This window comes from Microchirus variegatus (assembly GCF_963457635.1).
Source record: "Microchirus variegatus genome assembly, chromosome: 10".
Taxonomy (NCBI): Eukaryota; Metazoa; Chordata; class Actinopteri; order Pleuronectiformes; family Soleidae; genus Microchirus; species Microchirus variegatus.
In genome coordinates, this window is record NC_139811.1 from 20,315,758 (window position 1) to 20,387,846 (window position 72,089).

The 72,089-nt window shown below is 41.0% G+C and overlaps 4 protein-coding genes across 4 annotated transcripts in view; all 4 read right to left on the reverse strand.

The window, feature by feature from the left end:
• Positions 1-4,878: 4,878 nt before the first annotated feature.
• mrc2 (mannose receptor, C-type 2) lies at positions 4,879-35,462 on the reverse strand (the record flags this gene model as incomplete). The annotated part of the gene is made up of 28 exons (XM_083895869.1): positions 4,879-7,177; positions 8,365-8,568; positions 8,945-9,058; positions 9,253-9,402; positions 9,851-10,013; positions 10,502-10,740; positions 10,845-10,953; positions 11,040-11,206; positions 11,858-11,966; positions 12,124-12,266; positions 12,351-12,519; positions 12,835-13,001; positions 13,114-13,146; positions 13,678-13,807; positions 13,920-14,016; positions 14,412-14,554; positions 14,641-14,861; positions 15,822-15,970; positions 16,059-16,174; positions 22,215-22,319; positions 22,428-22,582; positions 23,337-23,528; positions 23,618-23,761; positions 23,952-24,065; positions 24,727-24,891; positions 25,686-25,859; positions 29,192-29,596; positions 35,336-35,462. 28 exons carry the CDS (start codon positions 35,460-35,462, stop codon positions 6,957-6,959), a joined length of 4,425 nt encoding a protein of 1,474 aa, XP_083751995.1. The 3' UTR covers positions 4,879-6,956.
• Positions 35,463-43,439: 7,977 nt separating this feature from the next.
• tlk2 (tousled-like kinase 2) lies at positions 43,440-55,182 on the reverse strand. Its single transcript, XM_083896319.1, has 21 exons — positions 54,703-55,182; positions 53,523-53,605; positions 52,005-52,082; positions 51,829-51,898; positions 51,701-51,744; positions 51,446-51,544; positions 50,850-50,951; positions 50,643-50,735; positions 50,334-50,444; positions 50,057-50,193; positions 49,638-49,790; positions 49,473-49,539; positions 49,249-49,346; positions 49,057-49,138; positions 48,580-48,671; positions 48,402-48,491; positions 48,131-48,300; positions 47,299-47,437; positions 45,427-45,538; positions 45,144-45,251; positions 43,440-44,604 (listed from the first exon to the last, which is right to left on the reverse strand). The coding sequence occupies exons 2-21, from the start codon at positions 53,601-53,603 to the stop codon at positions 44,431-44,433; spliced, it is 2,100 nt and encodes a 699-aa protein (XP_083752445.1). The 5' UTR covers positions 53,604-53,605; positions 54,703-55,182; the 3' UTR covers positions 43,440-44,430.
• A 1,017-nt stretch (positions 55,183-56,199) lies between these two features.
• Positions 56,200-59,118, reverse strand: mettl2a (methyltransferase 2A, methylcytidine; the record flags this gene model as incomplete). Its single annotated transcript, XM_083896320.1, has 9 exons — positions 56,200-56,631; positions 56,725-56,790; positions 57,044-57,150; positions 57,413-57,552; positions 57,657-57,717; positions 57,837-57,886; positions 58,053-58,306; positions 58,519-58,607; positions 58,967-59,118. The coding sequence occupies 9 exons, from the start codon at positions 59,116-59,118 to the stop codon at positions 56,468-56,470; spliced, it is 1,083 nt and encodes a 360-aa protein (XP_083752446.1). The 3' UTR covers positions 56,200-56,467.
• Positions 59,119-61,179: 2,061 nt separating this feature from the next.
• Positions 61,180-72,089, reverse strand: part of LOC310932544 (integrin beta-3-like) — a gene marked incomplete at its 5' end in the record, with an annotated part of 12,239 nt that continues 1,329 nt past the window's right edge. Inside the window, 14 exons of the mRNA XM_083895870.1 lie at positions 61,180-62,237; positions 62,666-62,832; positions 63,224-63,349; positions 63,516-63,628; positions 64,628-64,850; positions 69,318-69,747; positions 69,822-69,956; positions 70,058-70,147; positions 70,234-70,329; positions 70,423-70,584; positions 70,708-70,870; positions 70,979-71,231; positions 71,359-71,557; positions 71,959-72,044. Of these exons, the coding sequence (XP_083751996.1) occupies positions 62,172-62,237; positions 62,666-62,832; positions 63,224-63,349; positions 63,516-63,628; positions 64,628-64,850; positions 69,318-69,747; positions 69,822-69,956; positions 70,058-70,147; positions 70,234-70,329; positions 70,423-70,584; positions 70,708-70,870; positions 70,979-71,231; positions 71,359-71,557; positions 71,959-72,044 (2,309 nt within the window). The 3' untranslated portion in view covers positions 61,180-62,171. The remainder of the gene's footprint in view (positions 62,238-62,665; positions 62,833-63,223; positions 63,350-63,515; positions 63,629-64,627; positions 64,851-69,317; positions 69,748-69,821; positions 69,957-70,057; positions 70,148-70,233; positions 70,330-70,422; positions 70,585-70,707; positions 70,871-70,978; positions 71,232-71,358; positions 71,558-71,958; positions 72,045-72,089) is intronic.

Consider the following 72,089-nt stretch of genomic DNA (forward strand, 5'->3'; position numbering starts at 1 on the left):
TCCAGTCCCCTTGCGACTGTCACGTGGAGGATAAAGCAGTAGAACATGAGTGAGTGAGTGATTACAAACATACTTATGGGTAGTTTATTAAATTACTGCCAATAAAGCATCCTTAATGTTCCACAGTGGCCCTGTAGAACAAAATGGTTCATTGAAATGTTTTGATGAAAGTCATTTTTCAGTTAAAATCCATTTACCTCCATGGCAATAGGAAATGTGAGACAATATGAGGATGTACAATTTACCGTGAGAGGATAGAAACTCGTCAACCTTCACTGATTTTTTCGATACCATTTATATTATATGGTCACAAGCAATGTCTTTAAAAATGTAGAATCATATCAGGCTTTTGTTGGCGATGCTGCGAATCAATGACATTATAACCACATTGTGTTTAAAAGACCAGATTTTCACCAGTGTGATGAATTGCAGACATTACACAGCGACTTTACCGTGAGCAGGTTTCTAAATTGAGTTTGCCCGAAAAGTACATCATAATATATTGTATATCAATAACCGAGAAATAGACTCATATTGAGAAATACATTATAGTATTATGGTGGCATTACAAACTTCAGCACATTTTCAGCACTTATTGCTAGTGTCATTGCAGTCTCTTGTGTTCCCCAAACTTCTACATTTTCTGTATTTCTGTATGACTTTTTCAAGTCATATGTCTGACTCTTACAACGTAATCATCAATGCTTATTTCAACCCAAACAAAGACAGTCTTGTTCTGGACTTTGATTTGACACACACACATCAAACTGACAGCAGCACAACTGTTTGACAACTAATTGGCAAATAATAATTTAGTGTTAGAAGGGGTAAAATATAAGCTGGGGTATGTTTCATTATTGAAACCTTTGGGGAGCTACTCGGAAAGGGAATTGGAGCTACTGGTAGCTCACAAGCTCCTGTTGGAGACCCCTGCTCTACAACAAATACTGCGAGCCCTTGCAGCCACCGCCCAATTGCTGACGTGATCGTGTTGGGATGAAGTTTGTGTTTGTAGAAATGTTCATGGTCGGTCTCTTGTGTCACGTACAAAGTTTAATGCTACTATAAACGACATATGTCAATTTACGGACACTAAATTCAAAATGGTCGACTTCCTGTTGAGTCGAGGTCATGGACCCAAGGGGATTTTTGTTCGTCTTGGGCTGAACCACGTTCCCAGCTAAGGTTCGGGCCTGCTCCATAGGCGTTTGACCTGAAGTGGGCGCTACTGAGCCACTTTGCATTGTTTTTTTTTTTCGCATTGCCATTATTTTATAACATTTTTTTTCGCCAGTTCTGATTTGCGTGCCAATTTTCGTCCAAATTCGAGATCATTTGGGGGAGAAAAAGGATTAATAATAATTCTTGCAAGAACAATAGATGCTCGCACCACTGCGTGAGTGCTCGGGCCTTAATGACGATCCTAGACAAACACCTCTTTAAACTTTATCTACACACATATTGGATAGGATTATGTTACTTTTTGCATACACTGGAAAAAAGAAAAAGTTGAGAAAACTCAAAATTTCAAGTCAACTTACTGCAATCAATTATTTGAGTTTACAGACCAACAATAGATCTTGAGTTTTTAAAAAGTTCCATCAACTATTATTATTTTGTTAAACAAACTTGTAAGTTAGAGTTGTGCCAACTCAAAATTCTAAATGATATATTTTCTTTTTATCTGAACAAGATTAGTTAATTGTTTGAAAACAGAATTTTGACTTTATTTAAGTTAATCTAACACAAGTATATTAGTTGATGGAACTTTTTTAGAAACTTGAGATCTTTTATTGGGCTGTAAAGTCAAAAATTGATTGCAGTAAGTTGCCTTGAAATTTTGAGTTTTCCACGTTTTAACAAAAAAAAGCCATCACAAAATAAAGCAAAAATGAGTTTTCGCAATGAAAAAAAGGTTGGTTGATGCACAGGCAGTCAATAGAATTGGCAAAACTATCAAACCACAAAGAATAAACACGAGGAAAGCACAAATTAAACGCTGGACACAGATAAGACAAACTGGCAGGAACTGAAAGGAGAGTTAACTGAACACATCTGACAGGAACGAGGGAGGAACAGGTCGTCTGACACTGTGGAAAACGTGTGTAATGAAAATAAAAAATGAGGAACAATGTTACACAAAACATGATGTTACACACCTGCACCAGCGTATGACAACACACTGACATGCACCAAACAGCACACAGTCCAAAGTTTCTAACAAATCCTTTCACTTTAATCATTCATGTTGTTTTGTAGATTTAAAAAAGAACCAAAGTGCTGTTTGGTTAAAAGCCTGCGTTGTTTTTCTTTAAAAAAAACAAAACATGTTTTATATATAACATGTTTTGGAACTTGTTCCACTTCTGAGAAAACGATGATCTTTCCTTTCCTTTCAAAGCCTCCTCTCATTTACAGAATCCACTCTTACTCCCTGTGCCTCTCTCTCTCTCTCTCTCTCTCTCTCTCTCCTCCATTGCCAGCCCAACAGCTGCTTCTCCCTTGGCCAGCGTCCAAATGGATGACTGAGGAGAGTGAATGGGTTTTTAATTTCACTTGTTAACGCTGTTTTCTCTCTGGTTCCTCCCTCGCTCTCAGCTGCAGTGCCAACACTGTTAAGACAGGAAGAAGGGAAATAAACAGCAGTTTACGGCCGTCACAAGAGCAGGATCCTAACACCAAACCCTCAAATTAAGAGGGCGTTGATTAGACATGAGCCGAGATATTTGAGGCTTTCCATCTCATTTCCCTCCTCATCTCGTGGTTAATTGGTCTAGAAGTGTTTTTTACTTGAGTGTCTCAAGGAGGAATGAAGCAGTGCTTATTGTTCCTCTGTTCCTGCCACAGCAGAGACCTCCACCGCTGCTGTCCAAAACCCCCTGACAGGTGCATTCAGGACGCCTCAGGCAAAATGGCTGCTTCCTAAGCAAAGAGAAAGCCACAGGCTGCGTTAAATCCCCGTCGCCATTCAACCTTTCTCCACCTGACACTGACACATTTAAACTGCCCTCCCAGAGAGTTCTGACTAGACTGAACTACTGACAAAAACAAACAAACAACAAACCAAAAATCATTATGATTAAAACTGGCTGGAAACATCTCAGGCTGACATTCTGTTGCTGTAGCTGTTGCCATGGAGACACATTTTTAATGACGTGTATTTGTTTGGCCATTGTGATATTTTTTTATAACGCACCTGAAATATAAAAAAAAAAAAAAAAGAACTGTGCAGGAATTGTGGTAAATACGGAAAATAACAGACGTGCGGGCATCAAGCAATTCGTCTCCAAAGGTCCACGGCCAGACGCCCCCGAGTTCACCTCACTTTACACAGAGGACAACAGAGAGCAAAAGCACTTAAGAACAGTAATAGCCTCAACACAACAAGGTACTAAGACAACAAGTTACGGGACTTTCGGTGGAGCTGTGTCTGCGATACGACAGAAAAGTTTCCTCACACTATAGAGACACACTTTAAAAACAACAAGACGACGTCTTATAAATACAGTAACAGCTGAAATACACAACCACGGGAGGCTTTAAACAGATTGCCTGAGACGCACTGTTGGATGAGTTCTGACACCCCATTCTAAGTGAGACGGATTACACAGAGCCAGTTTAATTTGAATAACAAGCAGTTAACCGGCTCAGATGTGATGCTGCAGAGGTGCAGATTTTTTTTTTGGTTTGTTTTGTTTGGTGAGGAAAAAAAGGCCACAAGTTTCCATCACAGCAGATGTTGTTGTCGAGTTAAAATATAGTGTAATTTTCTCCATGTTGGCCTCATATGATCCAGCTGTGGGATGGAGGTGGTGGAGCCTGACCAGTATAGCTGCTGTGTATGTACACACAGGCCACTTTATTAGGTACACCTGTTCAACTGCTTGTCAAGGCAAATCAGCCAATTGTAAGGCAGCGACTCGCCTACAGACGTGGCTAAGTCCACCTACTGAAGTTCATCAGAATGTGGAAGAGTTAAAGAGTGATTAAAGAGACGTTGCATGGTTGTTGGTGGCAGACGGGCAGCTCTAAATATTTCATATGAATAAATCATACGACAGAAACGGGGAAACCATCAAGTGAGCAGTAAATAAAAACCAAGGTATACAATGGACCATCCCTGAACATGCTTTATTTGTGGTCCATGAGTGTACATGAGGAAATAAACAGTTAATATGAATATATTAATTTTGGAAATGAACATTTAGAAATGATTTGTATATTTAATAACCTTCAGGTCGTTGTATTGTCTTAACTGTGTGGTTAATGCACCTATAATGCAATTTGCACGTATATTTGTATTTATGTATTTAATTCTGTGTATTTTTTGCAGATAGGTTGTGTGATTTGTTAACTCTCATACCTGATTAAAGAAACGTGGACCAGTGATTAAACATTCTTTTAACAATTAATTTTAACAATGGTGATGTATTCATAGATAGGTGGAATAGAAGTGACCCAGGTCTGTGATAGTGTCAGTCAACGGTCAACGCGACCAGGAGCTGTCTAACAAAGCAGGCGAGGTGTGCCCTCTTGTGGATAAACAACAGCATTGCAGCCAACTTTTCACACAGCAGATTCAGAATTAGTCATTTTTGCACACACACTAAATATTGATAGTGAATTACACACAAGCCAGGTGCTTGCGGAGCAATGGGCGGATTGGTGTGCCTTGCTCAGGGGCAACCCAGCCCATGGTCCCTACCAGAATTGAACCAGCAACTTTCCAGTTACAAGCTCAATTCCCTATAATAATATCTACATAAATGCCATGGAAATTTGACGGCAAAGATGGAAACCAACCTGTTTGTCTTTGTGTTATCTTTGGTGAATAATCCGCCAATAACTATGATATCAGTGGCTTTGAGAACATGGACTTTATTCATTTCATATAAAAGTGACACAAAAACAAACAAATGAAAAAAAAAAAAAAAAAAAAGGTTGAACAGATTCTTCAGGTTATTAATATTCACAGGGACATGAGCCGTCCTGCACGGCCACGGGCTGCTGCACCGTCACCACATCACCACTGAAGTTCACATCTCCTGCACGTGGCCACAGACCTGTGCAGTCAACAACCAGCAGAGGCCGGGGTAAGCCTGGGACAAACCACTGCACCCTTTGCTCGACTCCTTTCCCTGCTTTTTTCCCCTCTCTTCCTACATCCATAACTCCTCCTTTTTTCTCTCCTTCTTCATCTGGTTTTTTCAGTCCTCATTGTGACCCTTCATATCCCTGAGCCCTCCTTCTCTGATTGGTTCCAGACGTGCCACTGAGCTCTTCTTGCCGACTCAACATTCCACAGCTGGAGACTGCACACACACATAGACACACACGTTCCTATTTACTCTTTCTCTAAATACCTTCCCCCTCTATCTTAGTCCAACTCAAAGAGCAAAAAAAAAAAGGAGACGTTTTTTTTCACAGCCTCAGACTGAAAAGGTTCCAAAGCATTCCTTCAGGCAAGGAAGACAGAAATGCACTCAGAGGCAAGAGCTGAGGGGGGAAGAAAAACTTTTGAGGAGGCAATTCTGGTCATTACTGAAGCACAAATGTGAAATCTTACAATAAGGTAAAAACAAAGAGAGAATGGAAGAAAGTTATGTCTTAAGTCTTAAGCTCAGAATCTTTGTACATGAGGAATGTTTTACTTTGTGGGTAAAAGAAGACGTTTCCAAATGTCTTCACCAGTCGTAGTGGATTGAAAACACATAAACCTATGCGGAGTGAAAATATACAAGCGATAAAACGTAGTGAGAAGTGAACTGCGGTCCATGGGAATTATAAATCAGGCGAAAAAATTGCCAAATTGCAAACCTTTTCTTTATGGTGAAAACAAGGAAAATTACTGTCGGCAAAAGTGCTGAATCAGCTCCAGATGGTGGCACGAGGATCCAAAACAAACACAAGTCAGGAAACACAAAGCTGCAAACTGTGTCTTAAAGGATCATGAACAAAGGCGATCTGATGACTAAGACTGACCTGGATCAAGATAATAATGGAAAGTGCCAAAATGTACACAGAGCCATAGATGCTGAGAGACAACTCTACGTCCTGCCGAACCAAAGAGACAACGCAATCTATTTAAAGACCAGCTTTCAATACTAAGTTCTACTTATGTGCACAATCGTAGTGTGCTGCCCTCAGACGCTTTAAGGTCACTGGTCCCTGTCGTCTTCCACACATTCACATTTTGGACTTCTTCCTACTTTGCTCGTCTGACAGCTGGTGCTGACGTGTCGCGTCAGAAAAGGAGGAGAGAAGCAGGCTCACAAAAAGAAAAACCACGCACACATCATCGGTAACAGCTCTCGACAGCTGCAGAGGTGAGGATAAATCAATGGCAAGGACATGAACGCAACACAACAACAAAACACATGTCAGGTTCTGGTAAATACAGTCATGGCAAAGAAGATTACAAAGGCTTATGGATGAATTTGGTCCTGACGGAGACTGAGTGTGTATTTAGAAGACAGAGACAAGTCCTTTAGTTTGTGAGTCATTCAATCAAAATGGGAACAAGAAAGGATATATACACCAAGCCAAAAACTTTACGCTGGCACCAGGGAAGACGGCGACGAGTCATTTCATTAAAAATGATTTTTGGTTGAACTTTTCCAGCTGCAATAAAACCAAACTCCCAGGAGATCCATTCACAGCCTCCATGCATGCTGTGTGGAGAAAAGTCGTACATATAGAATGATTTGTCTGGAGAGAAATGACTTAAACTGTTAAGTCTTGGCAAAAAAAAAGTGTCTGAAAAAGGTCTGGGATTCAATTTAAAAACTAAAATATCTGCTGCGCTCTACACAGCCTCTCAGCACATGGGAAAAAATCTTCTTCTTTTTTTTTTTTAGGGTTTAAAACATAAATGCCACGATGAGTCAACACATGAATGTCAACACACTGAAATCAACCTCTCTTGTGTCAGATCCAGAGTCCAAAGTCACTCGCTGCTACTCCGCCTGCTCGTTCAGCTCCATGTCTGACACCAGGATGTTCTTCTCGATCTGCTCGGCGTTGCTGGAGCTGGTGCGGCTGTAGCGAGCTCCTTCGTAGGAACCCCGCGACCCGAGAGTTCGCCGTCGGTACAAGAAGATCACGGCGAGGATCAGCGCCACCAGCACCAGGCCCGTCACTATGACAACAATCATGGTGGGCAGATGGTCGCTGTCCACTTGGCATAGACAAAAAATGGAAGTCTGGATTAGCACACAGCGCACACACTATTAACATGTTAGAGAATAATCATACTTACTTTTTACAGCTGAAGTTTCAGTAACTGCACATGGAAGAAGGGAGAGATAACAGATTAATTACTCTAATTATAGTAAAAGTTTTAATTATAGTTGTTTATTTTTTCCCACTTTGTCGTGTTTTCTGTGGCTGCCTCTGTAAAAACACTAGAATTTATTCAAGGTTTCACATTTTCTTCTTTGAAATGACAAGTCAATATTCACCGTTTTTCAGGTTTGATATTAAACGACATTTTCCATCATCTTCTTTGTCAATACAGCTTATACTTTGAGGGTCACAGTGGGAGCTGGAGCCAATTCCAGCTGACAATGGCTGCGTGGAAAGATTGTCAGGTCTATCACAGGGCAACTGAGGTTATAATGATATAATATAATCCTGTCCATACACCCAAAAGACTCAAAAACACCTTCAATCAAAGGAAAACATCAAAAACTCACTGTTAAAAGTGTTGTCAAATGCATGCGAAGTCAACAAGTGGCGATATTACCGTAACTGTAAAGCCTTGTGAATAACAATTTGTCCAGTTATCAATGCAAATACTAACATAAGTGTGGCTACATCTGACATAACTACATGATGGCCTCGCATACTGGTATAAAACTGAGGTCACAGTTGTACACGGTGTGATGTTACAAGCCAAAATCTTAGTTTGCCCTGACACACACTATGAACGGAGATTGCGCAAAAACATCATTATAGCAGGAGTTTCCCCAAAATATGTGTTTTCAGAAAACTAACCCACAGTTTGCATGAGTTTGAAAGACCAAAACACAAAGGAAAAGCAATGTTCTCCAAAAATATTGGCCTATATGCGGACTGGACCACACACACACACGCGCGCATTTAAAGTCATTTAATCTGAAGCCAAACGTCTTTGGACTGAGAGAAGAAGCTGGAGCACTGGGAGAAATCCATGCAAAATCTACACACAAAAAAGCCCCAGGCTTACTAGGAATCAAACCTTGAACCATGGCTCTGTGAGACACCAGTGCTAACCACTGCACTACTATGTAAGGGTACTGTACAGTGAAACCTGGAAAACAAACGTCTTGTTGTTGCATCATTGCATGGAGTCGATTTGTTTACAACTGAAACTCTTGGAAAAACCTGGTGTTGTGTGTGTGTGCTTACTGCGTGGCTGTTTGCAGATGACTCCATGCGTCCGATTCCGACAGGAGCCCGGTTTCCACAAGCCGCTGTTGCTCTGGATCCAGAAACAGGAGTTTGGAGACAGAACCGAAAATGCAAGATCGTGTTTTTCCCAGTTGGTGAATGACATCTCTGTGTCCTCAGTCCACACCAGACCTCTGCCTGCAGCGGGAACACAGGCATGCACACAGTGAAGTCAGCCCTCTGTAGTTTTAGACCCTTTAAAGTATGTAGTGTGTTGAGTCACAGTGGTTTCTCATATTATATTTAGCATTCAAATCAAATGATATATAATTGAGGACAATGGACATTCACATTTCACATTTATTGGACTTGAGAGAAAGTCTTTATCGAGTTAATTCTATGTAATTAATTCTTTCATGGCTGTTCTGTGAAAATGGAAACACAATTAACCTGCTTAAATGTACTTAATTAGGACATTTATCTTCAAACATAGCAAGAGCAGCGGGTGTAAAATGAATTAATAAGTTAGGATTTCGGTGATAAGAGATGGACGGGTGTGCGTCTCAGGCTGGACCTTTTACGCTGATGCCCAGCCAGGCTCCATACGCCTGCTCTGCGTAGCTCTGGATGTGCTGCCACACAAATCCATTCTCCGTCTCATCCAAGATAGTGAGAAGTTCTGCGCCCGCTAGATGAGAGGGAGAAAAAGGAAGATTTGATAATGGAGCAGCTGAATAAAAAGCATCTAAAAATGTAGACATGTTGATACATTTTGGCCGATCGTCTGCAGTGGGGGAGGTCAGAGGTCAGTTCAGTTTGCCACTGTGTACGGGCAGCAGTCTGTCTCATGTCAGCGTGTGGGAGCTCTGGCTGCTTCCATACCTTTTTTGCAGGTCGTGCGCGCGTCCTGTTGCAGTCTAAGAGTGTGCAGGTTGAAGGCGTAGCAGTGGTTTCGGAATGGCACCCACGCCCACTCTCCTACAGTTTGGGGACACTTGCCAGGGTAGATCCACTGGTGACCGACAGGCTCATCTGGCAGGACGGAAACACAGTTATGATGATGATGGTTTAACCACGGAAAAGTGATAAATGTCATGGTTTTGGTAAACAGTGATGGGGAAGGTACTCAGTAAGCTTGATACGTTATGTTTTAAATAAAGTCATAATATTACTGGCCTTATTAATTGGTATGAAAAGTAATTTTACATTACTCATTCTATTCTATAAGTACAATCATAACGTGATCATAAGTTCCTTTGGAAAAGTTCTGATGACACCTGCCATGACCTGCTGCCTCTAAAGGTAAAAAATAAAAATCCAGGAACACAGTAACTCAGTGCTACTTTGCGTCCCAATTATAATAGTATAAGTTAGGGTAAAGTAATAATATTACAACAGTACTGAGTAACACATACTGCCCCACACTATCGTTGCTAACGTGTAAACTCCTTTATATCGTTGAAATATTCAACACAAATACCACTAATTTGACAGATAGCAGCCTCCAGTTTAGCGTCACAGGGACTCATAGACCACTGCCCCGTCGTGGTCATGTGACCGCATCCGGCCATCTGATTGGGCTCCCCGTCTTTCCAGTTTGAATAGGACACATCCTCTTCACCCAACCAGGTGAAACTCCGTCCCTGAGAACATGAAATCCAATGAGTTGCAAAGCTCAGACAGCGGAGTAATATTTCTTATATTATATGGTTCTTGTATTTATATTCTTTTTATTTTACTTCTTCTTCTATTGGTCTCTTGTTAATGTGTATGACTGAGGTACTTGCCTTAAAATTGCTCCTCAGGGACAAATAAAGTTCTTTAAATTGAATAGAATTGAATTAGGATTGGTTTATTGGCAAAAAAAATAAATATACTACCCATCTGAGGCTAACGGTGTATTTCATAGCTTCAGAATAAGCCTTTTATGTGTACTTTGGACAAATGCAGTGCTTTATGGAAGCACTCACCTTGTGCTGCCATGTTTTTACATTAGCTCTAATGGACAAACTGTGTGTTTGGCATTTTGAAACAGAAAGGCAAATGTAAAAGACCGATGTAGGTCAGACTACTACTACTACTACAACTACCAGATGGACCTATAACATAACAAAAAAGTTAACAGACTCACTCCGAAGTTATAGAGAGCTATCCAGGCTGGCCGACGCAGACTGTTGATGAGCAGGGTGAGGTAAGCTTGCTGGAAGGGATCCTTCACTGTCGCCAGAGTCCCATTCAAAGAATCGCACACGTGCAGAGCACCGGTCCAGTCCAGGCGCTTCTCTACCACTCGGTACGTCACTCCGCCCAGCTCGACTGGCGTCGACAGGGAGGCAGGGATCAGAGCAGGCGCTGGAGGTAGAGCTTGGTCTGAAGAGAGAAGAAAGTCAGGTAGGATTTTAATGTAAGTCGACTCACTCATTTTTCTTCACTTGTGAAATGCTACTTGTCTAAGATTATATCTGATGACACACCTTGATGCCTTTGACAAATGTAGCCGTTACTCTCCATCTCACAGGCTCGGGAGGCCCACATGCCAGTGTTCTTCCTTGGGTTCCCGTGAATCATCACCACACAGTTCCCCTGCGAGGTCGACAGTGAAATAATCAGAGCGGGGACAGATAGAAGACAGTGGCGTTATAATACATGGGTGTTAACTTGTTTCGCACCCTCGTCTTGTTTTGGTGTGGGCCACTGTTGTCGATTGGCTCTCCAGGACCCCAGTTGGTGTAGCTGAGCAGGCTGGTCTTACTCCACTGGAAATGACCTTTGGAGTCTGAGGTCAAACCCACCCAAAGGTCAATGCTGGCATTGTTCAGCAGGGTGGTGATGAAAGCTGTGAAGAGGAGACAAGATTGAGATAGACAGGTATGACAATAGTATTAACTCCCACAAATAACAACAACAATTGGCGTATTGGATTTAAAAAAATATACATTATAAGAGTATGGAAAAAGAGGAAAAATTACAAAAGTTAGCTTTACAATGGCTAACAAATGGTAGTAGGTATTGGATTGTTTAAAATGTGTTCTAGCACATAAAAAGATTGCATTGTTACCATAGACTATATAAAAAATGGACATAGTTTTACTGTTACCTCCCTGAAGCAAACATGGAAGTAACAATATAATGAATAGCCACCAGGGGGCTACTACACTGGTTGCAAAAGAACATTAGAATGGGAGTCTATGAGAAAATGAGCCTATGTTTTAAACCATTAATAGCACATGTTTGATTTGATTTGTAAATCATGTTCCCATTTAAAGGAAAAATACGTGATAAAGCATGGTAAATATGAGTGGACACCAGTATCAGATAGGAGCCTGGTTTTAGATGATGCCCCTGAACTTCCATTTACAAAACATCAAAAATCACGATTCTGTGGGCTTCGAAATGGTTCAGAATCTTATGGGCGATGTAATAAACCTATCTTTGTTCTTATCTCCACCGCCATGACTCTATGTCAGTTGTTCTCTGCTCTGATTACCTTGTTCCAAGTGATTGGACACCATGGCCAGTACGCCTCCCTGTATCTCACATTTCAACTTGGACGCAGACCACGTGACCTTGTACAAGTGATCAAACACCCTGAAACACTTGAGAAAAAGAAGCACAAAGAAGTCAGCTAAGGTCAAATTTGGTCAGTTTGATAGAGGACAGTGTAAAAAGTGTATTAAAGTTGAGTTGCTATACCTCCCGGCCTGTTATAACATGATAAATACACTTTCAAATCCTGTTGTGTCGTAGCTCTACCTTATGCTGAAAGGAAGCCCATCCTTGAGGACAGCCTGCGGGAGGGTGAGGGGTTGCTGGGGTTGGAGGAATGGTGCCAGTGACATTCACTCTTTTACAGATGTAAGGCAAGTCAGAGTGGCATTTTTGATCAGACCAGTCCCCTGTTTGGAAGTAAAAAAAACACAAAATCATGCTAAGTACATGGGATTTAGCCTCTTGAGGTCACATATTCTGAATGTTTTTACCTTTACTGGCTGATAAGTAGACACATTTGCGATCACGGCTGAGTGCATGCGGCCTCCCCAGAGCCCAGGACACGTAGTTGAGCACAGAGTGGTCGGCCCAGCGGAAACGGCCGTCATTTTCATAGGTGTGAAGCCCCACCCACCAATTGTCACCCTCCACTTTCACCATCTAAACAACACAGAGAAACTGTGAAAAAGTGTGTCAAGGCCACATGACATTTAGAAAAAGAATACGGCTGATTTATATCACAGCAGGACTCTAAATGTGTGGTTCTACGATCCTGAACTGTAGTTACACAGTGTGGTTGCTATGCAGAATGTGGAGACACCATAATTAGTGGTGATCTTCACAAACATGTTTGTGCCTGATAACAGACTTGGCCAGATTAAGCTGGACCGCTGGTTGGAGACAATGACGATAAATTGCAGTTCTGGGGTTAAATCAACTCCTATAAATGATAACGATGAACACGTTTATCATAACCTTGCGTAAAGTGTCTGCCAGGAAAGCCTCTTCCCCTGCTGAGTGGACGGAGGCCAGTGAGGATTCAAACCAGGAGCAAATTCTCTGGGCCTGGTCCCAAGTGGTGCGGTGGTCAAAGAATTTATACTCGGCCTCCTGAAAGGCTATCCACTCTGGTGAACTGGTGCCTGACAGATGAGAGATAAGGAATTAGAAGAAGAAAACACGGGCAGATTTTCAATGATTCAGTGATCATTTCTGTATGTTCAGAAGTAAATTTGAAAGCTGAATAAAACAAACCTTCAGACACTTCTGGTTCCTGTGCAACACTACCTGAATACACAAAATCAAACAAAGGTGAGTTAATCACATAAAAACAATCACTTTAGGAAGGAAAAATAGATCATTATTTCATCAGCCACTTTATAAGTACATCCATTCATCCATTCAACTGCTGTTTAACTCAAATATCTAAGCTGTCAATCAAATATCAGCAATTCAATGTATTCAGACATGTAAACATGGGCAAGTTCTGAAGTTCATATTGAGCATCAGAGTGACTGTGACTGTGGCATGATAGTTAGAGCAAACTAACAGAAACTGATGATCTACTGGGATTTTCACACAAATAAGTTCCTCTAGGGTTTATAGAGAGTGGTCAGCAAAATAAAAGTTCAGAGGAGAATGAACAGATTGGTTAAAAATGATAGAAATGAACTCAAATAACCAGAGGACCGGTTGCCACACAACTTTATTAGGCGTCCTCTGTACCCAATAATGTGATCAGTGAGTATTTATACACCAATACTGATTCGATCTACATAATCTTTTAAATACGCTCAAATAAGTCTCGTGCAGTTTTACCTCTGGGGATCTTGCAGATCCAGTCGAGCTCAGAATCACAGTGCATGGCCAACCAGGTCATGGTTCCCAAGTCTGCTGCAGCACACTGCCGATTGTTGTAAGAGTAGCGGCCAAAGTTCTGGTAAGTAACCTGAGACAAACAAACACACATTTTGTTTTCAAATTAGGTTCAAAACTGTTGCTTCACAGTTGAGTTGCATCTTTTATTTATTTTTTGACCAACTATTGTCGTCACGACTCACAGCCAATCCATCGCTCCACTTCCAGCTGCCATTATCCATGGGGTTCCTGCGGTTCAGTCCGATCCAAAACCAGTGCTGCTCATGTTCCTCCGATTCCCTGTGGATCATATCGTCAGCATTGTCAAAAGGACAGATTTAGATCATATATTTTTGGCCAACAAAGCTCTCTCATGCTGGTTGATTCTGTCAAGTCCTCAGAAAGTCATTTAGGATTAATTAAAGACTTTCCATAGGTGCCTCTTTGTGTTTTCAGTCACATTTCAATCTCTTTGTGATCGTCTTACTTTATTTTAGCACAATTTTCCTGTCCCAGCATCTGTTTTGACATAAAATACCACTTCCTGAAAACATCACTATACTGAGAAACACGCAGTCTTACAGCTGAAATCAGCTTAATCAGAATTGACTTATTTAACATTGATCTGAATCAATGGGTAATTAAAGTCAAAGTCATTATCATCATCTTCATCATGGTCAGAGGTGCACACCTACCCGAAGATCTCATGAAGGATCTGTACCGCATATTGCTCTTCTTCCGGGCTGGTGATGCTCAACAGGTTGGCTCCGTGTCTCCTGCAGTACAGGTGAGCCTGCAGCCAACTCTGCTTTTCCTCCAGCTGGGAGGAGTAAAACACCTGCACACCGATAATAAAGAGTAAATAACACTCAAGTCACAAGTACAATGAGCACTGGCAGTGTGAAAACATCTCCCAGGATGAACCTTGTAACAGTAGCGCAGGTTATCGTTGCTCTTCCAGCCCCTGGGACAGGAGCCGCTGAGACTCGGGGTTGGCTGAGGGACGGGTGGCTCGGGGCTCAACGACGTGTTCTGGTTCTGTCGGCAGATGAATTTCGCCTTGTGTGACGCACACTCCTTCACCTCCCACAGACCGGTCGTGAAACCCGTCGCCATAGAAACGCAGCCGCCGCCGTCCACGTTGACTGAAATAGACACAGGGTGAAATGTAGGTGAGTGCAAAAAAGGAGAAGATGCTGCGCTGACGAAATACGCGGAAACACAGGAGCCATGTGGAGGAAAGGAAACGTGTGGGAAATAAGTTTTGAGACATTCCTTCAGTCTCTGCTATGGCTCATGTTTACAAAAATGTGTGTACATTAGTCAAAGCTGCTCTTTCTATTATATGGACTTCTTGTATATGACTGTACTTATATCTATCTTGTGAACATCAGTATTTTGATTTTGAAAAACTAATTTCCTCACACGATATTATCTTAGGTTTGTGGCATAGTCCACTCCTGTATGTGGTCCTCTCTACTTTAAATGAAAACATTTTCTCTGTTACTGGCCAACCCAACCACAGCAATATTCTGGGAAGAGGTGAGAGAGTTCATATCTTTGGATCTTTCAGCGACTCAAAAGCAAGAAGATTCAGCTACAACTGGATAGTGTCTCTGTATATAGGTCATTAAAATATAAACAACAGCCTGAATTTTGAAAAGAGAATCATTCCGTTTCCTGCCTCATTCCTGTTCTGATATCGTCACTGTTTTCTGCTTTTGTTCGATGTGCAGCTTGTCAGTTCATCAAAGCTACCGCAGAGTCAAATGAGGATTTTTGTACATAAACAAAGAAGGAAAGAACACATGGTAACGTTTATCGAGATTCCACTTGTAGATTCAATCCAAAACTGTCTCTGGTTCAGAATTGATCTCATGATCTGGGCAATTTGAAATCCCTGTTTATAGATTAGAGGAAACTTTAATAATCCCCTCAGGGAAGAGAACTCATTATAGCAACAAAGACAATAAGGACACAAGCAGACAGAGGCTGACAACCAATAAACAAAACATAATGGTCATAACAATGTAAATACGTTAAAGAAAATACATATATATACATTCACAGACTCATTTCAACATGACATATTGCTGTTGAGCTACCTGGTTGGTCACGATTCCAGTTGGTGTAGGACACTTCATCCTTGCTGAGCCAGTGGAAAGAGCCTTGGTTGCTTTGGTTATGGAGGCCAATCCAGAAGGAATCTCCAGAGCGACCGAACAACAGACTGTTGGCAAAAGCCTGTTCAAACCTATGAGGGTTCAGAAGAGTCTTATAAGAGATGTGTCTACCATGTATTTTAATTGCTACACAGTATGTGTGTTCATTGCTGTACACGCCTGTTGGTGATGGTAACGAGGGTGGCACCACTGTCCTCGCAGGATTTCCTGGCCTCGTTGAAGGTAAGCAGATCTTCACCCACCCAGTAACAAGCTGGACTGTGCCATTTCCAGCCCTGAGAGGACGGAAGACAAGAGGAGATTAGACAGGCCTAAAAACTCACTATAATAACACTGGTGCATCAAAATATGCATTAATTACTTAGTTATGGGGCTTTTAAAGTGATTATGTTTCAGAAGCACCATTTATGATAAGAAAGTAATTCTACGTCATTTTAGGCCCCAAAAAAAAGATGAAGAGGGAAAGGGAAACAGAGGATCAAGTATTAAATGGGCAGACAGGGCATTTCTTCCACTTCAATCACTAACCACTAAAGTCCTTTTGCCCTTAATCTTCCACATAATTTCTTTCACATCTGTTCAGCACTCTCAGACATGTCCCATTCACTCACAGACAGACACCTCAAACATGTTCTCTTTTTCAAAGGATCTCTCTCTCTCACTCAAAAAAAAGAGAGCAATTTTCTTCATCACTCAAAACAGAAGTTAGTCCACTCATATCAGCCAACTTTATCCCAAAAGCAGAATACAAGGAACAAGCCTCTGCACGCAGAAAATAACATCTCCCTGGCCTCAATCCCTTCCTGCCAGCTCATTTACTGTAGCTGTGGACGTGTACAGATGCTGAGCGCAGCCAACACACAGAGAAGGTCACGAGGGGTGAGATAATGTGCAAGAATGAAAGCATGAGACACTTTGTGGAGAGTTTTGTGTGAATACGCACACAACCACATTTGGCATCTGGAGAGAAAGCTGAAAGATTACACCTGCTGGAGAGAAACAAACATCTATCTCTCACACTTTTCTGTCTACTGTATATCAAAACATTAACCTAAAGAGCTATTGTTAGGTTTGTCCTCATAACACTTTTCCTTCAACACAAACAATACAATACTTCACTCTCACTCCGTGGGAGTGAAGTGATGAGTTCACGCACCACTGACTGAATTTCTTAGTATAGGGATTTTTTAATCACTGCACAGAGGAAGTGACATGTTTAGTGACATTTGACATTGCACTAGTAAAGCAAAGTGAGTGCAAACAGGTAGGAGCATAACTGAATTATGAAACATCAATAAGTGAACTAATCTGCCCAAATAACCCAGTCGTTCAGCAGTTTGACAGGATAAAAAAACTGATCACGATGACGACACAGAGGAAGAATACTGACAAAATCACCAAAGGTTACGCACTGCAGCTTTAAAGGTGAAGTAAGTAGTTTATAGTGACATCTAGAGGAGAGGCTGAAATTTACAACAACAAACTGCTCCTCTGCTCACCCCCTCCCTTCCTTGAGCGCTGCGGTATCCTCAGCCGGTCAAATGTCGTCCTTGTCGTCTTTCTCCGTGTCAGCAGATGAGGTTCTAGTATTTATTCAGATGTATGAGTGTGTCTTTTGTATATCGTATTAGCTCCGTCAGTGGAGGCGGGACTTCCGCTACAAAGTAAAGTGACACTTGATTTGTTCTCTCTGGTTTGTCTGTACAGGCTCCAGTAGAAACATGGCGTCTCGCTGCTAACAGTGGCAATGCAACAGCGGCCCTTGACCATGTTATTTTACATGACTTTTTGAAACCCTACGAAAATGTAACAAAAACTATTATACAGCGACTAGACAATGCAGGAGCACATAATATGTATAAAAAAGTGGATTTTGGGTCATATAAACCAATAAATACTACACAGCGTTCCTTTAACCAAGTAGATTTTCATTCAGCCACATATCTCTATGTTACGTTTCTCAGTCTTCTGGAAAATGTTGGTGAAAATACAGTATTCACAGTATTATTTTCAATCCGCGATAATTTGTTAACCCAAACCAAAGAGAAAAAATTGCTTTCGTAATCTCTATCGCTGAATCCCTGTCTCAGGGGTGCAGGACTCAGGAGGTGTGTTTTCAAACAGTTTAAGCGGTACAAAAGATGAACCCAGGAACCCAGAGAGGTCAAATATTAGATTATTTTGTGGGAAGCCTTAGCAGCTGCTTACACCCCAGGCTGTATCTGTGTGACAATAGCGATTAAGGTTTTCTAATCTTGCTCGAGCAGCTGAGCTGCACTCATTTTAAGAAACAAAGCAGACAAACAATGACTCTCTGGTGAGAAAGTAAAATGGCGGCATTACAATAATGAGCAATCCATGACACATTTTTTGAGAAATGAGCTCAGCACTGGATGGGGTAAATGGTTTGCGGATCATGTTGTTTAATGTTGCAGAAATGGTCAGCAGGCTTTCTCGTCACCGTCGCTTCACATGTTGTGTGCAGTGAGATCATCTGCTCAAAATAAGCGGCGGCGCCGCGGGGCAAATGCAGCGCGCGCTGTGGCAAATGACCCCCGTCGCATTACCACCCATGATGCCTCACTCCCACTGGGGAGACGCGTACATATTCATTATGGCAAACAAATGGTCCATCCATAAAGAGATCTTTGTTGAATGTTAACAGCTGAGGACCAGCGCGGCCCTCGGCTTCAGATCATTTCCATCATATATCAACACACAGACACAGAAATGTGACACTCCTCGAGACACACAGACACACTATATCTTTCCTCACTACATGACTATCTCCTGTGTGACACATTACTGAAAAGAACCTATTAAATCAGTCATTCCCAGAGACAGGGTTGGGACCCCAGGAGATATTTCATTTTGTATTGCTCTTATATTCCGTTTACCACTCAGCCCTGAGTTTTATTAATGGTGACAACTACCACACTAATCCCTGTGTCCTGTGAGAAAATGTTGGTTGGCCTCAGGTAACAACCAGCAGTAGCATCACCCATAAAAACCAGCGACCTACAGGACGTCATTAGATACATCTAAATATATATATGTCAAAATATAGATCATTCTATTGAAGAACACCTGAAACTATGGAACTCAGGAATCTCAGGAACATGGTGTGAATTATGTAAATCAAATAGGAAGCAGGCTCATTTTTCTATTATTTTCTATTTCCATCGACTTCTATTCAAACAGAGCACTTTTTGAGACCTTGCCATTTTTGCCATGTTGAGGCTTTGCTACAGGAAATTCACAGACATCACCTGCAACCAGGCACCCATTTTCTCTACATGGGTGCATCATTTGTAAATTTGACATCACGTGTTATTGAAGAAGAAGACCTACAACTAGTGATCGAGACTATTAATCTATTAATTACGTGAAAACTGGGTTATAAATGAAGTGAGGGCCCATTTTCCTATAGATTTCCATTCAATTGTTCATTATTTTGCAACCAGTGGATTTGCTCCCTTTAATTTGCTTTCTAGGGTTACAATTTGACTTCTTTTTTGCAGCCAATGTAGTCACCCCCTGGTGGCTATTCAGTATAATCTAACTTCCTGATTACCTTCAAGCTGCAAACCAGAAGATTTCATATTTTATATATATATATATATATATATATATATATATATATATATATATATGTATATATATACACACATAAATATACATATACACATACATTCATTTTTTGCAATTGCAAAGTGGGTCTTGATATTTCCTCATTTTTAAAACGTGGGTCATTTCAGGAAACGTCACACTAAAAGAAGCAATGAAATGGAGTAGCGGATATGAAATGGAGCAGCGAACATTTTCAGCAGTGGTTCAGCAGGAAAGGGTCAGGTATGACAGGTTCTCCAGTCATATGTGGAGAGAATTATGAAGTGTGGAATCAGAGACAGCTGTAGATGGATCCTACAGATATAACTCAATTCACCATGTGGGTGCAAGTAGCAGACAGGACAGTACATGTGAATGCAGAATGTACTGAATAAGCCTCACTTGTTGAATGAGAACACAAACGTTTCACATCAGTGTCAGTGTGTAATATTGTATGTTTGAATTAGTGTATAATAAGCCTTTTATGTGCTTTAGGCATAAGCCTTGCTCTATTGCAGAGCCTGTGGTCCCCACCACTTAATCTCATGTTATAATGAAAACAGCGAGGTCATAGAATACAGACAGAATATTATACTACATTTATTTGCTAGCAATACTTTTCTAAAAGTAGCAATAAGACATTCAGTTGAAACTACTGCATTATTAAATGTATTACACTCACCAGCTCTGTTGTTTTTTCTGTCTGTCGAATTCTGTGATCATGTGAATTTGGAATGAAGTGATGCGACTTAAAGCTGGTCTTATATATTAGCGAGCTGTCAATGAGTTTAACAGCAGATATTTCTTTAAATTAACTAGCCTACGCTGTCGGGGGCCAACAGCAAGGGGTATATCCGCGAACTTGTCCAATCCTCAACTTTCCACTATACCCAAAGTATACGCACTCGCACCTGCCACTAACTGTTTTAATTAATTATTAATAAATTCAACAAAATAACTGTTAAATATTATGATATAATGCCGACTACACTTTATACATGTTCAAAGTATCCATATAAACTCCATATTGAACACAGAATACCTGAACTCATAAATTTCTCTCTAGTTTTTAATAAAACTAGTTAACCTATTATACCTTGTTAAATATTATGAATATTAAAATGCTAACCACACCTGCCATATCTTCAAAGTGTCCAAATGTCATGAATAAGCATACACTATGTTTATTCAATTTCATGAAAAAGCATACAATATGTTCAAACTTTCCATTCAATGCATTAATAAAGAAAAGGAGGCTTAACTATTTTTTATATGATAATTAATACATTTATATTATAATGTAATAAATATTATGAATAAGTGCTAAATAAACCCATGATATCCTCAATGTGTCCAAATGAGCTCAATAATAAAGAAAAAATGCCTTAACTATTTTTTCTGTGTTCACTAATAAGTTAACCAGTTAACTTATTATGTAACTATTACCAATCATAGCCAAAGTAATAATGATTGTACTTGTAGATAGTTGTTACATGAATCATTGTACAACATTTGAAGGCAATATCGCCATCAGTCTGGAAGATAAAGCCGAAAATGTGTTTTTAGCATAATAAATTAATTAATTTGCTAATAAATAATAAAGCTACAAATATAGGGATAATTCTCAGGTGGTAGGTGATGCCCATGGAACATTTGAAGCCAATACCTGCAATACTTTGGAAGATACAGGCGAAAATATGTTTTTTATATCATAATTAATTAATTAACTAATTAATAATAATGGTAGACAGCTCAAAATCAATAGGGATCATCTACAGGGGGTATGTGACCCATAAAAAAAATAAGAAAATTTAATCTCAAACGCCTTTCCAGTTATCGCGTTAACGGCTAAAATCTACGGACGCGGACGCGTGAGACCAATTCCATAATATCCGCATTTCTCGCGGATATAATTACCCAGTTTTCGTTTTATTTCTCTGTTTTTGATATTAGTAGATTTATTTTGCATTATAAATGTGTTTTTATTGTGACGTACACATGATTTTACTTTGGAATTCTATTTTAATTGCAATACCATGTTGACATATTGTGTTATCATTTAAAGCTCATATTACCCACCCACTACTGTACAGTTGTTTTTTTTGGCTGACCCCCTCTTGACCAGACTTGATGCTCATTGGCCCGCAGGTCATTCGAGTTTGACACCCCCGCTCTATAAAGACCGACATCTTGGATCGTCATATCTCTACATCAGCCTGAATGTACATTTGGTGTTTTGAAGAGAAAGCTTACTGCTGTACAAACTAAAAAGACCGTAGTGAAATCCTCCACTTGTTATGATCAGAAGTCTCACTCTTAGATGTCCCTAATTTATATACAATCTACATTTAAATAAGTATAATGTGGTTTGTGTTTACATTTTCTTTCCAAAGAAAAAAAAAGTTTTTGTTGCGTTTGTGTGTCCAGAGCGAAGACTGTCTGGTGAGCCTGTTAGTGTTAAGTCTTAAGGGAGTCATTTATATTACAGTTACAGACTGGGGGGGGTGTGGGGCAGACTCGTGGTCCGGTGGAAGAATGAGAGATGGAGGACAGCTCTGGGTAACGGGGTCAAAGGTGAGGTAATGGCTGCAGTCGAGCTCACTGTGACACGACATACTGTGAGCAGCTGGAAAAAGAGTGCTGAGATGGAGCTCCAAAATGTTGTATGAAGCAGCAAATCCAAGGAAAGAAAAAAAAAAGACTTACTTTTTTGCAGTCCTGGTGCTGTGGCTTGCCATCACCATTTGTTCCTGGTTTCTTACAGATGGAGGGCAGGGTCATATTACAAGGGCTGTCATCCCAGCGGCCTTCCTGCACATGTCAGTAAGTAAGAAACAAACAGAGAGAGAGAGACAGCACAGCTGTTAAATATATATACGAATGGAGGATAATTGACTTTGGTGAATTAAAGTCACTCACAGGTCCCCACATGGAGACGCAATCTTCTTGGGTGTTCCAGAAGTTGTTGGGTTCATATGGATGCCAGAAGGTGAAGGTGACGGGTGAGTGGTCAGTCCATTGGAAGTCCATTTGCATTTCAGTGTCATGAAGCCCAACCCATAGTTGGTCATTGTCTGAAAGAGGAAATGGATAATACATTCTCCTCAATATAGCAATGTTTTGTTTTTGTGTTTGTCTTGACACAGTGATGTGTTTACATCACAGTACAAGTGAGATAACAACAACAATGTTAAAGGAGCTCAAGTCATAAATTTCAGCTCTGTAGCCTCAACTGAGATGTGAGGTTAGTAACACTAGCAGTGTTTAGGGGACAGAAGTTGCACACTGGAGCTTTAATATGAGATTTTCACATTTTCCACAAGGTTCAATAACTTAGTTTGAGCAACTCCATGACCTCAGACATTTAAATCCTCATTTAATGTGCTGTTAATGAAGAGATTTCCAAATCTGCCAGGAAGTTTTTATAAAAGTTCTTAATTATGAACATTTAAAACATATTTACTGCATACAACATAACATATTTTGTCAGTGTTGTGATAGATCTGAATGTGGACTCTGTGAACCCACTGCACCGGTCTTCAGCATCACTTTAAATGACTGTCTGATCTGATTTTCCTTTACATTATGCAGAAAAAACATCATGCCCTACTCTGACAATAATAAATTATAATATATGTTTTATTCCTTAATATTCACCATCTGGTGGTAGCCTCTGTAGCACATGTGTACAACTCAAAAAAACAGGCCATAGAAATACATTTCACGGTTAAATTGGAATGGGGAACAAACAGACAAAGTAAAGGGTGAATGTGATTTAATTCAATTCCCGGGGTCTTGATTGCAAAGCAATTTAGGAAGAAAAATCACCTCTCTTCACGTTGCGTATGATGAACTCCAGCTCAGGAAGAGTGTGGATGCTGACCAGGTTGGCTTCCACCTTCTGACAGATTTTCCGAGCTGTATGCCAGTCAGTCTTCTCCGCGGTCAGTTTGTAGCAGCCAGCCTGGAAAGACTGCCAGCCCACATCACATTCATATTTCTTATCATCTGTCCATGAATCTGAGGGAGAAACAAAACAAAAAAAAATATGATCAAACAGGTGGCAGAACCGTAACTGCTACGCTGAACTTTAATGCCAACACACTGACCTGTAGTAAAGGGGTCCAGGGTTGCATTGGGCCTCTTCTTACAAACATATGGCAGAGCAACGGAACAATCGCGACTTTGCCAACGACCGGATGACTCTGTTCTGATCACGGCACAGTTCTCCTCCTCAGCATGGTTTGGTTGGTCTGAGGATGAAAGTAAGACATAAAGAGAGCACCAACAACAGCAAAGGGCCCTTGTTCAAAGCACTGAACCCTTGAAACCTCTGGTTGTCAAGAAGAGAAGACTGTGGCTGCACTGGAAGGCTGCCAGGTGCTTGTTTGAACGAAAAATCAGAGAGATTAGAAAGGGTTGATTCTGTTTTTATGGACTAACCTTGCTCCCAGTTAAGATATTTCAGTGGTGAGGAGTCGGCCCACTGCCAGCCCCCGTTGACGTCCAAGTCATTGAGGCCAATCCACAAAGCTGCACTGTAGCCAGTCAATAAACCTAAAACAGCAAGACAACACCTTCCTCAAAAACTATTAAATATAACACAAGAACCACCATCTGTATTTTATTGTTTATTATTTTTGACCCAAGCCAACAGAGTGAAATAACAGGATATTGTGTCGGAGCAGCAACACAACTGAATAAAAATAGATTATTCCTGAATTTAAATTGAAAGTTTTTGTTAGAATGTGACATTATCCTGCACATGAAATTCCATCCCATTATTGAATTTCATTGAGTTTGCTATAAGCAGGCTTAAATGAATTGAAGCTTAAAATGGAAAAGAACAGCCTTTTTTCTTTCAAATGTTATTTTGTAATCCCAGAAACAACAAATGGGAGTTAAAATAGTCCCTGATTCTGGGAGAAGAGAGTGTTGAATGTGAAAACCCTAAAATTACTCAGCCTCTTTCGTATTAATTGTGTTGCAAATTTCTGTTATATGAGAAAGAATGTTGATTTAATTTGATTGGTATGGGAAGTGTAGTGCGCGTTGTTGAGTAAGAGACTATTTAAATTACAAAGCTGTGATATTTCTGCACTTATCTGTCCTAATTTTAGAAACTGTTACATTTACAGCTTGTGACTAACTGTGCATATGAACAAGTATGTCGCAGTTTTCTCTCACTTCAACATGTGCAGTCGTACACAGACTTTACCGTTAATGTAGGTCTGCTCATGCAGTTTGGTGACGCTGAGCAGATCTGCCCCCTGCTGCTGGCAACTGATCCGAGCCTCACTCCATGACAGCGTAGCCTGGAAGTTAAACTGGTAACAGCTGTCCGCCAGTGGGTCAGTGTCCCAGAATGTCTCACAGTTACTGCCTGACAAAAATGAAGAGTCAAGTTAGATCAGATAAGGTAGCTGGAAACAGGAGGTATGTGAAGATATATGGATGAGAAGAAACTATACAGTACGTTTACATGAGCTAATCGAGCTAAGGCAGTAGTCCGACTAAGACAGGCAATCGGACAACTTGACGAGTCCGTGTATACATACAGAGGAGAAAATCGATTTAATGGCCGTGTACGCCTGACTCCAGCTCCGTAGGTGGCGCTGTATCTCTCTATAAAGGAGCGTATATTTAATCAGTATCTTGTTGACCTTTACATCACAGACAAACAAATATCGAATGGTGAGATTGACCACGAGATGGATTGGACTGTATCTTTCGTACCTGCTGTACATGTTAATCGTAAAATTGTGGTTGTCTCGTTGTCCGAAGACAGACGCCACCATATATGATTTCTGGTAACAGTACTGCAATTTGTATCGTCTCTTTCTACTTCCAGGACAATTAAATGTTAGTGCATGCGCAGAACACCAAGTCTGACTCCAATCCAACTCCAGTCGACTCCAGTCCAACTCCAGTCTGACTCCAGTCCGACACGAGTCTGACACCATTCCAACTAAGCGTATGCATGCAGTAATAATTGGACTATAAATAACATTATCAACGTATGTTAGTCTGACTTAGAGTAGCTCGATTTTAGTCGGACTAAGGTGTTGACATGACATAAGAAAACAAATTAGTGTCTTAGTCCGACTAAAATCGCATGTAAACACACTGTACAGTTTAGCTCATAATGTTTCCAGTGAGCTGAAAGTCATCACTTACTCTTGACAGGACAAAACCCCCAGCGCTCGTCCTTGCCGTAGTCAAAGGTGGTGGCACACCAGAGATGATTGTCTTCACGCCCGATACTAGTGCAGCTGTGGAACCACTTTCCATCATAGATGAAGGGTAGGTAGCAGGGGCGGCCGTGAGAGTTCCCCTGGATTGTGTAGATCTCTGTTGGGCAAAGAGAGGGGAAAGACTTTAAATCCCTGCATGTGCATGAGTCTTATTGTTATTATTTTCTAATCTGTTGATGATAAAGTCAAACATTGGTCCACAGATGGAACAGTAAATAAATATGTCATCATCTTTAATTATCAATGCAATGTGAAAATAAAACCAACAGCTGTGGAGTTAGAGGAGAAGAAAACATAATTTAAGTATTATTTGTATCGTAAATCAGAATCTTTAAGTGATTATTAATAGGTTTTCTGGGTTTGTTTAATGACAGTTTGACAAAATACTACTAAAATCTACATGTCACCAGCGTAGTATGGTGTGAGGAAAAGGGCAACAGTGAGAGAGATGTAGAGAGAGAAAGAGGGAGAGGCTCGATATGTAGTGTTACCAAAACACTTTGGGCCAATGGAAAGTAGGGCAGACATGTTAAATAAGGGAGGAAAGATTTTTTTGACTTCCCCTGTTCTCCACCACTGACTGGCTGTGTGGCTAGAGTCGAGCTGCTTCCCGGTTGACTAATGTCAGAAATATTCCTCTCCAGCAGCGAGCCGACTTCACAGAGAAACTTGTGAAGTTCAGCGCATGAAAGTTACATTTCCCAACATAGCCAACCCCACTATACACACACAAAAACAAACAGTAAAAGAGGAAGAATGAAGAAGGTGGTTCGGGGAGATTTTACAGTCTTATATTTATGGTAGATGTGGTTTTAATTGCAGCGTTGAGTACAGACGCCTTCGTCTGAGCGTCGTGATATAGTTTGAACAACCACCACACTTGATAGTGGTAAGAATGGTGCTGGTGGTGGAAATGAGCCTCAGCTGCAAACCACCATGGTTATATATAACCTACAGTGAATATATATAAATACAAATATACTTAAGGCAGCGCATGACTCTGTGTTTACCGGCGTTTACAAACACCAGCAAAGTTTTCCTTGGCTTTCTGACTGGCAGCCAGCCGCATGTCCCAGAAAATTCCCCAAGTGCAAGAGTTTGCATGCGTCCATTTGATCAGATGCAGCTGTGGTGTCCACAACGGTAAGTCTATCCACTATAGTGAGGCAGCAAAACATGCACTGAAGGAGCAGCTCGACAATTACTACAGCCAGGAGGATGGCAGGTCCTTTGGCTGTCTGGACATTTACACAAATTCAATAATGTGACTTATTATGACATTATTCAGTATATGAAGTAACTTTTTAGTCAACTGAATCCTTAATAGTGATTATTGTGTGTTTCATCAGATTGCCGGCAAATGTGTTTATTTAAAGCTGTAGTGCGAAACTTTAACAGATAAATGAATGTCCTTTATATTCAAATCACTGTCAAATGAGTTTACAGAATGTTGTGTAAAGGGTACACAGCATGATGAAATTATAAATTATAAAAGACAGAGAAATAAGCTCAATTCTTGTGATTGCACTGTGTAATCATGTAATCCTACTCTTGTTTTCCTGTATTGTGTGATTGTACTTGTGTCTCGTGTGTCACCGTTCTGCGTTTGTGCTGCCATCATGACCAGGTCACTCTTGGAAAAGAGGTTTTAAATCTCAATGATTGTTTTACCTGGTTAAATAAAAGAAAATGAACAAATAAATATGCTAGTGAAGCAAAACAGTAAGACGAAATGTTGGAATATGGACCCAAAGTAGTGCGACCTGTCCAGGGGTGTCCATAGTTCACTCTGGACAGGTCTGCGGTCCACCACAGGGTCAACACACAGAGACGAACCATTTTACGCTCACAGTCACATGGGCAATTTGTTCAATTAACCTCTGCATGTTTTTGCATTCCATGTACTCTGTTTTCTCCAGCTACTCCAGTTTTCCATACGGGAAAACGACTGGGTCATGAACCCAGGTTCTTTAGCTGCAGGGCAACAGCGTTCACCACTATGCACCTACAAAAATATTCTGCCTTATCCGTTTAGTCCTGACTCATGCAGACAGCCTCTGTGAGTGTGTCACCACAGTGCAGCAGGAGAGGACATGTCTTCCACAAAGTAACTGTCACTCGCTGCAGAAAACTGTCTGAGAAACTACTACGAAAAATATTATGTAATAATTCACACTGGAGCCTCAAAATACTACAAAACCTACAAAGTGATTATTTGCAGTCTTAGCATGTGTGTTTTTATTGTGCATTGTCAACACACACCACTAACTGTAGGTGCCTTATACAGAAAATGAGTAGAGGAGATCATAAACACATCAGTTTCTCAGTTTTCTCGGTTTAAAGTGCATTAAAGGGAACAAGACAGCGGTGAGAGGAGCCTTTCTGACATGTTTTAGCAGGAAAGGCGTTGATCACATTAACAACGGCATGCACCCAGCAACTGAGGAAGTTAAATGGAGTTCAGCCATCACTGATTTGATTATTTACACCTGTGACTTTCCTACTGTGACCTGTCAAAATGGCTGCTGGGCAAAGAGCCCATTACTTACACATATGAGCACACATTTATATATTAGCACATATTACTATCCAATTGTTTATCATCAATAATGGGATATTGTGGTATTGTGTTGAAAACCTTATGCAGCATCTTCCAGTGTGTGCAGTATCTGTTGACTCATTATTTATTTTTAGTTTTCTTTATGCGTTTCCACTGGCTAACCCTGCGTTTCCACTGGCTCCCCAAGCCTTGCCTCAATACAAAGCTTGACGTCGTCAGACTCGCCAGCCACTGATTGGTCAGAGTGCCGTCACAGGAAGAGGCATGAGCAAGACGTACAACACAGGAATCAAGCCAAACTGCAGATCAGTTAAAAAGACTTAACAATCCTAAAAAAGTGGGTTAATCTCCAACAATTACCAGGGAAATGTCTAAAATATCAATATTTAACGGAGGAGTCTGGTGTATTTAGCCACAGCCCTGCTGATGATGAGCGGCATCAAAAACCCTGTTGCTGCATTTCAGTCCAGTGACTGAGTCTGTGCTCCGGTCATGGAGGAAGCACTGAACAAATAGCTTTAATTAACACTGAAAACAACTGCTTTACAAGTCACTCGTCACTCGTTTGTGTGTGTGTGTGTGTCGGTGTAAAACAAAGTCACGCCGTTTCATGTTGAGTTACTATTTTGTCGTGGAAAACCTCAATCGTGCCGTGTCGAGGCGAGTCGAGTTGAAGTGAGCTGGGATCATAGGAGGAAAAGGAGCTTTCTATTCCCTTTGGGAAATATTCAAAATTAATGTTAAGTGCTTATATGTTTACTGCATTTCCTTTTACTAAAGGGTGGATTAATGGCTTGAAATTTTAAAATATCTCAGTGAGTCAGAAACTCTTTGTATTATAGATGTTGTAAGTCTCTGATTTTGCTTACCTCCATTTACTTTAGTACACAGGTCCTGTAAACCACCATGCAGAGTCCATTTCAGCTTAGAGGGAAGGGAGGATGAAGAGGAGTTCAAAATTGATGGTGAGGGCAGATAGTTGTTGAGGTTGTCCAGCATCTGGCCACAGTTCCAGGTCCAGCGTATTCTGGGGGGCTCACGGTCACAGGTGTACACACCGAGAGGAGACTTGTCTGTGGTGGAGGTGAAATTACCAGTGGTCACGCCCAGACACAGCGATGAGCCCAGGTTGAAGAGGCGTCCCCGGGTCACCCATTTCCAGCGCTGGTTGTCTTCCTCACAGGACTTGGACAGGACAAGGGAGTGATCCCGCACCCCCAGGCAGCCCTGGGCGCCCTCATGGAAGAACGCAAAGTCATCGGAGTCCAGCGGCGCTGTGCAGAGAGAGAGAGGGGAAACAGTGGCATAAGTCGATAATAGTGATGAAAACAGAGTCCAGTGTTAACACCTCGTGTGACAAGGGGTCAGGGAACGGATCGATATCTCGTTTGCTGGCTGTTGTGTCGGGTTAGCTCGACTCTGGTGTCTCCCCGCTTAATAAACATTAGCATCACAAATCCTCTAATAATCCTGTACATATGACAGAGTTCTCCACAGGATGTAATTGAAATGACACGCTATACAGCCGCTAAAAGTGGTTGCACATGTTTTTAATGCAAGGTTGGACTTTTTCACTATGAGCCACATGTCAAGAATTCACCTCATCCCCCACGTTTAACCTGAAATAGCCTCTGTTCTTGTGGAGGGCAGCAGTTAGTGGATAAATACATGATGAAATGTATGTCATAATGGGAACATGTAGAGTGACTTGTACATACATTTAACAGCATGCAACTTGATGTTAACAGGTCTGAATTTGATTAATTTGTTGAGTGTTATGATCCTCAGGGGGAAAATGGGAATCTGGTTCCAGTCTGCAGATTTCTCTCAACTGCACACTGATGTCTTTATAGACATTACTGCAGTTTAATCCTCTAAGGAGCAATATAGACAAGCATGGTGTTACCGACGGAGCCTGACAGTATTCTCATACATGTTACCAACATCCAAAATAAAGAAAATGTTAAGAAAAAACAAAGAGTTAGTGAAAAAAGAAACAGAAAAAGTGGTGAACTTAACAAATCCATGGCAATGGCTGAACGCCAGATGCAGTGACTGGGAATTTCGGGAACAAAACCCAACACCCTTTCTCCCCCCAAAAAATGTGTTTTTCTTTCTCTGGTGTTTTTCTTGAACGATTTAGAAATTGGTATCTACAAAAAAGCTGGCTGTACTGGTGTGTGGTAGTGAGTGTGAGTGAGGATGGGAGAAAATAAAGACGTGTGGGAGTGAATCTAAATTAAAACGTACTAAAAAAAAAAACTATTAGCATAGAGCTCACAGACAATCCTACTCGGCCAGCTCCTGTGAGAGGCCAGGAAGTGGGGTAGGTGAGAAAGATCACTGTGCGTTCGGTTAAAAAACACAACTCGTGGGTATTTCAGTCCACTGAGGCCAGGTCTGAGGCAATCCCTCATTTCCTCACTCTCTGCTAAAACACTCCAACCTCCTGTGCTGCTTTTATGGACACTGAGACAATAGAGTCTCATCAAAAGCCCTTTAAAACCCCCCCCTGTAATCTGGCGGAGGCGACGGACACGCCCCTCTTCTCACACTCTGTGGTTGAGCTTCTCTAAAACAGTGTTAGCTCATTTTGGCTGAGCGGCAAACGCAGTAACAGCCTCGTGGCAGAGCGGCTCAGAGTAGGTTTTTGAAGTAGTGTATTATATTGAGTATAATCAGACATAATCACCACCCTGTTCTTTTTATAAAGCTGTTCATCTCTCACTTACAGGCAGCTGTGGGCCTTGTTTACTGCCAAGTTTGTTGTGTGAATCTTGAAAGATTCTCTCACAGGGACATCAATACTTTTATAGACGGCTGCAAAAAGAACAATCCGCACAGATCTCAGTCGCTCCCGGGGACGAGACTTTGTTTCCACGAGGCTGTTATACTAGTCACTTCTATTAATGCAGCATAATCCAGAGCAGGACAAAATGTGGATTAAAAAAAAAGAAGCAGTGACCTGTTTCTGTGGAAATTCAAGTCTGGTGAATCCATTGAGTCAGACTTCTGCCAGATCAATACCTCCTCAAGTTTTCTCCAAACTCACTGCAAGTACAACCACTCCATTACCCTGATATTCACTTCAAATGTTGGAAAAGAGAGAAACAGCTTATATTCCTGTAGTCCAGGGGCTCTTAAAAAACAATGCAAATTTAGTTTACTATCACAGGGCACAAAGAAAACAAACAAGTTGTCTGATAACCTGATGAATTAGCTAATTCTATCTGAGGCCCTCAGTAGAGATTACATAAACCCTCAGTATTCTCCTTTATTCTAATTTGCCTCTTGTCTCTGTCACAACAATCTCAGCTCAGTCTGAATATCCGGCACAAGTCAATTAAGTTTTCAGTTTCAGAAAATAGGTCACAGAGTCTGCGTTTGACACCCAAACCAAAAAAAAACAACAACAACAAAAAAACAGCATTACATCACTATTTGAATATAAGCTATAGGTGACAATATGAGAGTTTCCTGGCAAACGCTCTCAGAACCACTTGACAACCTGAGGATTACGTTCCAGACAGCAAAGAATCAGATTGAAAAGGGACTTTTAATTCCACTCTGCGAGGAGGACATGATGGGATGTTTCATGTGGAAAAGAGAGAAAAAAAACTCTCAGCGAGAGAGAGCGAGAGTGCAGAATTCCAGATTAACTTTAAGCCACTGAGCTCTGTGGAAGCTAAGCCACAACAGCTCTCCTGCTGTGATCTCATCCTCTTTTTTGCCCTGTCACCCCCACTGAGGACAGTTTCCTGCTGAAGAGAGAGAGAAGGAGGCTGAAAGAAACCTGTGGCCAAGAACAACCAGTAGAACCTGCCAAGAGAGGCAGATATTCCCAGAACTTCCACCTCCTCAACACAGTCATCTGCTGGATCCGGAATCAGGACAAGACTTTGGACGGTGGATGACTAATCAATAACATGTTTTCTGTTGAGTGGCTGAGAGTGACTCAATACTGCTGATGATTACACTTCTATATCTAATCTAAGAATCGAATCTGAAGCAGGATTTTCCATGAAATTTCATGATGTAAAACAAAAAAAAAAGAAACTGGTGAGTGTGATGAAATGGCAACCAACAAATAAGACCGGAAATTCCAGCCCTCTGTGTTTGTGTCTTTGGTGTTTTATGGTGGTCTGGCCTCTGAAGCAACCCAAACTGTGGATAAGTTTTACCTCATCCAAGAGGCATGGGAGAGGAGGGAGACGAGAAGGAGGCAGCGATGAGAGGAAAGGGCATATTTGCATTTTGCAGCTACACTCAGAAACTGACTGAACTGGAACCTTAGGGGAAGTGCAAATCAAATTTAGAAAGCAGCGAGCGAGAAGAAGTGCACGCAGCGTCGTAACTTTCCATCACTCCCACACGTGCACAGTATAACGGCGATAACGACAGCGCAGGTTTGTACACGCAGTTCATAAGAAGAGGCAACACTCCATCGAAGCAGTGGGAAAAAGAATCCACGTCTGGCCACTGTTGAGCTGGGCAAGTGTTATAACAGTAAAACTTCTCCGGAACAGTCAGACGGACAATTATCAAGTTACATAACACATCATTATTCAATTGATTTTTGCTTATTAGTGAAAGCTGAAGAAACCACGCAATTCAATGTGGTTTTTAAACGTTTGTTTACGAGCAGGAAAGTAAACAGATGTGCTGATGTGCAAACATTATGTCAGAGATACGGAACCTCTCTTCCATTACGTTTCAAATAGATGACAAAAGTTAGTGTTTTATTGTCCATCCCTGCAGGGCGTCCCAACAACACAACAGATGTGGAGCTGTGGAGACTCGATGTCACCACAGCAGTCTTTCATTTTGTACTCATGCCTGAATAAATTGAATCCGACTGCTCGTCATGAACCAGGACGAAATATCCTGGGTGTCATAACTGACAATACATGTTCCTGAGAATCATTTTTGTTTCATATTACAGGAAAGTTCATGACAGAACACTGAGCTGCTGCTGCTGCTGCTGCTGATGTTTCACTTTTAAACTCTTGGGTGGGTGGAAAAATTACAATAAAGAGTTCACATGGCAACTGCACAGAGACAACACGTCACTGATTATGATCAGTTTGGAGAAAAAAAAAGCAACTTCAGAAACTTTCAGGGGACTCTGATGGCAGACATTTAAAAAAAATAAAAAATGGACAATTGTTCCTCTAAGCAAACAGCATTGGATTATGAAGGGTCTAATCTGTTACCTTGAAGGCTGAGAGTGAAAATCTGCATAAATCCAGCTATAATCAAACTTTAATAAGGTCAAACATTAAAATAGCTGCAAGTGCCAAATATGACGATACCAGACAATTCAGTACGGTGGCTTTAAAAGTTAGAAAAACATCACTGTCTGTATGATTACTGTCTGTGCCTCGGTATATTTTACAGTATTTATTCCTGACCAGATTAATGTTGTGGACAGATTTGAGTATATCTTAAAGATATACTTACTTTTGAAAGACTGACTGGTGTAAAAAAACAGGTATAGATTTAATGATGTGGCAGATCAGTGTATTCTTATTTTGAATTTCAGATACGTGTTCCACTTTATATTCCCAGTCACTCAGAGAGCAGTCGGGAGAATCACTGACAGGAGAGTGAAGTTGGTAGAATTTTTGACTTCCAGGTGACAAAGCTCTGACATCAGACTGGAGAACAACAATGTGGAATAATTGAACTCTGTCTCACCACACACAACCTGTCATTTTTCATTTTCAATATCTGTCACATCTGTGCAATTACACTCTATATTTCATACTTCAAGATGCACATTTTCCTTTGCTCTATTTGCATGGGATGTTTTTAATCATGTCTTGTTGTGCTATATGTCTTTTTTATTTTGTTTCTTTTACTAGTGTTTTTATTTTTAACTGAACAACTAATTTTCCCTTGAGGAACAATAAATCTCTTAACGGAACAAATTTAAATCCCTGGAATACACCTGTGACACTCTTAATGTATTTTTTTTTCCAATTATATTTTACTTTGATATTCTTGCATATTCTTATATTTTAATTCTTATACCAGCTCTTGACTTTTTAGAACAATAAAGTCTTATCTCATATGAAGTGGGTTTAAAACCAACATTTTCTCGATTAATCAATAAGTTGTTTTGTCCATTAAAATGTCAGAAAATGTTGAAAGATTTTGATTTGTGTTTACCAAACCTCCCAAAATGATGTCTTGTTTTTGTCCTCCATCCAATTTGGATCAGTTTTAATGATTTCTTTGTTCTATGAAGTGAATAAACCAACTAATATTTACATTTAAAGATGCTGAAAAGCTTGTTTTTATGATTAGAACAACACTCAAACTGATCAATCGATGACATAAATAGTTATAGATTCATTGTTGCAGCCCTAACTCAATTTCAACCTAATTTCAGTTCGTCTCATCTTTAGCAGTGGACATAGTTCGGAGTTGTTTGTACCCACTCAGAGATCACATGTATGGTGAGTGTAGTGGACTGAACGTGTTAATTGCAGCCTGTAACAGGATGTAAAGGTCACATCTGCCCTCAGGTTGTCTAGTGAAGCGTCATTACACGCTACTTTTACAATGTAGCCTTTAGCATGAAAAAAAAATCACACAAAAAATTCAACCCCCACACAACTTAAAAAACTAGAACAATGAATTGGATCGCGCGCGTTGATTTGTGCGTTTTTAGAGCAAAATCGGGAAAAAAGGAGAAACTACAGTATGAGCCTGCAGAGCTCGTTCCCTCCTCCCCTTCTTCTTCTTCTTCTTCTTCTTCTTCTTCTTCTTCACATCTGTTTCCACTCACTGCTCGGACTTTTGGTTCGTGGCATACCAAAGCACCAAAGCCGGAATACGCAGAAAACAGATTTGAGTCATTTGCGTTCTAAAGCGGTTTTTGTGGACTGTAATTCGTTGCCAAAACAAAACAAAAAGAAAAAAAGAAACGGACATGCACATTAGCTTCAGTGCCTGCCCGGTTACTTAAATCGACTTTTGCATGAATGAAATGAAGAGAGAGTTCTCACCAGAAACGCTCCTCTGCAGTCCCACACTGAGCAATAATAAATATAAAGTGCATCTGTAGAATAAAAGTTGCCGGATTGTCCATGTTCCTCCTGGTCTGTTGTGTCGTGGACGCTCGGTGTCTTGCATGCTCACAAACTAGGCTACAACACGCGCACAGACACGCACTCCACTCACACACGTAAACACACACACACAGACACACACTCTCCCCCTCTCTCTCTCTCTCTCTCTCACACACACACACACACTCAAACACAGCAGGAAAGGAGGAGGAGGAGAAAAGTGAAGCCGGAGAAACAACTGAGCGAGTGTTTTACTTTGAAGGCGGATGAGACAGAGCTGCTGCACAGTTGCTTTTGACCGCTAGAGTCTGACTCCGAGTCAGATGAATGGAGCAGCGTCACCACTGTGTGTGTGTGCGTGTGTGTGTGTGTGTCGGTCAGTGTTTGTATGGTGTCCAACATAAGGCCCGAGGACCCCCACAGGCCTGTATTGCTCATTACATTTACATAATATAGCACAGACATATTATTGTGTTAGTCCAACAAAATCCAGACTAAGGGTGAATGAAATATAATAATAAAATAATAATCGTGACTTAAATGTGTTCTTCTTCTTCTTTTTTGGAGTTGACAGACTGGACGCAGCTTTCGCGTTATTCTGCCCCCCGCAGTCTGAAGACGTATCTGCATTTAAGGGGTGTCCCATTTCTAAGTGACAAAATAACCCTCAACACTTGGTTTTGAGGGCCAGTTAAGATAAGGGTTGAGCTTGAGGGTTAAGATTGAGGGTTAAGATAGGAATTGGAATTGGCCCTAAAGGCCACATTATACTTCTCCGACTGCCTAATACGTTATCCGTCTGCGTCACCACGTAGACCACTCGAGCCTTTATACTTCTGCGTCGTGGTGATGGATAGGCGCTGCAATTTCCCGCCCGATCAGTAGGGGTCGCTGCGCAAGGTTGTTGTGCTTTTGGCTACAGTGAGCAATGGCATCCAAGGGAGAAAGACTGTTTTTGTTGAAACAGTGGCCGTTTGTCACTTTTCTGTGTCCCGGAACGCAGTTTTAAGATAATTTGAGGCGAGAAATTGGCCATTTAGAGTCTAAACATGTGCTGTGTGTGTATAGATATGACGTATTTATAGTTCGGCAGCGACGAAGTCGACGGTATTCAGCTCCGCCCTCTGTGGACGCTCGGTGCTCACTGTGAGCTGGCACAGAGCAGCTTCGCTTGGCCTGTCCTGAGGACCGATCGCAGACACTTAAAAAATATTCCGTGCAGCCGGAGACTCTGCGCAGGCTACGCAGAGTCCTCTGCGTCGACGCAGAACCTGTTGTAGAGTCTCTGCGTCGACGCAGAGGACTCTGCGTAGCCTGCGCAGAGCACTTTACGCAGGAGTATAAATTGGGCTTAAGGCTCCGTCCCAATACCTCCCCCTTAAAATGTCCCCTTGGTTTTGAGTGCCCTCAACCATAAATTCTCCTGAGGGAAGTGGTATTGGGACACCACTACATACTGCAATGTACTCCACTGCAAATTAGCGTAGTGAACGTAACGAACGTGCTAAACTACGTCACATGTTGACAATTCTACCAGTGGAGCGTGCTACAATATTCATTCAGAAAAAATGCAGGCAGAACATTGCAGTTTTTCTCCGTCAACGCCGGTTTTTCTCCGTCCTCGTAAACGATGTATCGCGAATGTGATTGAAATCTGACACGTCCAGGGTATTTGTGTTCAGGTGAACGCCGGTACACACATCCAAAACACTGACAAAACTACCCAGATGTAGCAGAGCTGGCTGACGGCTGTTTGCCGGGTGCTTCAAGAACATTTGCCCATCATGCAGCTCTGTGTGGCGGGCGTGCTCTTTCGGAGCGCTCGGCAGGTAGCCCCTCGCTAGCTAGTTTGCTAGCTGCTTTCATAAATCGTCACTTATTTTCTGAGATTAGTTTTCAAAGCTCAACCTTTAGATGTATATCAAACCAACATATTCCAACACAATTTGACATTGTAACGTGCTTATTTGCAAAAATATATTACAATGAAAATGTTCCTCGGCAGATGTGGCCGCCATCTTCGTTGAAAAATATCAGTCGGCTTTCTGAATTCGCAAAGCATCATGGGTAATTTCATCTTAGACTTCTTTTTAAGCCCGCATCAGAGCTCACTTCGTTTTGAGGGTGGATTATAAGGGGGAAATCGCATTTCCCCTTGCTCCTCCCTCACGTGAACGTGCACAATGTAGGGTTAGGGGAAAAATGTAGGGTTAGGGGAGGTATTGGGACAGGGCCTTAAAAAAAATATATATATTTATATTAAATGTATGCAAACATGTTGTGGCGCTTTTCTATGGAATTAGATTTGTGTCACTTTTCACAAAGCAAGCAACACTTTATGAATTGAGCAAATATCAATTAGAGCTAAAAAAAATGCATTGATTATTAATCGATTACTAAATGAATCGTCAACTGTTTTGATAACACTGGGTTACAAGGGGTTATAAGAACCATTTTGCACCGCTGAATCCAAACACATCCATTGTTCTCAATCAGGTTTTTATGCTGATTTGATTTTGAAAAAATCCGATCTTCTGACTAAATTGATTACATTTAGCCCAAGATTTATCCTGGCCACCAAGTTTAATACCAAAATAAGCATGGTAAGCACACTTTATGGAACTTGTAACTAGATTCCTGTTAGGAACAATGGTGTATTCACCGCAGATGTAGCAGAATACGGCAGGCTTATTTTTGCAAGATCTTCTAGTTGAAGCAATTTCATTCACTTTTAATATAAAAATCATCATATCATCATCACATGACATATGAAAATACCCATACATACAACAAAACGTAAAAAAAATAATGATGTAGCTTTGTTCAGAAAGTTGACCTGATTGAGCAAAACCAATGTGATTTTTTGGATTCAGCAAAATGATCCTAAATCAGCTATACATATTATAAATAATACATTTGGGGTTGACCAGTGTAATCAATTAATGGGTTTGAAGCTTTCATCATTATTATAACAAGATTCTTATTGTTTCAGCTTCTTAAATGGGAATATGTTCTGGTTTCTTTGCTCCATATAACAAAGAAATCATTAAAACTCAATCCTTTTGGTTTGTGAACAAAACAAGACATTTGAGAACATCATCATTTCCAGGTTTGACAAACACTGATCGACATTGTTTAGCATTTTGACTTTTTATGGACTTTTTTTTTTTTTAAAGCTCCCATAGAGTGCTCCTATGGCACATATATGTGAGTTATGAAGGTCTTCTTACATACATTAACTTGTTTTTATGGTCAAAAACCTCCTAGTTGCTGTAATTGAGCCAATAGGAATCTCTCCTCACTGAAGCTCCCGTCAGCCGTGTTGTTTCAGACATAAATCTCACCCCCAACAGACAGAGTGTTTTGTGATTGGCCAGCCAGCGTAGAGCCTTCCCAACTGTCTTGTGATTGGCCAATACTTGCAAGTGACGTAATCAGCACACCAGCTCTCAGAAGCACAGCTCCCCCCTCTGGAACTCTGGATGTACTGCTACTCATTATCAAATCCTTGTTTTAACAGTGTTTAAAAATGGCGTAGCCACCACTCCCCGCCGCAGTCCCTTTTACGACTTTGACTCAGTCAGACCCAGAGTCAGAAGACACTGTCGTGAGTGAAACAGCTCCACAACGGACGTTATTCTTCTACGGTACAATGTACGCAACCGGATGTGCCCGGACCAGGAGGATCCACTATTCAGGAGAAATGCTGTTTATGTAACTGGACCGGATTTTTTCAGAGATCTTGCTGAGCCGGAGATTACAATACATCAAAGCGTTCTCAGCAGTGACTGAACTGTTTGTTTCGAACCTTCAGGGCTTCATAAACGAGGTAATGACGCAGATACACACTAAAAAAACAAACTGCTTGTTATTTGCGCCATTCTGACCATGGGCGGGTTTTAGGAAGCTGTTTTGGAGCAACAGCTTATAATCTGACAAAGGTTAGATACTTACAATTATTTTGTTGGATGTCGAGAGGGACCAAGTTCCAGACGGACAGCGACTCCAAGCCTGTGACGACTTCCGGTCCATTGAGCTGGTCCAATCAGCAGGCAGCTTCCAAAGCCCCGCCCATGGTCAGAATTGCAAACAAAATTAGTCGGCGCAAACAAAATTACGATCATTGCAAACAAAAAGTGCATTTTTCAAAGAAATAAAATACAAAATTTTAAATTATTAAATCGATATTTTATTGGCAATTTGTGACCTTTGATTTTGTGGTGAAGTGTTCGCTTCTTAAAAATATTGACGCAAATCTAATTCCATGCTTATTCAACTTTACAGTTCCAGCACGACTCGATTCCATTAAAGTTTGGTATCGTTTTCCATTACTATACAGTTGTACCTCCTCAACACAAGCCGAGTCATCATAGCACAGCTGCATGGAACTGCTGTGACGTCGTTTTACACGTGAAACACATTTGTTGTACGCTTTACAAGTGTTGTACACTTGTAAAGCAGTAGTTTTCGGTGTGCTGAATCATTAGAATCAGTTCATGAAAAAGATTAGTTCAAGACGGGAGCACAGAATCCATCCGACACAGTCACTGAGCTGAAAAGAGCAGAACGGGCAGAGGCGTAGCTTGTGGAAACAGGCAAGGCAGGCAACTGCTTGGGGCCCCCGAGCCGAGAGGGGGGCCCCGACACTCGGAGCTTGAGGGCTGTTTTTACAGAAATGTGCAGTGACCAGCCGCCTCCCCATCCTTCTAAAAAACAATGGCCGATTTCCAATGACATCTCAGTAGGAAACCTCCCTAAAGGGGCTCCACAACACATTAACCTGTGTTAGTTATTGTTCTGCAAGTTGGAAAATGAAGAGGATTATTTACAGTGTAATGCATCTTTTTACTTAATTTATATGTTTTCTTCAGTTATTTACAATATTTTATTGTTCTATATATTTATATTGTTTTATAAGGTGGGCTCTTTACAGTGTAATGTATGTTTTTACTAAGTTTATATAGTTTTTTAAAGCTATTTATTTATATTTTCACATACTTTTTAATAACAAGGTTTTACCATGTTATTTCATTAATTTCGGAACAAAATAATGTTTTGAACTCATACATATGTCTTTGGTGTCGGATTATTTATAACATAATGGCGATGAACACTGGTTGGATATTTGCTTAGGGCCCCTACAGACTCTAGGATCGCCTCCGAGAACGGGTTGTGATTTGGCTCACGATCGCCGCCTTTCAGCAGTGCATTTTTTTTTGATTCCCGTGTCAGACGCCGTGCTCTTGACTCTTCCACTGACGACACTCTCTGACCAATCGGTCGTCTGAGGGTCGAATACGTTTTAGTATCGGCAGAGGAGGATGACAACAGAAATTTGCAACAAATTCAACCTTCAGGCATTTTTTTATGTGCCACTTCCGAATGTAGACTAAAGGTACTCATAAGTCATGTTTTTTTTTATATATAGGATCTTAAAATTATTGGACCATGATTTGAGCCAAAGTCCTTTAAAGCAGACAGTTGAGACAAATAACACATTTAAAAGAGCGTCATTCAGTAATACAGCATCAGGGTTAAAAACAAGATTGACTAAAGCTTGTTTAGAAGGAAGGTTCATCAGTGATAAAATATCGGCAGAGGAGTGGGACGTGAATTATATGAATGTTAGATGTGTCATAAAAAATGATTGACGTGTAAATGTTTCGTCTATAATTCCATGTATTTTTGACAAATGTGTTTTTTGTGTGAGCGATTGTGGACATGTGCATTGAAATGAAGTTTTTTTGTACAAGTTCTATGGTGACAAATACATTACAGTGTTTGCCTCATCAGAGAGTTTTGGTTTCTACATGCCCTGGTTGTAGTTTTGGATTTTTGCTTGAGGTGCTCCAGTATTTCAGCGAGCAGAAACATGTGATTGATATGTAACTAGTAGTACTACATTTTAACATAATGTTATATATGTAAACAATGCACAGTTTTCATTGTCCAGCGAGGAGTGGAATTGCCAAAAGCCAGCTGTAGCGGTCTTAAGTACAACAAAAAAACAGTGTCAAAAATACAGTTTATAATATTTCCATATTGGCAGTTCATATTTTATATATCAATACTATTTATTAGGTTCTTGCCAAAGTCTGGTGTTACTTTTTGCATGTTTTATAGAAAGACTACAGAGGCAATTCTGACAAACCTCTTTGAGCAGCAAGACATCATTAAGATGAGGATCATGGCTGACCTATCTGCTTGCTACAGACACTCTAGAGTGTAAAGATACACAGACACATTCAATGCACGCCAACAACAGTGATCACGGTAATCCACTCATAGCCACTCTCTCTCTCTCACCTTTGTCTGCTGTGCTCTGTGAATGTCTCTCCAGCCAGGTGTTGAAGTCTGTCTCAAGAACATCATTCAGTAATCACGTGCAGAAGACATGAATGGGCGACAATGACCTAAAAAAAAAAAAAAAAGGCAGAACAATGGTACAAACACACACATGCATATACTGTTCTCAGCTCTTACTGGGTTGATTAAACCACTCTGTGCTGTTATTTACTGAAGAATAAAACACAACTGAAAAACAACACGTCACATTTTACAGGCAGTTTCCATCAGTGAGGTTCAGCTCTTGGTTTTAGGCCAAGGACAAACAAAACTGTTAGTTCTATATTTCAAATATCGTATATATTGTATATATACACACTTTAAGATAAGGTTGTAAGTTTTCAGCACTACACCTTTGGTTTACCAAGTTCTTTTTGTGTATATTATTTTGTCAATTGAACATGAACCAAATAAGAATATCATCACTATATACACTGCCTGGCCACAACAAAATTTGCCAGCTGGATTTATCTAAGCAAATCGGTAAGGGGTTGCTACAGTTGGTCAGGTCTAGGTCCAGCAACATTATGTGCCCAAAGAATGAGGTCAGCTGACTCCCCGTATACTGAATGACCAGATTATTCCATCAACTGATTTTTTTCTTCACTGATGGCACGGGCATATTCCAAGATGACAATGCCAGGATTCGTTGGGATCAAATTGTGAAAGAGGGGTTCAGGGAGCATGATTTTCACACATGGATTGGCCACCAGTGTCCAGAACTTAACCCCATTGATAATCTTTGGGATGTGCTGGAGAAAGCTTAGCGCAGTGGTTCGACTCTCCCATCATCAACACAAGATCTTGGTGAAAAATGAATGCACCACTGGACAGAAATAAATCTTGTGACATTGCAGAAGCTTATCCAAACAATGCCATAGCGAATGAGTGCCATAATCAAAGCTAAAGGCAGTCCAACTTAATATGTGACCCTTTTTTTAGGTGGCAATTTCTTTTTGGCTAGGCAGTGTATATATATGCTTGCATCTTAGATTAGTCTTCTTAGAGTAGTTTTAATTTCAATATAAAACCTTGCAATCAAAGTTTATGGGGGAGTGAGGGCCAATTCAGTACTGCCTTCAGGCTTACTTTGATTTCTTTTTTACCACGACACCCCCCCAATACTTGACAACTGTCACTCGGTGAGTTTCCATCAGCCTGTTTATAAGAGCATTTTCAGTTTGAGAAGGGAAACAGGGAAAAACAGAAAAAGTATTGAAAGATTGCTTTTAGGTCTTTAAGCTTGAAGGAGGTGGAGAAACGGTGGATCGAGCAGGCGAGAGGAAAAATACATGGACTGATGAGAAAACCATAACATACCTCGACAGAAATTCAGTTTTTTGCCAGATTATTTACAGAGCCGGCTACAGCCAATGTGACGTTACAACAGAGATGCACAGTCGTATTTTCTTGACCCATTTATCCACTTGACAGATATCAAAACTGAATTCTGAACATACACTCTTAACAGGATCCTTTTTTTCCACTTGGCATGGCTTGAATGCAAGGCTTCACTTGAATATAGCTTTGAAATATAATCTGTCAAACCAAATCTGTGCTGGAAGACGATAAACAGAAACTACACACATAACACTCATGAATATGCCGTCAGCTGTGTTGAAAACAGATGATAGTAAACGCAGAACAACAAACACATTTTAACCAATAGTATTTAATGGTTTATGCAACGGTCTGCTAAGGCCCATTCTCCCCCCACAGCACTATAAGGTAAACCAGTCCCCTTGCATTTTATTGGCCAAAAATAAATTCAAAACGTATCTAAATAAATATGTGTTTATGGTAAGGGGATGTCGATAACAGCTGTAATTAAAAGGCAACTTGCTAAACAACAGTTTCCAACAGTAAAACTGGTTAACATTGAAACATGTTTTTTAAATGAGAGGTCGTTCCTCAACAGCTTCCACTTCATATCATGTAACACAGTTCTAAAACCATTCATTATAAAAACTGAGGTGGAACACTGCCACCAACTGGAAGTTCTAAGCTTTGGTCACAGGAGTTTGACGAGGAGATGAGAGGGAGGGGCGTAGAGGGGATAGTAGCTTCTGTCCCTCCTCGTCACAAATTATCTGGGTGTGGAATTTAAGTGGGGCAGAGGATCCCAGAAACGGCAGAGTTGGATGAAATAGAGCCAAAGATATTTAACGGCAGGCCAGACTTGTTCTCTCAGTTTGTTTTAGGGGGATGAGAAGAAACACCCTGTTAGAATTTGAGGAGTTCAGCCTACCTCCAACCAGAGTGGCACATGCATGGGTTCATGTCTGTGAGTGTGTATGGGTTATGAGGCCTTTCCTCAGTCCTTTTCATCTGGCCAAGCTGAAGCACTTCAATACTTCTTTTAGTTTTCTTTTTTTTAAGCAGAAAAGAAAAATCCAAATCACAGAACCCCACTTTTAACCGACTTAGAGCCAAAAAACCTCGCCCCTTGCTGTGCGAGTCATCCAGGGCTTTGACCCCCAGATCAATGCCATTGCTTTTGCAAAAGGAGGACAAGTAGGTAGGGGTGGATGGACATGATGTGGATGAAAGGTGACACACGTCTCCCTTTCCAACCCATCTATGACTTCTCACGCACCCCTTGCTCTCACATTTGACCTCTTTTCTTGGACTCTTCGTGGTCTTAGCACTGGCCTTCTCCGCTCTTTCCAATGGTTCAGCCACTCAGTTCAGTTCGAGGCGCTGCTGTTGGGGGAGCTGGATGTGGAGGCCACCGCCATGCCCAAGGTGCCAGAGGAGGCCACTGACTTGCGGATGTGTGGCATGAGGAAGAGGTCACTGGCCAGCTGGTGCACATCAATACGGTCCTCCTTACGATAAACTAAACAGCGCCTTATAAAGGCCTGGAGGGAGATAGAAAAAAGAAAGATTGGAATGATTCAGACACAGTTTTCCATTTCAAAATTCCTTACTTTTCCTGTCAATATTAAACATCTGAATACCAATTGTTAGATGCTTATTACGTAAATAAATGTTCATTCTTCATAAAGCCAGCCCGCTGAAAACTTGCGTTGACCCATGACACTGTCACTGCAGACAATAGGCTGACTCGACGACACGTATGAAAAAAAAAAAGAGAATCGCAGACGCACAGCGAACAGTAACCATGCCAACACCATTGCACATCCAGCATGATTAGTTTCATATAATCTACAGATAGGCTATGTTGTGTAATATATATTTTATTTTAGAAATTGAGATAATAGTCTAGAAACAACACAAACATTTTTCCATACTCTTTTCCTTTTTTCCATACTTATCCAGACCTGGAAATGACTGGAAATAAAATTTTACTAAATTATAAAATTATACATACTGCATAGGAACCCTGCACAAAGAACAGATACAAATGGATTAATAGTGATTTGAGGGATTCCAGTACCTTAGCTTCAGGTGTGACTACTGGTTTAGGAGGAAACTGCACATCTGTTGCCTTCAGTATGGTGTTTTCCTGCAGGATGTCCTGCTGTGACTGGTTATGTCCAAAAGGCTAGAAAGCAAAGAGAATATGTTAAAGAAACATGTAGACAAGACAATGGAAATAAAATTGTGATTAGGAACTAATAATTTACAATAATTTTGCATTATGTTCAGTATTTTATTTTTTTTCTTTATAGCAATAACATACAACATAAGAAATCAATAATGTCTTGTGACTCTCCTACCTTTCGGCCATACAAACACTGGTAGAAAATGACTCCCACAGACCAAACATCCACCTTGTTGGAGATCTTGGGTGGTTCCTTCCCAACTACAAAGCACTCAGGGGGCAGATACCTAAAGAAGACAGAACCATCCATGTTAATTTCAGACCTTAAAATCCTGCCCAGTTTCAATGTACATTTTGAAGTCATGACATGAAAAGCATGTGAGAATTGGTTTCCCAACATAAGCACATTTCTTGAGAAATGTCTTTGCTCAGACAGCATAGACAGAGTTTAATATCCATCAAATAAATAGAAGTTGAAGCCCTGGATATGTATAGAGACATTCCCCTAATAACTACTATGAGAAAAACAATGACTAATGCTTTCAGCTGCTACCAGTTGACACCAACAGGTGGAGTTTTTAATGCTGCTATAATCCACGAACAGAACATTACTGTCAGCAATTTCGACAAAGAACTTGCTGAACATATTTTATAAATGTACCTTTGGCAAAATATCTGATGCTCTACGAGAGCATTCATATATGACTACTTGCAAGTTCTCTACATCATGTGAAATGAAAATTACAATAAGTTTCTGCCTGATGCAATTAAATCCAAAAGTATGCAACTGCTGGGCCTAGAGTGACGCTTCTGGCAAAACTAGACAATATCCAGTGTCCTGTCAGACTCAGTGACCATACAGGACACTGCTCTAAAGGCCGAGTGTCAAAACCTCCAGCACACTTTTCTTTTCCAGTTCCACAAACTAGTGTAGCAAGTGAAAGTTTCTCAGTTTGATAATTCAGCACAAATTGCATCTTTCTCAGATTTTCTTCACTGTATTGCTCTCGGGGTGCATATTTCTTTTTGCAATTTAGGGCCTGTCCACACAGAAACAAGTATAGGTGAATAAGCATGTTTTTTTGTCATCACATTGGGGTTTCGTCCTCATGGAAACAGCATTTTGGGTGGGAAAAACCTCTGCCCTCGCATTTTCGTGTCGACAACATATATGAAAAACAATGATATCATAGCACCTCTTTGCCAGCGTTGTCGTCACCATCCTCTTGTCTTTGGACAATGTTTAGAAGTGTTGCCAACTACTTTCAACGAAAACTAGCTCAAAAAGATACTAGATATCACTATCACATCCTGTCCTCAGTGACTTCAGACATAAGAGTCAAGGAAAAATAAGTGTTGAAGATTAACAGTGAGGCTGAATCGTACAATAAGGGGAGTAGACAACAGAACCTATTTTCACACACACTATTTTTACTTCAATGAACTATGCAGATTAGTGATTGTTCCACATGTCTGTGACTCCGTGCTCTCCGTAGACCAACCCAATTGCAGTAAATAGAGCTGGACGAAATTCACTCGTGCGGCAGAACTGGTTATTTGTTTCTCTGAAAGTAATTTGGAGTTATGCTAGAAAGACGCTGGGTGTCTGTAAATGGCAACACTAGTTTTGCTAGTGTTGCCATTTGCTTTCTGATAACTTTTATTGTTTCTTTTCTTTCCACTGGCTTGGTTAATTTTGTCTCAGTTTCTGTGATTGTATACAAATTGCCACCGACAAGCCTGACATATGTACTACAGTGGTTTTAGTCACTTTAGAGGGTTTCGTGTGGATGGAGAGATTTCCTGAAAAGAGCAGCATTCTGGCTGCTTTTTTTATACAAAATGCCTCTGCATAGAGGATTACGACTCCTAATGGACTATGGTGGGTGAAAGCACTCAAGCACACTCAAACTCATCAGCACTGACTATCTGACAAATGTGACTCTTGAGGACTAAGGTTCAGTGGTAAAAATGAAAAGCATGATTTATTATAACACAGGTGATGACACTCCTGCAGCAGTTGAGGATCCTCTTCTGTACAACTTACCAGTATGTCCCTGCTCCCTGTGATGTGAGTTCCATCCCATCCACAGAGTTGTAGCTGTCATCATCCATGATTTTTGACAGTCCAAAGTCTGTAATCTTGATCTCACCACACGCAGTACCGTTCACCAGGAGGATGTTGCCTGAACACAATGAAAAAAATTGTTATTTGTTAGCATAATTGATATATTTATTTATCCCCCATGGGTAATTATTTCTCTGCATTTAACCCATCCTCTATTAGGAACCTTCCTAGACTTGCTCAGGGTTACCCCAGCTTGGATGACTCACACAGCCCTTAGCCCCCAGCCTGGTGGGGACTTGAACTGGCAACCCTCCCGTTTTAAGCCAAGTTCCATTTCCACTCGGCCATGGGCTTCCCAAAAGAGGAATACTTCATATTCATATTTTGAGTCAGATATGACAACTATATTAAGAGGTCTGTTAAAGGTAAAGTATCTGTTTCCTCTTATAAACATGTCCAAAACATTTACAAGGAGGATGTTGTCCAGGCAACCGGATTAGAGGTCAAACCATGTTAAAGTACACAAAACATACAATGTGGTTTTTCTTCATGGTCAACAGAAACTGCCCATCTTTTTCCAAGTAGTTAAAATTAATAATTTATTGCTAATTTTATCAAAACAAACATGTATTGTCTCTTCAGCTGCTAATTAGTAACGAGTTTAGGGTAATATGGTCTGCCAATGGCTCATGTTGTTAATTTAAGGGACAGTTATATTAATACTATAAGTATTGTAAAGTAAGAAGATGCATAGTAATTTAATGCCATTGTAAATAAAACAAGCAACAGTCACTGAGGAGTGTAAACACACCAGGTTTAAGGTCATAGTGGATAATGGGTGGTCTGATCTCATTGAGGTACTTGAGGGCGTTAACAATCTGCATGATGATGGAGCGGCCTTCTTTCTCTGACATGAGCTTGTGCTGCTTCAGGTAGAAGTCCAAGTCGTTGCCCTCACAGTACTCCAAGACGGTGCAGAACCTGTTCCACAATGGGAGGAATAAAAGTTCAACATACTGAAAAATCTGTTCTCGTTGGAAATAAACACAATTTCTATTCAAATAAAAAAGCAAATAACTTACGAGTCAGTGTCAAGTGAAAAGTAGTCGTAGAGTTTAACTATTCGTGGGTGGTCCAGCTCTTTATGGATTCTATATTCTCTACACGCATGTCTGAAACAAAGATTTCCAACATTTACACCATTCATTATAAATGTGGACAGTAAATATGTCTTTACACTGATGTAAATTGAACACTCACTTGTGGTAATTTTCCTTCTTCTCGTCCCTCCAGTTCTTGTTTAATTGGTGGATTTTGACCGCAACATACCTTTGCTCTGTTAGGTCAAAAGCCTGTCAAATAAATTCCTCCCATTAGTTTGAAGTTTCATTCGACAGGTCTTCTTTATACTCGCGTCAAATGGGTGTGTTCTTTTGGCATATTTTCACAGGTACACCAGATTCTTGGAACATTACCCATCTTGCAAACTAGGACAATCCTAATCTAATGAAATGTGCATTTTCAAATGTTTTCTGAAGAATGCGACAGTGCTATGCCAAATAATGCTAATACCAGTTTATGAAATCATAAGACACTATTTAAGCAGCATAAAGCATGTTAAGTTGTTCTACTGCGTCAAATAAACATTATTGACATAATATATAATGCCTAAGTAGCAACACTACATTCGCTATAAAATGTTTTTTAATCCTAAGTAAAAGATGTCATTGCTCTTACCTTGTAAACTTCACTAAAACCTCCCCGCCCAAGTAAATGAAGTAGCAGGTATCTGTCATTTAGCGTAGGGTGATCTTTAAATCTGTACAAAGTGAAACAAAACAACATAAGCTCAGGAATTAAATGGAGCACAGGAATATATCAGTAGTGGACAGGGTAACTTGGAAAGAGTGATAAGAGAGGAAATCATACTGGGAATTATCCTCATTGTGGATCCTTTTCAATTCACGAATGTGTAGATTTCGCACTCGCTCCAACCGCTCCAGCTCCGCCTGAATCTCAGCCTCCTCCTGCAAGGAAAAACAAGATTTAGAAGAAAAAAAATCAAGCAGTGCAAGTAAGACAATAACTAATTCAGAGAGATCAGAGAAGGTATTTTGAAACTCAAGTCCTGACACAAATTTACTGAGCATTACCTTCTTAAGATGGCCTAGTCTTAGTTTAAAGATTTCTTCTTGCTCGTGGTACTCTGCCTGTGATAACCTGCAAGAACACACAAGTTCAAACACAAATAGACTGGATAACAATGGGTATAAAACATTTTTAGTAAATAAATAAAAAGATTTAATAAAGCATATTACGCTTCGCTTTCTGTTCCATTGGTCTTGCTTTTTCGTTTGTTTTGCTCCAGGCTCGGCGGTGGAGTCTGGGCCATGGAGGGTGGCTTTCGTTTGGCCAATAGCTTCCTCTGCCTTTCGATGTCTTCTCGCTGGGAGTTGATTCTTTCTTGTTGTCTAGAAAACACAATTCACGATTCACAAGTGTGAACCATACATTCAATTCACTTTCTCCATTTGTGTTAAATATAAAGTAAGCTCTGTGGCTCCTTGGAGGTTTCTTTATCTCTTACGAGAATACAGTGCTCTCATGGTAGGCTATCTTTCTTTATAATTGACATAAACACATTTTATGTATAACCCATGGGGTACATAGAGTGCTAGGTTTTCATTTTGCCTGTTGAATAATATAAATACAGGAACAAAGTAAGAAAGATTCTCACTTGATGAGGTTTTGGAAGGCATATCCATCTGTCCACTGCTCAGTAAAAGACGCTCCATGTCTCACTGTAGTAAAGTGGCCCAGCCGAAGTCTGTCCTGCATGCTTTTGTCCCGACATGCCATCTTCTCTTGCTTGGACTTAAGGAGAAACAGAAATGCAGAGGTGTCAAAACGGATTTCATGTGGATTAAATTAGGGCTTATAAAACTAGCCCACAATGAGCCAATCACTGTGGTAACCAATAACTCATAAACCAGAGTACTCATCAGAGAACATACTTTCTCAATCAGCAGCTTCTTAGACATGGTGACACATTTATTTAAGCGTTCCTTGTATCGTTCCAGCATCCTCTGTTGTTCATCTATCTGTCTCCTAAGATCACAGTTTGCCTGAAGCAAAAAAGATTAAAAACAAGCAGGAAAAGGGTCAGGTTAAAAAAGTAGCAAAACATTATCTTGTTAATACAAATACAGATAGAGGGAAGGTTTCAACTTTTACATTGGTGAAAAATCAGGACAAAGTACACAAAATGTTCACAATTCAAAGTGTAGAGTAGAGTAACAGATAAAATGTAATGAGAGTCGTACCCGAAGTAAATCGTCTATTCGTCCCTCCTTCTTCTCCAGGTCAGAGTTCTTGTTGTTCTCCATTGCTGTTAGTTTTTCTATAGTAAGGTCAGACTACAGGACAAATCGAGCACAGAATTGTTTGTTAATGGTGCATCTTTCTGAATCAGTGACAAATGTGGTGCTGGTTCATATACCAATCTTCAAGTCTGAGAGTATGTAAAGTACCTGTGTCGCTTTGTGGAAAACATGAAGAGGAGCCGGTTTCAGTGAACACGATGAGTGCTCCGTGTTGGCTGAGCTGACAGAGGAGGGACTTCCTTGCTGCACCTGGGAAGTAAGACACATTCACTCAGTAAAAATTTGAACTTACTAAGACGTTGAGTTTTACTCAATACAAAACACGAGCTTAGCTTGGCACAGGTAATATGTATGAAATATCACAACTAAATTAACACATTAGGTGTTTTATGGGCACATAAAAACAACTAAATAAATACATTTTACAAGTGCTGAGTTTAATAATAGAAGTCTCCAAATACAAAAAAAGACTCAAACACCAAAATCTATGTGCAACTGCTTCATCAAATCCTCTTACTGTATGTGAGTGGTTGGTGGTTCTATAATACTGTGTTTGCCTACATGAAGGCGTTCTTTGATGATGATGGTGAATTAAAACGTGCTTTGATTCTGAATATTACTACAAAACTCATTCATCCCCACCTTTAACTAGTGTTAATAAAAGGCAAAGAAGAGAAAATGACAGAAAAGGCTGTGGGAAGATTGAGAAGAAAACAGGAGACACATAGAGCAAACATGCTCACCGTGACAGGGGGGTTGGATAGGGAGTGTTGTGGGGAAGAGCGGACCACTGGTGGGATTCCCCTGGCAGGGCTGGTACCAGGACCACTACCTCCCGCAAACTGACAGACATGTAAAGAAAGAAGAAAAGGAAAGATGTTCAGTGGAAGAGCCGAGATGGCTAAAATGAGGGATCAGAAAGTATGAGAAATGAATACTAACACACTTGAAATTCCATGTGCTCTGCTACATGCAAAGATAAAAAAAAAGCCACTTACCTCAAAATAATCACTAATTTTATGCCCTCTTGGTCCTGCTTTGCCTGGAAGAGAGAGACAGGGAGTTCAGATAGATTGTGACAGTTGGGATGCATGAATGGAGCATCACAGTAGAGGGTCAAACCTACCTTGGCTGCTGTCAAAGTGGTCTGCTTTCCGTTTTCTCACCCTCTGGTCATTTGCTTTCTTCTCTGGCGTCTGTCAGTAAAGCAGTGAGAATCAACCAAGTGCAAAAAAAAAAGGTAAGACAGAGAGACAATTGGGATTTACGAACAAAGTATGTTGATATGTAATGCAGACCAACCTCTAGCTCTTTGTCACTGAGTGAGCCCACACTGCATAGACTCTGATTGGATGACTCATTTTGATTCTGACCAGAGCCCTGTTAAAATGAGGTTAAATCACATGAAAATAAAGCATGAATAAAAATATACAAAATAGTATGTTGACATTCATCTGAATTTTCGAAAGTCTCCATGTATATGTATTATGTGTGAATGTAATTAGAGGGCAAACAAGCCAAAAACAGGTGACCAACGAAGGTAAGAGAAGAGCTAAATAACACCACCATCATCACCATCAAATCGGGGCCTGCATCAGACTTAATGCTGGTTTCCCAAGTGATGTCTGTCAGTCAAGTGAATAACATCAGAATTCAACAGGCACTGTCCAATCATGAAGAGATACTTAGTCATTCAGAGCACACGAGAGCTCTCCCTCACTGAAGCCTCCTAAAATGGCTGAACATTAGGCATGCTGCCGGGGATGTACTCCTCCGTCTGTCACCTTTATATAATGTTATAAATTTTTCCCCCGTTCTTCTCAGTCTAAACCATTCTTTACCCCTCTCTCTGGAAAACGCCAGTGAGAGATGCTCTGCTTGATTTAAGAATGACTGCTTGCAGTGCAACCCGTAAGCCCAATCTTTGCTCTCTGATATCAAACATTTTCAAAAGAGAAATTCACTTTCCAATAATTTGAGTAGGCCCTCATTGTTCCATTACCAAAAAGGTGTTAGCCATTTGTCACCAAAGGATGACAATGTTCTTTTCTTTGATGCCAACTCAGCGATGTCAGAGAAAGCAGTAGCGAAAAAATGGCTACTCAAGGTCAAGACAAAATACTAAGCTGCTCTGTGACACTGCAGGGCTTTAAGACCACCAAACGACACATCATCCTTCTTAATTTTTGACACACATCTCCCTCAATCACCACACATAGCATCTCTTGCCATACAGGGTTGCTATGGCATGATGCTTTAGTGAGAGCTGCCATTTTCTCTGCGGCAGCAGCCATGCCATGCTCTGGGCTCAGCTCTGCCTATGGCTGGCACAGGGCCCACTCCTGGCGCTGATACTCGCTCCCTAACTGTTCCAAGATCACCTTCCACAAAGAACGCTCGATCCAAAGAAACATGCAATAGGGTGGTAGGCTAAATGCTGCCTCCACTCTCACCTGGTCAACTACTTTTTGCATTCCTCCTGTAACTTCACTCATCCTCCTCCCCCAACCACCCCTGTCCCGACTGTGGCCTTTTTGGCAGGCGCTGCCACTTGCATATACAACCACTACATCATGAGCCAGGGAGAGATGCCATATCACACCAGCCAAAAAACACACACAGCTCAACCTTCTCCAGAGACAGACAAAGAAAAGGAGAGGGGCCAAGCTCGTCAGGGCCAAACAACAGAACGATACTGGGGCAGAGTGAGACAAAGAAGAGATTCACTAATATGTGTTAAGAGAATATGTCATTTTAAGCACTTTGACAGGAGTTCATTTGCCCCTGCTCCATCTATGCGACATCTGCTGTAACACAAACCTTAGCCACACCAACTCCAGTGAAGCGAGCCTCCAACAGCTCTTGCCGTCGGGGGTCCAGGCTATGCAGTTCTTCCATCATGGCTGCAGAGACAAGAGCACAGATTAAGGAAGTGCCGTGAGGTCTAATACGTTCAAATGGGAGTGACAGATCACCATTTCAAAAGGCATCGGTTGTGATGAGTCATGGTTGTTTTTAGCTATATGGATGTGGAAAATTCCTGTTCTGAGTCATCAATAAACCTGACAATGATGTTTCCACTATCATGAGTGTTAAGTAAGCACCAGCCCTGTAATTTGAGCATTCTGTTAAATACCTGAAGCAAAATAAACAATCATGACTGAAATATATCAGGTATAACTTATGTATCAAAGGCATAGGACAGACGTGAGGTGTCACTGCCTGGAAAATTATAACTTCATGTGATAACGCCCTGGGAATATGGGCATAAGTTACATGGCGTTTGAGTTGTGAAAGGTCACTAACAGAGGGGTTGCCAAGTACAATCACAGCCATGGAAAGGGCCACAACAGACAATAAGTGACCGGCTTGCTTGCTTGTGCAAAGGTTAACGTTTAAGTTTCACGCCCCGCACAGACAGCTGTATCTTATGCCTGTATTCATTGGAAATGGCAAATGTAACCCATGGCTTGTATGGCCATTTGGTGGAATAAGATCGCACCAACATTCGTGCATTACTAATTCGGGAAAGGTTATGCTGGTTTGGCTAACCTAACAATGACCAGCAGAATGATTTATAAGATCAGCACCAGAGAATGATAAGCGAGGTAGCTAGGTCACACGTAAGCTAACAAGGCTACCGCTGTTCATTGGGAGCTAACGCTGAACGTTAGCTTGTAGCATAATGTATGTAATATATGTTTTCACCCTCAAGTAAGATGGGGCAAGTATTATAATTCAGTTGACACAACAGTAGATTTCTGGTTAGATAACCAACTCCCAAAACAATGCACCACAACTCCACTCCGCATTAGCAAATTATTTTACAAACACATAAAATAGCATACAATGCTAGTTAGCCAACAAGGTAGCGTTGGTTCGCCTGTCAAAAAGAAGCATCTCTTTACTTGTGTGTTGTCAGGTGGTCGGGCCATGACGCCCGCACATACTCAACAAATACGAAATATTCTTTTGTTCGACACCTTAACGAGATACTCACTGTGGTTTGAGATTTTCTCGGTCCTGCAGAGGGCCCGCTGATAACACTAAAACCGTCCCCGTTGTCTCTACAGTATTCGGCAGACCCTCCCAGGCTAGGCCGCATTCACAGCCGCGTCCCTCGCGTGTTGGTGGTCCGCGATGGAGACGGGGAGTGCGCCGTGTGGTTCACGGTAGACTCAGTGGATTCCCTCGCAGGCCTCGACGACTTCGGGTATCCCAAACCCGCCTTTCTGTTCTCCTTAGGCGGGGATGCCCATTACATCCCTCTCCCCGAGGACCATACCGTGCCTTTGTCGTTTGTCTACCTTCCACACAATGGCGACCCTCGAGATTCTGCGTTTTTCACCAGGTATTAATAATATCTTAAAGCCAGGATTATAGTTACCCCCTATTCCTTATTTTCTCCCCCGGTGGTGAGATGAATTTCGGGTCCTGGCTTTTCAGGTCGATGAAAACAAAAGTTCTGTTCCAGTCGCCTTCCTCACTGCAGGGGAGAAACCGATCCTGTTTCGGAAGTTGTGCGGTTGCGATCCGTTTCAGATGAATCCGGATCGATTCGGTTCTCGTGTTTTTGCAATGTAAACAATAATCGGTAAAATCTCACATTTTCTCGTGAGATTGTTCAAAGTATTTTCACCTTCGGTTCATTCGACGCCTGCCCCAAATCTCTTGTCTGGACCAATGGAAAATCTCTCTGTACACAACACAATTTAACAGTGCCCACCCACACAGCCATCAAAATGATCACTTATCAGAAAGTTGCCATTCCGATGATGTTCACACCCACACTCTGTAGGCTACTTGTATGTTTACTGTAAAACTAAATTGGAGTTTAACCATTAAAGATGATGTGATGGCAAAATAGTGACACAGGCAATATAAAATGATAACATAAGTGAGTTAAAAAAAAACGACAACAAAAACACAATGCTGAAAGCAGATAGCAAAACAGAGGTTGACCTAAGTGTTTCAACAATGTATGGATGTGGTGTCCTAAGTTGTATCATTTGCCCCTTCTGTTCAAGCTTTATGCATAAAGATAATAAGAACAACAATTATTGGCCAGGATACATTCGACTGTAGGACCACACTCTGTTTGTGATTCCATATGTCATAGTGTCTTAAACAGTTCTGTTCCGTGTAGTGACTCATATTGATCTGTACTGAGAATTATTAATAAATGTAAACATTATTTAGCATTCCTGTTTGATTTTCATTTGTAAGTGCCTTTGTGTAGTTGTGTTATTATACTAGTGAACATTTGTGTAATGTTAAGCCTTCACTGTTAATCAATTAATTTTACTTTTGAAAAAGTTGCCTCACAATTTCATCCTCAAGTATCAAGTAGTAGCATTCAAAATCAGTTGATAAATCAGAAGCTAAATATCTTTCCAACCACTATTTCAAAGTTTTCAAAAACAACCCACAGAGTTACTATAAAGTTAAGGTTTTTATTCATTTTGATATAAAAAAAGACAAATTGTATTTTCAGACCATGATGCAATTAATATCAAAACACCCACTCATTTCATATCAGAATTTACTTCAGGGTAACCAGCCCTTCCTCCGAATACTGTACTCATCCGTAGAAAATGAGAAATCGTTGCTCTTGCAGCTGGAAGTGCAGCACCAACAGGAACACTGGCATTAAACCACAGGTCTTAAACATAATAAAAGCTATCCTTTTATCGCACTCACAACAGTTTCTCAATTCCATACGTCTCCACAAAAAAGACCAGCACCTTCAGTTCCTTGTTTCAGTCTCAGTCTTGCGTCTCAGGTGCCTGTACTGGAGCCTTGCTGTACTTGCACTGGATCCACACCCTGTACATTGTGAGCTGTTTGCCTCTGTTCACCTGCAGCCTTCTGTCCACAAGATTCTGCACTTTATCAAGTCCGGCCTCAGTGAACAGCTCATGAAGCTCATCTAAAGTAAACAGGGGCACAGAAAGATTGCTCAATCTCCCCAAAAAAAGCATTTATGAAAAACATTGTTAACAGAGGCACTGGTTTACTTTACCTTGGGTAAAGAAATACACTCTTGTTCCATCACCTCGGACGTAAAAATTTTCTGACAGACACCGTCCTATATGTAAAGAATCACAACATAATGATTATTCTACAAGAAACTGTGACATTAATGCAGACATTTTAATTCCTACTGTGTCTAGAAGTATTCTTATATTTGGACATATTTAGGGACAGAATAATTAGTATTTAAGTATTTAAAATACCCTGACCCTGTGGTTAGTAATGTAAGTGTAATGTAAGACCTCTGAATATGAAGTTTCTCAGCACCTGCTGGGAATCGACTCTTGGTATATTTTATTCTGACAAACCTTTCTTAAAGCGGAGTTGTGCCATATCAAAGCGTCCGTAGTCCCTGAGCAGCATCACTCCCCCGGGCTTAAGGAGCCGTGCCAATCTACTGATGGACGCCTGCATCCTGAGACAAAGGTGAAAAGTTATCGAGACTCTAGATTTACTGCCAAATACGTTTTTTTCATATATATATATATATATATTCAGTATATGCTTTGGCGCTGAACAGTGATGGCATACTATTAAGTAGGTACTGTAGGGAGAGTTAAGAACATGTACTTGTATAAGAACTGAATAATTAGGGAAAAAATCTACAATGAAAAAGTTACAATAAAACACTGAAATAAAAACCAAGAAAGTAAGGTTGGCAAAGGAAAAGTTCATACTTGTCGGGATGCAATGCTGACAGCACAAAGATCAGCACTATAACATCAAGGGTTCCATCGGGGACTGGGTAATTGGCTTCCACATCACTCAGGTCGTGAACAAAGGCAAAGCAGCGCCCAGGGTCATACTCTGGATTAGTCTGGTCACAAGGAGGCGGCTTTAATTCATAAGTTCGCCCCCACAAACCCACAAGAGAAAAGTACCTTTCAACACACTATGCTTTCATTAACCTCATCATCTCACCTTTACTAACTCCACAGCAGTGCTGGAGAAGTCACAGCAGTAGACAAAGAGTCCCGGATCACTGCAGAAAACACAGCTACTGTTACTTACTGTACAGTAAATCTTTCAGTTACATATTGTACTGTACTGTTCAAAACATCCCCTGAAACCTGACATCCTCAGTGTCTCGTATGCACTTACTTGTTGGTCTTCAGTATTGGAAAAACTGTGTTCCCCACACCGCAGCCAACCTGTACAACAATTCATATAGCATTTAGCATTTCTTTCCCCCAAATCTGTGTCAGTCATTGCAAGAGGAGTCAATCTAAAGTTCTTTTAAAACGTATATTTAAATATGCAACTGTAAACAAAAAGTTTTGAAGATCTAACTTTGTAAATGTCTGTCATCTCTCTCACCTCCAGAATGCGATACGTGGCAGAGGAGCCAGGCAACTCCTCATCTGCAACTCCTTCGCTCTTTGCTTGACCCAAATCGTTCTGCTGACCACCATGTGTGGTGGAGGCTTCAGGATGAGATTCATAGCTGAGGCTTCCCTGCGGCGCTAACTCTGGGAACTCCGTGAAGAGCCAGTGGCGATCTTTGAAGAAACGATTCTCATGGATCGTGTAAAAATCGTTCCAATACTCGTTGGCTCGGTTGTCGAATTCCTCTGCATGAAAAGGAAAGGCACGGTGATGGACTGATAATCTAAAAACACATTTAGTTACCGTAATGTTTACAAAACAAGTGATTGATAAATACTGGACATAAACAAAATAATAAAATAGAATTATTTATGAATACTCCTGAATCACTAGAAGTGAGTGTCAGTTTGTGAAACTGAAGGTAATGAGTAGCTAATGTGTATGAGCCTCAGGTCACCTTGTTTCTCTGGAGGCAGAGGCTGACTGTTTTCTGAGACTTTCTTCTTAGCAGCTGCTTCTTGTTCCTCCGTCCACTCAACATTGTCCCTGTTGACAACACAACACCATGATCCAGTGTGGGTGGATAACAACACAAATAGAGGTTTACAAGCAACGTTGTTTCCCATGGGTGCCTTTCCGGTTAAAAGAAAAGGGGGGTGCTGTTTTAGAGCACATGATATTAATTTTCCACAAAGAATAGTACCAAAACACGGCTTAACGGCTAGGTGCCCTTTAAATGTTCGCCCCTGCTCTTCCAAATGCTTGTGTACGCCACTGGAGAAGCCTGTGCGTAACAATAATGTTAACAAAAGAAGGAACTATAACAACAAACTACACGTAGCAGTGTTCAGCTGACAGTCAGAACCGCTGAAATGGCAGATTTGATATACATTGTTTTTACTGACCACGCGTTGTGCTGGAAAACCTGCCGCGGGTCGGTGAGGAAACGCGTCCCGAACTGTGGTCTCTTCTCGCCTGTGATGGATAAATCTGACAGATTAAGCCCAGAATCACTGCCGTCTCTCTCCACTCCGACCACGGTATCGGGCGCCGCCATGCTGGATCTGACGCGACGGAAGAGGGGCGGGGCATTCAAGCGTGCTGCATTCAAAGTCGATTGGAATTCGGAAATATTCGACCCACGATTCTCAAAGTGTGGTACGTGTACCACCAGTGTTACACAAGCTTCCTGTGGTGGTACATGGAGGAAAATAAAGAAAAAGAAATAATACACAAATAAAAAGGAAGCAAACGTGTGCTTTTGGTTTATCAGATTTCATTATTCTAGGCCTCACAGAGGGAGAGAAAATAATATTTTTGGTTTGAATCTGAGCTGTAAGATAATCTGTAACTTGTGTAATAACCTGAAACATTGGATGAACCACTGCAAATGTCATTTTTGGTATCTTGTAAAGCCATGAGGGTTTGGCACTGTCTTTTTTGGTGCCACATTTCATTAGTGCAGAACTTTCAACACTAGAGGGAGACAAATACCAGAATTATCTTCACCAAGGCTTACTTTGACCCACATAATACATTTGCATCTACTTTCATTCTGTTAAATGTTCTAAACTTGCTATTTTCATCCTAGATGTAAGAATTAAGTGATAAATTCATGGAATAACCTTCAAGCATGAAAATAAATGACATCTCTATATTTTGGCTGTCTTTTCATAACTACTTTATTCACAGATAAAAATGATTCCATGTGTGTACTGTAAAATGTTATTTACCAGAATGAGAACAATCTTCATCTAGCTCACATGGGTCAAACTCAAGGCCCGTGGGCCAGATGTGGCCCGCCATGTCATGTTATGTGGTCCGCGAGTGATTAGTTGGTCTTAAAAATCTGTGTCAAAATAGGTCTATGCTGCTTTAAGGTGTGCGTTGACCATAAACTACATTTCCCACAATGCATGGCAATTGCGTTACCCGCAAAGTGATGGCATCCAGCAACTAGATCACTGTGTATCATTGTACATGTGTCACGCGAGCAGCAGAATGTGTTCACAAAAGGTGTGTGAGCAGGTCTGCCCCGACCAGATACAGACTTTTAAAATTGTTAGTTTGTCAAGAAACACCATTGTTGACCATCTATAATGCATCATATTTGTAACTTGAATAAGTCATAAATACAGTAGTTACCTTTATTTTACATTATATTTGCTTACATTTATTCTGTATGACAGTTGCATCTGGCCCTTTGAGGGTAACCGTTATGCTGATGTGGCCCTCAGTGAAAATGAGTTTGACATCCCTGCTCTAGCTGAAGTGATGTCCATGTTTGGAGGCAGTTAACATCAGGAATGAGCTATTGGATTTAAAGATCTGACTCCCGGTACTGCAGCTCGAGACACTGTAGATCATGCACAGTGAGATTCAGTTGAAAACAAGAGCAATGCATGTTTACTGTGTTACAGATTACAGGGACCAAACATGTTTAGTTAGATCCAGGATGTGCTTCAATATTATTGGCAAATAGGCTCACAAGTTAAACAAAAACAACAGAATGTAGTCATATCTAATGTTCTCTAGTCAGACATGACAGTGACACCACAAGGCTGGTGTCAGCAGACTGTGGTCACAAAGTTATTCTGTGCACTTTTCAACAACCACAAATGAGAAACATTTTTCAAAACATACAGGAAAAGGACATGACATGTCTAAGCTTCCGGTAGGAAATATTCTGTGGCCTGATAAAGTAAATTTGTGGTACCAGGAAGGCGTTCTTGTCTTTGCACAGTGACATCCATTTTAGTACATTGCACCAACATCATGAACGTGTCTGGGGTGAATGCATAAACCGAAATAACCAGTAAATATGGGCAATAAAATCAGACATTTGAAGGCTTTGAATGTGAAATATGAATCTCAAATAACTTGTCTTTTTAGTGTTCTGTAATTCAGACCTCAATACAGGATAAAAAACCAACAGCTGTGGCATTTAAGAAGCCAAATGTCAAACATTGCACACAAAAATTGGCGAATTATGGTATAATTGATTTTTTAATTCCCATGTGAAGAACTAGAGATAAACCACAGGCTTCTTTTTGTGCAAAAACAAACAAACAAACAAACAAACCAAATCAAACAGTGAGATTTCACACCATGTCCTGAGAGAGACTCAGAGCCGTACAACCTAAAATATACTAGCTCACACTGTGGTGTTATCGCCCATATGCACATCTATATTACAAAAGAGCAAGTTCATCAAAAACTATCACATTATGGCCAAATCTGCTCATATACACAGGATACAGAATATGATATTTCAGTGTAACACAGTGCTGCTCAGTAGAAAAGTAAACAAACTCAACATTCAACAACAACAACGAACCAATGAAACCGCCGCACAAGCACAGTCACAGAAACATGTCATAGCGTCTACAAAGCTACAGTACCACAGTGTGCTTTTCAAAGACAACATAGATCACAATCATCAGTGTTAACCAGGTTAACCTCTACAGGAAAAGCAGAGTGTATGAACTCATCAACAAAACAGTTTTAGAAGAAGAGCAAAAAACAGATGGCATTATAAAATATGAGAAGCAGTAAAGCATGTGGTGCATTAAAGTTGTGTATTGCACATTTTATTTATGTGGCTAAACTTGGTTGAGATTAATCTGAAACGCAATTAGATGTAAATAATACACCAAAGCTTGGGGGGGAAACATTGGCAAACACCACAAAATATGCCTAAATTAATGTATTTATGTGTACTTCTCAAACGACATGTTTTCAGTGGTTTCTCACCAAACGACCACAATATGTGACAGAGGAAGCAGCAGCAGTTCTTGCCAGTGGAATCAGAGAGTGTAGGTGTCCGAGTGTCAGTCGTGAGAAAAAATCTTGTATGACACTTTGCACAAAAGGAAACCAAAGAGCGCATAACCACTGATGACTTATATTAATAGCTCTAGTTTTTTTTTTTTTTTTTTTTTTTTTTTACATTATGTTCAGTTATTTCCACCACACTGTTGACAGCAGTAGTTACTTCTAAGCTACAGTAGCGAGTCACACGACGGTGTTTGCACTCCACCATCCATTTTTGTGCAACTACATTCCATCTTTGTCACTGACCCCTGAGTTTTTCCTCACGTCGTTCACTCATCAGTTTCCTCGGTACGCTACATTGGTGAAGGTGGATGTGGCTCCTTTATACAAGGGGTTGTTAGCCTGGGAAAGGAAAACAGAGATGACACCATTTAATCTGTTTAGTCAAAGACATCATTGCTCTCCAAAACCCCTTTTTTCCCCCAATGGCTTGTGCTGCATGAGCACAGTTTTGCCATATTACTCGTTTTCAAATTTCTATTTCAAATTGCAGGAAGCGCAATATTTTTCAAAGTCAAAATGTGTCAAAATGTAATTTTAGATGAATTAATGTCCTGATCCATCCACATCTTACTCTACAGATTGAAGAGAACATCTTTGTTTCTCACAGATCTGCACTAGTATCACACAGAAATCCCTTTTAAACATGAAATTGAGAATAATTACGTATACGTTATACTGCAATCGCAATTAGATATTAATAAGCACTTTCCATCTGAAACGAAGCTGTTTTGTATGTTTACATTATTGCCCTTCAGAGGGTTTCTCACCGTGTCCCACTTGGCTTTGGATCTCTCCTCTTCGAACCTGGCAAACTCTCTGCGATCGTGGATGGTGATCAGTAACTTCCAGATGAGCAGAGCAGCAAGGCCCAGAAGAAGAATGGCTCCGGCCACCGCCAAAAGCACGATCAAGATGTTCGCACCGTCGGGGCACACTGAAGAGAAGAGAGGAGCAGAAAGAGTTAATTCAGAACCAGATTCTCTCCTATGCTGGTTTCCATGATGCAGAGGAGCACAATCATCAAGTTAAGCAAACACTACAGTCCAGTGACACACACTCTACTGCGCAACCATTCAGCACACTGATGCATTTGGGTCTCTGTGGTGTGGCAGAGTAGTTGTGGTTATCTGGCAGATGATGTGTTCTTTGGAGAATAGCATATTATTAGTTGCACACACTGTTCCCCCTGATGCGGTAGCCTGCCAAACTCCGGCTGAAATGACATTCAGGAACACACTTATCCTGACCTAATAATGTACCCAGAATATATAATGTGCAGTTCTCTGGCAGTTTAGATGTGCTCAGAAACTCTAACCCTACAGTACCTGGCTCTTTCACCACAAACAAAATGGATTTGCCGGTGTCGTCTTCGTGGTACTGGAAGTGTACCGTGCAGTCGTTTTCATCTTTGTACGAGCAGTTCACTGCATTTGTGGTGGATGTTTGGGAAACTGCAGGACAGATATGATAAGAAGAGGAAACATCGTTATAGAAATTGCTCAAAGACACAGTATGCTGTCACTGAAAACACATGATATTCATTATGTAGCAACTGCAGGAACATGACGTAAAAACCTCCAAATGACACTATAAGCTGTATAACGGCAGATTCCTCACCTAGATCACCACCCAGGTCTCCCACTACTTTGATTTCATCCTTGCAGATTCTGTTGCAGCTGTTGTCACTGGTGTACTGGCCCCGTTGGAAGTGCTGACACTCGACGCACTCCCTGCAAACAGAGTCCTTTTACTTTTACTTTTACACGGGACACAACACAGGTTATTATTATTATTTGTTGACAAAGTGTGGTTGATGATCATATGAAATACAGAACGTGAAGTTTGTTAACAGCAAGAGCTATTCAGGTGCACAAAACTACACCTGAATATGTTGTAAATATGTAGTGGAGTGGGGCCATACAGGTGTAGTGGTTAGTACTCTTGTCTTTGCTGCAAGAAGACACTGTTCCACTGATTGGAACAGGGGCCTTCCTGAGTTTGCAAGTTCTCCCCGTGTAATATGGGGATTAGGCAAATTGGACACTCTAAATTGACCGTAGGTGTGAGAGTGAGAGTTGAATGGTTGTGTGTCTCTATATGTGGCCCTGCGATGGACTAGCAAACTGTCCAGGGTGAACCCCGACTATCGCCCTATGTCAGCTGAGATTGGCACAGCACCCCCCCCCCCCCACCCTGCGTGACCCTCCTGGGGAGGATAAAGCAATAGAAAATGGATGGAGTAGTTTTTATATCATCCAGTCAGTTGTGTTCAGCCAGTAGGAGAAAAGAAACTGAATAATTAAGCTGTTATTTGATACCGCCATGATATAATGAACAATGAATAAATATATTTAGCTTCATATGGTTTAAACTAGAGATTGAATTTCCATATTACAGTATTTATTAATATGCATGTGTCTTAAATTAACAAGAGATCTAGTGCATTTGATCCCCAGTGGTTAAATCCTTCCTCTTTCGCACACTCCCTCGACCTTTGCTTTGGATCAAAATGTCAACATTGGATTTCATAAACCAATTCCATGGCAGATTGCATGGTATTTATCAAAGCACACTGCACACCTCCAGGAAAATAAGCCCCGTGGCATTTCCTCTCGTCCAGTGCCAAACTCAGCACCGAACACAATTTAGCTTCTCAAATATTGCAGTACTCTCAAGATGTCTGTTCACTCATCCCTCTCGCCAGTCAGAATACTTAGCAAGGAACTCACTCCTTAATAGTGCAAGAATCAGGACAGGTGGGGCATTTCTCACAGGTGGCTCCGTAGGCACCGGGCTGAGTGCACTGACAAATCCCACACTTGCAGTAACCACGGCCGCTGCACAGCAGGCCGATGCTGGACATGCAGGTGTCTGTACGTGTGGAGCAGTTACAGTTGTCTCCTTTCCAGCCGGAATCGCACTGGCAGAAGCCACAGCGACACTTCCCATGATCTGAAAGAATATTAAGATATTAAGAGGAGGAGGAGGAGGGCGTTAATCGCGCAATAATTCTTCAAAATGTTGAATTCCTTCAGCTCAGATATTTACAGTTCAAATTCTACATCCTGTTCATTCACATATGTGTTGTCGAAGTGTCCTTAACCACAGGGGTGAGGCTGGGCAAACACATACAAATTACACAATCAGAGAATGAATCAGTGTGTGTGTGGATTGTGTTCCGTCTGTGTTGTTGTTGCCTATAAACCTGAGCAAATTAAGAAACCATGGCCACATCTGTCGCTTATGCAACCATTTAATTACTGGGTAGGTGTTAAATGTTACTTAAGTGTAATTATCTCTTATTTGTTAGTTTTAAGATGAAAATTGTACCTTTATTGTTAGCCATTAACCTTTAAAAGATTATCTGGTTGATTAAAAAAAAAACAACAACAAAGCACTTGCCTGCCTTTGAAAATGGGTTAACATCTGATAACAGTGGCTGCAAACTGCAGTTTACACTTGGATAATGCAGAAGAATTGCAGTAAGAAATGCATATTGTTGTTATTTACATAAACATTCTCTATTAGACGGCATAAAAGTTAGATAGAAAGTATCTTTGTGTGATTAATAATTACTCACAGAGGGATATTACACACGCACGCGCGCACACACACATTTCTTAACCCGCCCATTGTTCTATACACTAATGTTTCCGTTTCTCAACACACACACACACACAAAAAAATCCTCAGACTCTGTTGACGTGTAGAAAGCACAAAAGCCAGCTCCGTGTAGGAAACAGAGTTACAGTGGTGGAATGGTTTGTTGACAGAATCTGGAGGCAAACTTTTCTTAAAGGGATTCAGAGAGCCGTGCCACATCAGCATATTAAACAACCCTAGAACCCCAGAGACTACAGTGGTCTTAGCAAGAGACTAAACAGGATTAAGAAGTGGATGACTAAGAGCAAAGTGAGTCAAAGCCAAGCTGATCAGACTACGGATGGTGTGTGTGTGTGTGGGGGGGGGGCACTCGTCATGAAATATCACCTAATTCCAGGGATCAAAACATATCATCCAGTGCTGTAAACTCTGAGTAAACAGTTCCCCTCACACAACTTGCCTCATTCGTGTCAAGTTCAGTTTGTCCTTTGAGTTACATTTACTGCACTGTCTGAATCACTGGTTAATGGTTAACGCTTAACACTCTCATGTGTAATGTTTTTAGTTGTTGAGCAATCTTTCCGACTCGGTCAAAACGAGCAGCTGAGACTTGTAGAAAAACGTCAAGAGACAAAGCTTTCGTAATACCCGTTGTTTTTTTTTTTTTACGACACAATAATCCTGCCCATTAATCACATTCCTGGACTTTAGACGGGGCTAACATGATAAAAGGAGAGAAACACAGATGAAGACAGGGAAGTAAAACATTACACAGCTGGAGGAGAGGAGGGAAGGGTGAAGACAGAGATATTTACTGGTGAAAGTCAAATTTTGGCCAATTGCCAGCAATGGAATGCAAACTTTCCTGTTCTCACTGTCCTTATTTTTTATGGGCCCTGGGGTAGCGCTTGCTTACTGCTGCTTCTTGGACCTGCACCACACCTACATCCTCTCAGCAGAAGATATAAACAGCCACAGGGAATATCACAAACATGGAGCTTCAAGTAGCTCCATGTTGAGCCAGTGCTGGAGGAAAATTGCTCTTTAAAGACAGCGTCAGAACTCAGCGGCAGAGACACAGTGACTTTGTGGTCCCAGGTCGGGCTCTGTAGACAGTCATACATCATCTATATCCTCGTGTGCAAGTGTCTGTGACCCAGCCCTGGGTTTAATCTCTCATAATACCTGTCTCTAAAAATAACAGCCTCCACACAAACGTAACATCTACCTGGACATTTTCAGCTTTCCATCTCACACACATTGCCCTCCATCGTCTATCCCTCTCTCTCTCTCGCTCGGTCACAGTGCAAAATGCAGACGTGTGTTTTCTGAGCATGTGATGAGTACACAATATGAATTATTCTGCATCTTACTGTTACTATTATTCATCTTGATAGCATCCTTTAAACCCTCCCTGCTTGTAAAGTCTTAAATCATTTCTTTGAATAGATATTCTTGTGTGAAACTATGGTTTCTTATCCAGTAGAAGCCAAAGATCTGTGCTTTATAAGATATAAAAAAATTGTTTCTCTCTGTCAAGGAGATGTGCAATACTACCCACAATCCTCAGGTGTTAAAGCGATGCCTCTGATAGGTGGAGCTGTCTGTTACTATGGAAATGTTTGCCACAACTGACGTGTAAATCTATGACTGAATCTAACAGCGTTTCATTATGAAACCACAGAACAGCAATTACTTCCATTTCTAATACTGCAGCACTATATTAAGAAGGTAAATTCAAGAAGTCCGTGGTTTATGTGTTGTTCCTTCACTCTTAGAGTCATTATGACCTTTTTGAGGTTTTCTGTTTTAGTACAAAATCAAAGGGTTTATTGTCATTATTCATCTTGTAGCTGGTTGGTCCTAAATATTATTATTAAAGGAGACATATTATACCCTATTTCTCCAAGTTAACCTAGTTCCCTGGTGTCCTAATGAACATGTCAGTGACATGCTTTGGTCAAAATACCTTAAGGATGAAGCACCACAGCAGTTCAATCACTCTGCCAAAACAGCCCTGTTCAGAACGCTCTGTTTTGAGTGTCTGTCTCTTTAAATGCAAATGAGACACAGGAAACTACGTCAGCGTCACTGAGGCTCCGGCAGCTAACAGCAGTTAGCAAGTGGAAAAGCCATCGTTTGCCGACTCTCGCCGGCACATTGTCGTCATATATAAAATGTATCCACTGGACACATAAAGCGTACTTTCGCTCTTCCGGACAATATTGCCCTCGCCTGCACTCTCGCGTTTTTTAGGGACAAAGCTCCGTGAGACACCAATTCCAGGAATTTATCAGTCTGACGTCAGATACCCTGCGGAAGTCAACATCGCATGTCTTATCTCCTGTACTCAGACTGAGGCAGACCACAAAAACATGAGTGAGTCATCTTCCCCTTTAAAATGCTTAGAAATAAATGTTAACAGTGTTGAAATCTTAACTCAGATATTTTGCAGCAGTGAAGGTCCACTTCAAATGATTGGTGATTGTTTGATGCAGGTCTTGCTGATTGAAAATAGAGCAAAATTGTGTGTAAAGAAGCAAGAGCATTTTTTTTTCCTATTCTGTTATTCCTACACCGCCCACCTTACAATCACAAGCCCAATCTGCTTTGACGTTAAATTACCCAGTAACACAGGCTATTAAACTTTTATCACCTTGAGTGAGTAACTGTACACTGAGCTGTGCAGACTTGTAATAGAGCACGGCTGCAAGAACACCAATCAAACAATAATTGGGTGTGTTCTAAGAGGCCCTGAGAGAGAGCTGATAATTTACAATGTTTGCTTTTATGTTCAGCAGTTCACTTACGCAATTATTTACATGTCTTTTGCAAGCAACCAAAGATGGGTCATAATCTTGGGGCTTTAGTTTAACAAGAAATTCATTTGTTAATTCATTTGTCAAGTTAAGTATGAGAAAACTATAAAAAAAAAAAAAAAACTGACTAAAGTTGCATTTACACACTGAGACTGACTGGAAACATCGGTGTGTTCCAGTAAGATTGGATGAGGTGTTCAGGAAAAGGAAAAGGAATAGCAGCTTCATCTTTCCTGATATCAGCTTTATAGCAATATAAATAAACTGCTTGAGCCCGAGGTTGATCAGTGTGACGCAAGTTTGTGTCCGTCTTGTTTTTAATCATTATCCATTATAATAAAAGCACACCTTTTGTGTCACGATATAAAGCAGTGTCTGCTTTGAATTTTCTTAGTAGACAATGATTACTCACCAGTGCATCAACAGTGCCTGTAGGGAGTATGTATTCCTGTAGTTGCGAGTCAGTTATGGCCAAATGAGGCTGTGTGTGAAGGTTGGATGTACAAAGAGGTGTACTCTTGTGTAGTGTTAATATACAAAGTGTATATTGGGTAAGACATGGATGTACATTGAGATATAAAGAGACACAGAAATAGTTATTTTAAGAAAAAGAAAATGATGTGTGCACTGAGAAAATGCAGTAGGTAGTAGTATGAAGAGAGCAGTAGGCTAGTCGCGACCTGTAGAACCACGTCCATTGTGGCCACATCCATGAATTTTTACAAACACAAACACATTTTTCAACACAGTGTTTGCAGATGCATTGTTTTAAAAGTAGCCGGGGGGCCCCTGCCTGACGGCGCCCCTGCCTGGTGTAGCGTGATAAATCAGCGAAAATCAAGGATGCACACCATCCGGCCATGCTCAACCCATATCCAAAATCTTAGGGCGATCTGACTAACGGTCAGCGAGATATGCCCGTCACAGACACACACACAGACACAACTTGCTTTATAGACAGATAACAGGTTGTTATGACAGAAGTTCATCTACTCACCGGAGCAAAGTGCCCCTTTAAAGCGCAAGCAGGTGTAGTCGTCACACTGGCAGTACTCTCCCCACACTTGGCCGAACTCATTTGCGCGGCACAAGCACTGTCCACACAAACAGTCGCCTCTCCCGCTGCAGACTGGACTGTCCGGGTTTGGGATGCAGTTGGCATTGTCAGATGGATTGTAGTCCTCCACTGAGCACTCACAATGAGGACCCAGATGACCACGGTGACACTGGCACACGCCGCACTCATACGTCCCGTTGCCGTTGCTACAGACTGGACTGTCAAATTCTGCTTTCGCCTCACATTCGCAGTTGCAGGCGAAGTCCGCCGTAATCACCAGGGCGTCTTTGAAGCCGCGGGGTTTGATGGTAAAAGTGCTGTTCTTGTCCTTAGGGCAGCCGCGCAGCTGAGCCTCAACACTGAATGACACCTGAAGAGTAGAAGTCTCTGTTTATTGTTGTGTTTATAAAAATGAAACGTGGAACATGATCAGCTGATACATACTGTGTCTCCAATGCTGAGGCCAGAACAGGACTGGAGTCCTGGAATGACCTCTCCATTGAGGCAAGTGGCATCGAAGGACAGATGCAACTCCTCCGGGAGTCCCAGGACTTCCAGCTCCACTTTAGAGCGAATTTTCTGCTCAAAATAAAGTCACCAATCAATGATACAAATGAAATAATTGACATAAACTTCATATTCACCCCATTCCATTTATCCCATATGCAGGACGTTCTTACCGCATAAGCCTCTTCAATGAGCTCAATAACATTCCCAGAGTCATCGGACAATTTTCCCACTGTTGTGCCAGGCATGAGGCGACTGTACTCCTGGAAAGAGAGGTGACAAGAAGAATTTTTTGTATTTTTCATGCCAAAAGCTAAAATAAATGACTCACCCAGTATAGTTTGTTTACCTTGTAGAGTGCCTCCACATGCGTGGTCACAGCAAATACTAAATTGATGTTGTTCTCAGACATTTTGTCAGTCATAAGTGCCAACGAGGGATAGTCCTAGAAGACACAGGATTGTAAACATAATGTCCAACAATACAAATGAAAATTACACACCACCATTACAGCAATGACTTAAGTTTCTGCCTTTACCAGCACATTTGTTTTGTTGTAAATATTGTCATCATCAAGGTGACACAGGCCATCGTTGGGCTGGACAATGCCTGCTATGCGTCCGTCCAATGCGATGTGAGTTTTGGCATCGGTGGTGTAAACGAGTAAGTGTGAGGCACCGGGGCGCCAGCCAATTTTATCCTAATAATGATGGACAATGAATGCGATAAAGTGAAGGAAAGACCACATCTGCATTTATGGAAAAACTATGAGAAATCTCTCAGCCTGTGTTTTTGTTTCTCAATACGACGACGATTGTTGTACCTTGCACACCACAGCCTGCATGACAGCATCAAATCCACCCTCTGGAGCATCTCTATTTCTGGACACCTGCTGTTTCTCCACCTCCTCATTGAATCGCGCTACCTTCTCTGTCAGTGTTAGCACATGCTTGAACCCAAACTGAGCCAGGCATGTTTTACTGAATCTGTATGTATTGAATAGGTGGGTGGGGATAAGAAAATCAACAGTGGTTAAAACCTGGACAAGTTTTCTCAGTGAAACTTTTTTTTTCTCCCTTGAAACCTGCACCTACTCATCGCAAGGGTTTTTCACAGCCACTGGAGGATAGGTGTACATATAAGGGGACACGGTCTTATCCACAAAAGCTCCAAAGCCCATGCGCAGATTGCTGGTGGTGCGGCCCATGGTCACGGCAAGCTTGTTGCCCAAAGTGCTAAGCTTTTCCAAATCGTCCTCCATCGAATATGAAAGATCCATAAGGTAGTAGAGGTCCACCGGGTAATCCTCCACCTGTTTCACCGACACCGTGAAATGCTTGGAATCACCTGAGAAGGTAAGAGTTGAGATGCGAGTGTGAAATAGATTCATTGCACTGCAGATTGTTGTTGTATGGTTGTTAGTGTCTGGTCCAACACTATTTTGTCACCGATGATGTGTGATGAAAGCATGTACCTGGTCTTAGTGCCATGTGAAGTTTCTGAGGCCGTATCTGGGTGACTTCACCAGTTCCCGAGGCCTTGCTACTGAGCGGTGTGTCCTTTTGAATCGCCAGGGTGCTGGAGGGAAACTCCAGAGAGCTTTTGGTGCATCCTCCATCCACCAGATTCTCCTCCAGGTCACATCGGGACGTGCTGGATCCCTTCCCAAAGTCCTTAAAAATCAAATCCAATCTGGTCAGTTCTCAAGGCAGTGATGAGTCAATAAAGTTCAGTTTAAAGTCCATTTAAAGCTATCAAGGAAAAAAGGGAAGTGGTTACTGTGGCTGCTGTAATTAACAGATAAATCAATGCCTAATTATTGCTGCATTGTGCTTAATAAAAGCCCTTTAGAACCTGTTTAGGCATCTTCTTCATAGCTCTGTAATAAATTTGTTGAGAGGCAACATTTTGTTATATGCACAGAGAAGAATCTGCATGAACAAAACACAGAGGATGACAACCAGAGGAATGCTGCTGAGAAATTAGGTTTCTGTTAGAACTTGCTGCGCTGATCGATGAACAGGAGAAGAGTGATTCCACACAGTGTGCGTCTCGGTGTGTCTGGTGTTTGTACCTTCTGAGAGCACCATGCACATGTAGGGTGAACAGCCAAGCACTGTTGACAAGTGGTAACTCCTCTTGATGTGCAGATGTTAGAACCTGGAAAAAAACCCACAAACGTTTAAACTTTTGCAGCTAAGACTA

What these genes read in the sequence shown, in the direction of transcription:
- tlk2 (XM_083896319.1), bottom strand. Translation starts at nt 53,603, where the DNA reads ATGATGGAAGAACTGCATAGCCTGGACCCCCGACGGCAAGAGCTGTTG. An exon ending in CTGGAGTTGGTGTGGCTAAG is followed by an intron (nt 52,083 to 53,522) that starts GTTTGTGTTACA and finishes TCATTTTAACAG; the next exon opens with GGCTCTGGTCAGAATCAAAA. An exon ending in GAATAGACGATTTACTTCGG is followed by an intron (nt 50,445 to 50,642) that starts GTACGACTCTCA and finishes TTTTTGCTTCAG; the next exon opens with GCAAACTGTGATCTTAGGAG.